Source organism: Polypterus senegalus, chromosome 4 (genome assembly GCF_016835505.1).
Source record: "Polypterus senegalus isolate Bchr_013 chromosome 4, ASM1683550v1, whole genome shotgun sequence".
In the NCBI taxonomy this organism is placed as follows: domain Eukaryota; kingdom Metazoa; phylum Chordata; class Cladistia; order Polypteriformes; family Polypteridae; genus Polypterus; species Polypterus senegalus.
This window is the reverse complement of record NC_053157.1, coordinates 187,040,883-187,101,830: the sequence shown is the minus strand read 5'-3', so window position 1 is coordinate 187,101,830 and position 60,948 is coordinate 187,040,883. Positions and strand designations below refer to the sequence as shown.

The window sequence follows — 60,948 nt, the reverse complement described above, 5'->3', positions numbered from 1 at the left end:
TTATGACATAACTGCAAGACTTAGAACTATGTATACAGTATGCCCAATGTACAGGTATTTCTGTCCACAAGGATGTATTGCACTTATGCCAATGTGTCTGTTGTAACATTCAAGTGTGGAGAGAGACATAATGGGATTCGTTGTTGTACAGTGTATAGGCTGTTGTACAGGTGCTTGGACTTTCCACAATTATAGAGAGTGAATCATTTTGGATCCCAAATTAATATTTTCTTGCATTTACAAATACAACATTCCATTGCTTAATTTAAAACCAATTTCTTTATTATTGTTTGTGGAAATTCTGTTTCCAGAAGTATTATTATTTTACTGTTTTACAGCACAACTTCCAGTAACTTTCATTCATGCATACTTCAGCATAGTCACAAGAGGGAGACATTCCCCAGACTTAAAGGGAAATCAATTTAAGCAGTATGTTGGAATTCTTTATGTATGGTAGAAAGATAAAACATACTTATTTAAAAATGGGAAGGAACACTGAGCTAATAAAAAAAAGGTCTAGATTTGAATATTTCACTGGGAGTCTACCAGATAGCAAATAAGTTAAATTGCAACTGTGTTCATTGTTCTTTTTTCTCTTATTTTACTATGATTCAGTTAAATGAATATACAGAAACTCCATAATTCAGTCTTGTAGTTTTCTAAGATACACAGTTGTCAGGGTCACAGTCTTTGGTATCTTCAAGGTTTGGACATGGCTCTCCATTGTTGGCTGGATGTAGGCGAATGTAACGTGTTCTGTACTTTGTTCCCGTCTGGCCACATGTTCCTTTACATAGACCCCATGAAGACCAGGTGGATACTTCACAATCAAGTGGTGTGTCTGAAGGAATATAAAATAAGAATGCTTTGTTAAATACTAGAATTGAAGAATTTTCAGTGTTATTTGTCATTTTAACAATTACAACTTACAGTGGATTCAGAAACTTTTAAAATCTTTTGTCTTTCTACACACTGTATTGTTTTGTAGATTTAATTTTAATGGAAAGTTTGGAGTTTTAAATGGAAAAATTTGCCATTTTTGCCTATCAGTCTACATTCAATAACCCATAGTGACAAAAACAAAACATGTTTTTAAAAAGTAAATGTATTAAAAATCAAAAACTGAAATCCCTCATTCATGTAAGTGTTCAGCCACTTATTCAGGACTTTGTAGGAGCCCCTTTGGCAGCAATTACAGATCCAAGTCTTTACAAGTATGCACACCTGGATTTGGGCAGTTTTCCCATACTTCTTGGTAGATCCTCTCAACCTCCATTAGACTGGATGGGGATGTGTCTGTAAACTGCCATCTTCAGGTCTCTCCGAGGATTTTCTTTAGGGTTTAAGTCTAGGTTTTGACTGGGCCACCCAGAGGCAGTCAGAGACTTGTCCCGAAGCTACTCCATCATTGTCTTCACTGTATACATCAGGCTATTTTTGTGCTTAAAGATGAACTGTTGCACCAGTCTGAAGTAATGTGCACTGTAGAGGTGTTTGTTCTGTATGTGACTGTATTAATCCTTCTTTTAATTTTGACCAGTCTCTCTGTCCCTTTCACTAATAAGCACTCCCATAGCATGATACTGCCACCATCATGCTTCACCATAGGGATGGAATTAGGCAGATAGTGAGCAGAGCCTAGTCTTCCCCAGACATACAGTTAGGTCCGTAAGTATTTGGACAGTGACACCGTTTTCATAATTTTGGTGCTGTACACCACCGCAATGGATTTGAAGTAAAGCAATCATTTTGTAATTGAAGTATACACTTTTACCTTTAATTTAAGGGGTTTACCAAAAATATCGTATGAGTCGTTTATGAGTGACAGTTCATAGAATATTTTTGGTAAACCCCTTAAATTAAAGTTGAATGTGTGCACATCAATCACATAATGATTGCTTTATTTAAAATCATCCATTGTGGTGGTGTATAGTAACAAAATTATGAAAATTGTGTCAAATACTTATGGACCAAACTGTAGTTTCTGGAGTTCTGCCTAAAGAGTTCAATAGTTGCCTCATTGGAACAGATAATCCTTTACTTCATGCTCTCAGGGTCAAAGGCTGTCATATTCTGCCATATGTGCCTAAGTGATGGATTGATGGTGGAGTGCTGCTGAGATGAGTGTTCTTCCAACAGGTTCTCTCATCCTATCCCTGACCAAGGCCCTTCTTGCCTGGTTACTCAGTTTGTCTGTACAGCAAACTCTAGGAAGAGTCCTAGTAGTTCCAGACTTCTTCCATTTCAAAATTCTTGAAGCCACTATGCTTCTGAGAATACACAGTGCTTTAGAATTGGATTTAACCCCTGTCCTGATCTATGCCTTACCAAAATTTTAATGCAAAGGTCTACAGAGAGTTTCTTGGACTTTGTGGCTTGGTTTATGTCCTGACACACAGTCTGACTTGGGATTATATATGTGCATGTGTGTGCCTTTACAAACAATGTCCAATCCATTTTGCCACAGGTGGACTTCAAATAAGTTCTAGACACATTTAAGTAAAGTAAACAGAATGCACCTAACGACAATTTTAAGTGCCACAGCAAAAGGTCTGAACACTTTTATAAATAGAGGATTTCAGTTTTTTATTTTTAATAAGTTTGCAAACCTTTCAAAAACAAGTTTTCATTTTGTCATTATGGGTTTTTAATTATTAATTGATGAGAAAAAATGGCAATATTTATTCATTGAAAATTAAATCTACAATGCAATAACATATGCAAAAAGACAAGGGATCTGGACACTTTGTGAAACCTCTTTATTCTGTATGGAATGTCCCATACATGTTACCTAGTAAAAGTAGTCTTAAAAATCAGGCAAATAAGAGGTCCTGGTCATGTTTTTATATATCTTTCAGCTTCTCAGTAATTGTATAGCAAAAGCTCAAAATTTCAGTACATAAATAGCCAACACTTAATTACATTTGGAGAAAGAGGCTTTGAAGTTCTTTGAATAAATTAAGAAACATCAGTTTTTATTTAGCAGATATATGGTTCAGTATATTATTAATGCAGCACATCTTTTTTAAAGTTTATTTAGAATGTATTACAGTTGCTAATATTAAATGTTAGGAAACAATGCGATTTACTAAGGTCAATTCACAACTGTATTTTTTTGATTAAATGGTAACATAAAGTTAATGACACCAGAAGTGATCTGTCTTCCTTCTTGTTTCTAGTAGTTCTTTACACAAGTATGGATAAAGTTCTAAATTTATGTGATTTAAACATTCAGGATGATTAACTGCTGCTCTAAGCTTATCATATCAATGAAATAAAACACTAATATTACATTGGATTTGTCTAACTTACAAATAAAGGCATACTAAATATTTCTCAACTTATAAGCAAAATTTCACACCACAACACTGTGCTACCATTGAATAATTAAATAAGGCACAAAAGTTCAACATTCAAAATAAAATTCAAAGAGTACAGGATTCAAAGCAATTTCAGAATGCTAATTTCAAAAAAGGTCACAATAAAAAAATTACCAAGCAAAAGGTTACAAATCAAGAAATGCAAAAATTAGTAAACAAAGCAAAACAGTCAAAACAAAAGTTTATAGACGGAAAGAGCAATTTAAGCTAAAGTGGAAAATGGGCACACAAAAAGAATCATATGCCTGTACAAAGGCTTTCTTCTTCTTATGTAATGTAATGGAATTAGGCAGACCAACCTTTATGCACATTACCACCATCAACTGGACTGAAGTATAATGCAATATTGTGAGTAAAAAAAAAAAAACCTTCTCTTATAATTAATTCTAATTAAAACCCCCTATTAAATTTTAATATTAAAAATGTACCTTTGTGAATTCAAAAAATGTTTTTTCCATAATTAAATGGATTGCCTAGTGTAAAATAACCCCATGCATTCAAGGTATATCAAAGTTGTATTTAGTTTATAAAAGATTAACAGTGTATCATCAATGTTCTAATTTATGACAAAATCTATATAATCCTGTCTTATCGTTTCAAATTAGTTGTAAGGAATGACTGAGTGTTGTACATTCAAATCGTAAACATTTCAGATTAAATTCTTTTCTTTTCTTTTCTTTTCTTTTAGCTTTTTTAGAACAAATCACAGCACAGAAACTGCACTCGTTAAAGTAGTAAATGACTTGCGGGTAAATGCAGACAGAGGCCATTTATCTGTTCTCATCCTCTTAGATCTGAGTGCTGCATTTGACACCATTGATCACAACATTCTTAGAAATCGCCTTAGTCAATGGGTGGGCCTCTCTGGCAGTGTCTTAAATTGGTTTGAATCCTACCTGACAGGGAGAAAATATTTTGTTAGTTGTGGGAATTACAACTCGAAGACACATGATATCCAATATGGTGTTCCACAAGGCTCTATCCTGGGTCCGCTGTTATTCTCAATCTACATGCTTCCGTTAGGTCAGATTATCTCAGGGCACAACTTGAGCTACCACAGCTATGCTGATGACACACAGCTGTACTTATCAATAGCTCCTGATGACCCTGATTCTATTGATTCACTAACAGAATGTCTGACTAGTATCTCAGAATGGATGAATAGTAATTTTCTCAAGTTAAATAAAGAGAAAACTGAAATTTTAGTGATCAGCAATAATGGATACAATGAGGCTATTAGAAATAAACTGGATACATTAGGATTAAAAGTCAAGACGGAGGTAAAAAGCTTAGGGGTGATTGTTGACTGTAATCTGAATTTTAAACCACATATTAATCAGATCATTAGGACAGCATTTTTCACTTAAGAAACATAAGTAAAGTTAGACCTCTTATATCACTGAAAGATGCTGAGAAATTAGTTCACGCGTTTGTTTTCAGTCGACTAGATTACTGTAATGCACTCCTCTCTGGACTACCCAAAAAAGATATAAATCATTTGCAACTAGTGCAGAATGCAGCTGCTAGAATCCTAACTAGGAAAAGAAAATCAGAACACATCACACCAGTCTTAGCGTCACTACACTGGTTACCTGTGTCATTCAGAATTGACTTTAAAATTCTGCTTATGGTTTATAAAGCCTTAAATAATCTCGCCCCATCTTATATATCGGAATGTCTGACACCTTATATTCCAAATCGTAACCTCAGATCCTCAAATGAGTGTCTCCTTAGAATTCCAAGAACAAAACTTAAAAGAAGTGGTGAGGCGCTTCTGCTGTTATGCACCTAAAATCTGGAATAGCCTGCCAATAGGAATTCGCCAGGCTGATACAGTAGAGCACTTTAAAACACTGCTGAAAACACATTACTTTAACATGGCCTTTTATAACTTCATTTTAATCTTAATTTAACTTAATCCTGATACTCTGTATGTTCAATTCATCATAATAACTATTCATGGTGGCTCTAAAATCGGTACTGACCCCTACTCTCTTTTCTGTTTCTTTTCCGGTTTCTTTGTGGTGGTGGCCTCGCCACCTCCACCTACTCAAAGCTTCATGATGCTCCAACAATGATGGATGGATTAAAAGGAAGAAGTCTACGTGACCATCATCATCATCAAGCCCTTCCGTGAGAATCCTAAATCCAAAGAGGACTGTTTCATTTATGTTAGGTAGAATGCCCAGAGGGGACTGGGCGGTCTCATGGTCTGGAATCCCTACAGATTTTATTTTTCTCCAGCCGTCTGGAGTTTTTGTTTTTCTGTCCCCCCTGGCCATTGAACCTTACTCTTATTCGATGTTAATGTTGATTTATTTTGTTTTATAATTGTGTCTTTCATTTTTCTATTCTTTAATATGTAAAGCACTTTGAGCTACTGTTTGTATGAAAATGTGCTATATAAATAAATGTTGTTGTTGTTGTTGTTTTCCCTCTACACTCACAGACCCAACTATGTTATGAATTGTATAAACGATGTCCTCCCTTTACATCAATTATTTCACAGAGAGTTAGCAGATATGATGGAGAGAAGGAAGGTTGATATATTGTGCGTGCAAGAGACTAAATGGAAGGGGAGTAAGGCCAGGTGGATCGGAGGTGGATTCAAATTGTTTTATCATGGTTTAGATTGGAGGAGAATTGGAGCAGGGGCTATTCTGAAGGAACAGTATGTCAAGAGTGTTTTAGAGGTGAAAAGAGTGTCAGACAGAGTAATGATTATGAAGCTGGAAATTGGAGGTGTGATGACAAATGTTGTTAGTGCATATGCCCCACAAGTTGGGTGTGCAATGGATGAGAAAGAAGATTTTTGGAGTGAGTTAGATGAAGTGATGAACAGTGTACCCAAGGAACAGAAGGTGGTGATTGGAGCGGATTTCAGTGGACATGTTGGTGAAGGGAAATGAGGAGACAAGGAGGTGATGGGTAGGTATGGTGTCAAGGAGAGGAAGGAAGAAGGTCAGAGGGTAGTGGATTTTACCAAAAGGATGGGCATGGCTGTGGTGAATACGTATTTTAAGAAGAGGGAGGAACATAGGGTTACGTACAAGAGTGGAGGAAGATGCACATAGGTAGATCCTATGCAGAAGAGTCAATCTGAAAGAGATTAAAGATTGCAAAGTGGTGACAGGGGAAAGTGTCATTAAGCATTATAGGATGGTGGACTGTAGGATGATGTTGGAGACCAAGAAGAGGAAGAGAGTGAGGGCAGAGCCAAAGATCAAATGGTGGAAGTTGAAAAAGGAAGGCTGCAAGGTTGAGTTTAGGAAAAAGGTGAGACAGGCACTGGGTGTTAGTGAAGAATTACCAGACAGTTGGGAAACTACAGCAAATGTAGTAAGGGTGACAGCAAGAAGGGTGCTTGGCGTGACATCTGGACTGATGAGTTGTATAAGAGGTTGGACACTAAGGAGGGAGAAAAGGACCTGTACCTATTTGCTAGACAGAGGGACCGTGCTGGGAAAGATGTGAAGGGTAATAAAGGATAAAGATGGAAACATACTCACAAGCGAATGAAGTGTATTGAACAGATGGAAAAAGTACTTTGAGAGGCTGATGAATGAAGAGAACGAGAGAGAGAAAAGGTTAGATGATGTGGAGATAGTGAATCAGCATGTGCAACAGATTAGCAAGGAGGAAGTAAGGACATATATGAAGAGGATGAAGAATGGAAAAGCCGTTGGTCCAGATGACATACCTGTGGAAGCATGGAGGTGTTTAGTAGAGATGGCAGTGGATTTTTAACCAAATTGTTTAATGGAATCTTGGAAAGTGTGAGAATGCCTGAGGAGTGGAGAAGAAGTGTACTGGTGCCAATATTTAAGAATAAGGGGGATGTGCAGGACTGTAGTAACTACAGGGGGATAAAATTGATGAGTCACAGCATGAAGTTATGGGAAAGAGTAGTGGAAGCTGGGTTAAGAAGTGAGGTGATGATTAGTGAGCAGCAGTATGGTTTTGTGCCAAGAAAGACCACCACAGATGCGATGTTTGGTGTTGATGGAGAAGTATAGAGAAGGCCAGAAGGAGTTGCATTGCGTCTTTGTGGACCTGGAGAAAGCATATGACAGGGTGCCTCGAGAGGAGTTGTGGTATTGTATGAGGAAGTCGGGAGTGGCAGAGAAGTATGTAAGAGTTGTACAGGATATGTGCGAGGGAAGTGTGACCGTGGTGAGGTCTGCGGTAGGAGTGACGCAATGTATTCAAGGTGAAGGTGGGATTACATCAGGGATCAGCTCTGAGCCCTTTCTTATTTGCAATGGTAATGGACAATTTGACAGACGAGATTAGACAGGAGTCCCCATGGACTATGATGTTTGCTGATGACATTGTGATCTGTAGTGATAGTAGGGAGCAGGTTGAGGAGACCCTGGAGAGGTGGAGATATGCTCTAGAGAGGAGAGGAATGAAGGTCAGTAGGAACAACACAGAATGAATGTGTGTAAATGATAGGGAGGTCAGTGGAATAGTTAAGGATGCCAGGAGTAGAGTTGGCAAAGGTGGATGAGTTTAAATAGTTGGGATCAACAGTACAGAGTAATGGGGATTGTGGAAGAGAGGTGAAAAAGAGAGTGCAGGCAGGGTGGAATGGGTGGAAAAGAGTTTTAGGAGTGATCTGTGACAGACGAATATCAGCAAGAGTGAAAGGGAAGGTCTACAGGACAGTAGTGAGACCAGCTGTGTTATATGGGTTGGAGACGGTGGAACTGACCAGAAAGCAGGAGACAGAGTTGGAGGTAGCAGAGTTAAAGATTTGCACTGGGTGGGATGAGGATGGATAGGATTACAAATGAGTACATTAGAGGGTCAGGTCAAGTTGGACAGTTGGGAGACAAAGTCAGAGAGGCGAGATTGCATTGGTTTGGACATGTGCAGAGGAGAGATGCTGGGTATACTGGGAGAAGGATGCTAAGGATAGAGCTGCCAGGCAAGAGAAAAAAAAGAAGGCCTAAGAGAAGGTTTATGGATGTGGTGAGAGAGGACATGCAGGTGATGGGTGTAACAGAGCAAGATGCAGAGGACAGAAAGATATGGAAGAGCAGCCAAAATAAAGAAGGAGACATCAATTATTTCACAAATCTTGATATAATTTGCCAGTTATAGATTTCAATAGCCCTTTAGCTTCTGCTAAGTAAAATTCTTTATCCATTGCTTTTCAAAGAGCTTTCCTAGACAAGAAATCTACAGTTTCATTTCCTTCCACACATTCATGAGTTGGAAATGAGAGATACAATCCTAACTGAAAGGTGATTATACAGTTTTTTTCTTTATCTTAACCTTAAAATCTGCAGTCATTTCCTTTAATGGGAGTATTTAACCATCAGTATAGACAATCAATACATCATAATAATTTGTATATACATATTGATTCACTGTAACTTCTAAGGCAATAAAACCATTATTTAATTTAACTACTTCTTGTAATCCAAAATTAACTTCAGGAATAGGGCAAGATCTTAAAAATTTTTCAGCCACACTCCTGATTTCTTTGTTTTCCTTGCCATCAAAGTGTTACAAATAAATTTCAGTGAGCTTGGTTGGAGGAAAGGGGAATTGAAAGGTGAACATGGTAGAAATTAAATGAATCAGGTGCTTGTTTCTTCACCACATCCTCTAAGAAGAACGTCAGAATAATCTAGACGAGAACAGGCCATTCATCCCAAGACAATTGTCCAGTCCTATCCATTTAATTCTTTCAAAATAACATCAAGTCTAGATTTGAAAGTTCCTAAAGTCCTACTGTCTACCGGACTACTTGATAGCTTATTCTGTGTGTCTATGGTTCTCTGTGTAAAGAATAAACTTCCTAATGTTTGCGCAAAATTTACACTTAAGGCTCTTTTAATCTTTCCTCATGATTCATCCTCTGTAGACATGGTATCAATCGCTGTTATGTCCTTTTTGTAGCCTGGACACCAAAATTGTACACAGAACAGGTGATGTCTAACCAGTGCATTACAAAGCTTCATCATAACCTCCTTGGACATGTACTCTACACATCATGCTATATAACCTAACATTCTGTTAGCCTTCTTAATGGCTTCTGAACAATGTCTTACAGTTGATACTGTCAAGTCCACTACAACTCCTAAATTCTTCTCATAAGGTATATTTTACGACCTGCCCTTGTGAATTCATATCTGCTACAAATCTGCCCAAGCCTGTATGCTGTCCTATGTAATGATTCAACGGATTCTAGATTATGTGCCAATCCACCTATCTTGGTATTATCTGCAAACTTAACCAGCTTGTTACTTACTGTATATTACTATCCAAATAATTTATATATATTAAAAATAGTAGCAGCCCAAACACTGACTCCTATGGAACACCACTCTTAACATCAAACAATTTTGATAGGGTTCCTTGTACCATAACCCCCACTTCCTTGTCTGAGCCAATTTTGCACTCATCTACACACAACATCCTGAACTCCAACTTCTTTTCTTTTGATGCCCAACCTCTCATGTGGAACCTTATCAAATGCTTTCTGACCATGAAGATAAATAATATCATTTTCTCTACTTTGAACATATCCTTTTGTTGTTTCCTCATAAAATTCCAGCATGTTGGTAAAATATGACCTACTTCATCTGAATCCATGCTTACTGTTCAATAAAATCCTTTTTCTTCCATGTGCTGCCCAATGTTTTACTTAACAATTCCTTCCATTAATTTACCTGTGATGCACATTAAGCTTACTGGTCTATAGTTGCTTCAATCTGCTCAGTAACCTTTTTTATGTCGCAAGACACTGTTAGCCATTTACAAGGCTTTTGGAATTCCCCAGTGCACAGTGAGTTCCTAAAAATTTGGCAACAGTTAATATATGTATTCGCTAACCACCTTAAGAACTTGAGGATACATATTACCTGGTCCTGGTAATTTGTTTGATTTCACCCTTTTTTTCTAAGCAGTACTTTACTCTACAATTTCCAAATCGTTCAGCATCTCCTTAGTAGTCTCTTTTATCATTGGGAGGTTATCTACTTCCTCACATGTAAAGACCTCAGAAAAATGCAAATTTATATATATTTATGTATTTCACTGTTTGTATTTTTAATTCACCTTTACTATTCCTGATGCACTTCACCTTCTCCTTGACTGTTTTCTTACTACTAAAATACTGAAATAATTTCTTTGGGTCATCTTTCACCTTATCTGCTATATTCCTCTGTAACTGCCTTTTAGTTCCCCTAATATCCTACTTTATGGTTGCCCTCATGTTCTCTATGGATTCACATTTTAGCTATTAGTGTTATACACCATATACAGCTATTTTCTCCTGTGCAACTTTTTTTTCAACTTTCTGTTAACCCACTGCAGGGTTTTTTTTTTTATCTTAATTTCCGACTAATTCCAAATTTAGGTACAGTATGTATCTGTCCTGCATTATATATAAAACATTTTATATCCATGACTGTCCATCCATCCATCCATTTTCTAACCCGCTGAACCGAATAGGGTCACGGGGTCTGCTGAGCCAATCCAATCCTGGGCAGGGTGCCAACCCACCGCAGGACACACACAAACACACCCACACACCAAGCACACACTCCAATTTTGCCAATCCACCTAACTGTCTTTGGATAGTGGGAGGAAACCGAGCGCCGGAGGAAACCCACGCGAGACACGGGAGAACATTAAACTCAGGTCTCCTTATCACTCCTTGACTGTCTCCACAATTAAAACTTTATCTCAGTCTATCGTCCTTAGACTTAGCAACATCTCTACCAATTTTCTGTACCAAAGTTAAATTTGGTTTGAGAATTATTTTATATTATAATCACTTAGCCCTAGAGGTTCAATCACCTCTACACCCTGAATTCTAGCCTGATAATTACAAAATACTAAATCTAGACAGGCTTCCTCCCCACACCGGTGTTTTAACCTACTGTGTTAAAAACAGTCATTGATTACTTCTAGAAATTCTTGTTCTTGTGTGCTATTGTTTTCAAGGTTAGCCCAGTTAATATCTGGGTGGTTAAAGTACCCCATGACTATAATATCCCCCTGTGAACTTGCTTTTTAATATTACTAAAAAGATCTGCATTGAAATTACTATCTGCATTGGGCGGTCTATAAAACACTCCTAAAATAATGCCTCTTTCCCTAATGCTTTTCAGACAAGACAGATATCCTCACTAAAATGGGGCTCATTGTCCAATTGAATAGGTCTTGCATTTAAATTCTTTTTAACAAAAACAGCAATCCCACCCTGTTTTCTGTTCTGTCTATTCTTCCTACAAAATTTGTATCCCTCTATGCAATTCTCATTCACATCTTTTAGTCAGGTTTGTGTTATTGCTATAATATCATTATTATGCTCAGCTACATACAGCTGTAACTCATTTGTTTTGATATGTCTAGCATATCTCTCTATTATAATAAAATACGAGACATTATTTTTTATCCTGTGACGAGATGTGATCTTTTGAAGAGAGACAATTTCACGTCCCACAAGACAAGAGTTTGTGCCGAGAAATTTAACCATGCCCAGGGCTGGAAATAAAACACAAATAGTAGAACAAAGTAGAACTTTGTAAAGAATTCAAAAACATTGGCCCAATACACATGCAGAGCAGGTTAGAGATAATGGAAGTACGAAAATTCAAAAGTCTGAAAAAAATTATAGTAAAGATCGCATTAGCACAGACAAACAGAAATTATTACTCAGTGAAATAACAGAACAGCGAAATGAGATTGAATATATTGTTCGGATTAAAACTTTAAGTCGGAGACTTATAGATCATCTAATTCATGTCATCACAAAAAAGTAGTGTTTCTTCCCAATGAAGCGGTGTATCTGCGAGAATTAAAAGTTTTGTTGTTTGCGAGTGGCAGAGAAGTGAAATTGCTGGCGCATAACACAGGCAAGGAGGTTGGCGAGCGAAGTGAGCAGGGGGCAAAGCCCCCTAGAGTTACTAATTTTACTTTCACACTTAAACTTTGGGCTAGCATTTACGTTACTACCGTGTTCCCCGAAAATAAGACCTACTCTGAAAATAAGCCCTAGCTTGATTTTCAGGCTGCTCTCTAATATAAGCCCTACCCCAAAAATAATCCCTAGTCAGGATTGTCAGCTGAAAATTAAGGTGCCTAAGGCCTTCACGCGATGCGACTCGTATGCCCGAAACATCCATTAAGTTCTGAGGACACCTTGCCACAATATCTCTGAAAAGGATGTTTAATGATTACATCCATCAATTCGGGGATGCGCCCATTCCAGCTGCCTCGGCACAAGACAGAAACAAAATCCCTGGATGGGGTATTGGCTGATCGCAAGGTGAATACAAGCACACATGCATACACTGGCATCATTGTAGCTTCACCAAATCCCCAAACCTCATGTCTTTGGATGAAAAACTGAGCACACTGTAGGTACCCACCAGTAAAGCATGCAAACTCCAGGCAGGGATCACAAGGGACGTGACTCCCTGCGAGACAGGAGCGCTACCGCTCTGCCACCATGCCACCCCATATTTGTAACTATTAACAGTATTCATTATTTAAACAAAGTTAACAATTTATCTGTAAAATGTAACATACATATTTTAGTGCATTTCATCATGAAAGTGATTTCAAGTAAAAATCTAAGAATTCTAAATGTGCAGAGAGCTGGAATATTATAAATTTTATGTGTTCTGTGTGGCAATCTATTGCTGCTTGCCGCTGCTGTCAGGTTAGAAGGAAGCGCCAGAAGCACGTAGCGATTTAACAACTGGGTCGGTCTTAAGATGACGTTTACGACAGTCTGCTTTAATGATAAACTAAACTGTGAGGTTAAAGTGGACATTTTGAGGTTAAAGCCGAAATTTTTACTTTAATCACAAAATACACATTTTCATTATGTCCTTAATTTTTTTCTCTGTGGCTCAAATATGTCGCCATATATTCTGATGGTATTGTAAAGGTGCAAAAAAAAACAAAGGTGCATAAGATGGTATGTGAGACTTTTAAAACATATTGTGTCTTTACTTTGGGGAATATGCAACGCTTGAATATAAAAGCACCACGAATGCATTTGTATGTCGACACTTTGCTTCACCACATTGAACCCATTCATCAAACATCAAAGCATGCACATCTATCCTGTAGGATCCTAAAAGCGGCTGGAGTAGCAAAAAATTCAGGCTTGAATTCAAGGTTTGAACATGGACAGTTATGACGATATTCCAGAAGAGGATGACATGACTATATTTGGGTAAATGTATATTGTTGTACATGAATAAATATAAGATATCTCCGGAAAATAAGCCCTAATGCATCTTTTGGATCAAAAATTAATATAAGACCCTATCTTATTTTCAGGGAAACACGGTATGTATTTTTATTTTTACACTATTGTTTGTTCTTTTGTGTACAGTTTTAAACTGTTGCGCCATTCCCTAGTTTAAATATTCATTGATTAACCTACTTATATGCCTCCCCAACACATTGGTGCCCCTCCAACTCAGATGTTAGATGCATCTAACTCTTTACATTTGAATTGCAAAACTGACAGACTACCCTTATATGTGTAATTTGTTCCGACATGGACAATGACAGCTTGATCCACCCCTGCTCTGGCCAGAAGGCTACCAAACCTTCTAGGGAAGTCTCCCACCTAGGCACCCAGAAGGCAATACACTGTGCGAGACTTTCTGTCTCTGGAGTTAACATGTTCATCAATCTCCCTAGTGACTGAGTCCCAAACTATCACTACCTCTGTTTTTCTAGGAATTGGTTTCGAGGTGGCCAATTGGGACACATTATGCCTGCCTACCATCTCAGAATCTTTAGAGATATAGTCCCCCTTTGCAAGGACCAGAAAACAGTTTGATACTTCTAATTCTGAGGTTGATGCATCCGGACAGTCTGCACCCTTTCTTTCACACTTTATGTCTGTGATCCACCTATCTCTACTTGACTGGTCTGGAGGCTTCTCCCGCAACAGTTTAGGGGTGCACACTGTCTCTCTTAAGGAAACTTGGGCCAGGTCCATAATTCTAAAATGCAGGTTTGCCAACTCCTCCTCCAGTTTAGCAACCCTGAGCTCAAGGTGCTGGATCAGCTTGTATCTATACTGCAGATGTTGCCCTCATAGAAGACTGGCTGCTCCTCCAAGCCATCCTCGAAAAGTCAAACATCCAACAGAATTTGCCTGGTCTCGTTATTAAAATTTGACTTTGGATTACTAAAACTGGGTAACCTTTCTATTTTCTTTAAATTGAATGGTTCAACCTAAAAGGCAAAACTAAAAAATTTAAGCCAGTTATTTTACTCCTACTCTAGGAGTTTTAAACTCCTGTAACATTTTTCCCCTCGACTGCCTGCTGTTTATCTTTCTATGAGGTTAACTTTAAATTTTGCTGTCTGTTCTCTTAACTTTGTGCCCTTGTTTTTCATTACTTAAAAGCTCTCCTCTCACACCATATATATTCCTTCATATTAATGAACCCTTACTCAGTCGCCCTCTTAATTGCTCAACTTTCCTTGCCGCTAATAACTGTTCAATCTAGTATTTTTTAACACACTTCTTCCTTCTTACTAAGAAAAACTTTATTACCTAATATCTACTGCTAGTTAATTTCTTACTGTCTAGTCTAACCTTACAGCTGCTTGTGCCTGGTCGACTCCTTAACACTAGTCACTTGCCAATGTACTGTGGAGCCCTTCTCTTTACTGCTTTCAAGTCAGCTGCCTACCAGTACTTAAAATGAATGCTTTCTTACTTATGAACGAGTGTGTCCTCACATTTCTACTAGCGTTAACGCTTGTCCGTACAAGTTCTGTATGGTGCTCCATCCAAATATTCTTTACAGTATATGCCTTGGCTCTTTTCCCCACTAAGGAATCATTATTTTTGTTACTGTTAGCTACTTGCAATAATGACAATGGTTATTTAATTACAGAGTTGCTGGTGTAAGCTACTGAAGCTTACCGCCCTGTCTCACCAATGCTAGTTTAAATAAAAATAACAAAAACAAGTACAGGTAGCAGGTAACTTTTCCAAATACAGGTGAAAAAAACACTTCTAAGGGGAGAAACACTTTAATAATTCCCACATGGCTCCATAGCAGCATCCAAACAACAATGTTTTTAGGAGCAAATTGTACTTTTTTATTAACTCTCACATCTCAGAAGACAAAACGTTCAAGCTTTTCTTCCACTTGCCAGGATGATATCAGTATGTTTCAGTCTCCAATTGTCACTACCTCCAAGAAGTATGGCACAAGTAATGAAAAAGGTACTATTATGGTATGATGTGGTTGCCATGTTCCCCAATCTATATCAGTATTGCCACTGTGTCTGTGTCTAACCTTGTATACATACAAAACGATGTATTACCCCATTTACTGTGTAGCACAACATGCCATTCACAATAACTCTGCCTCTCATTTACTTGTGTGAAAAAAAAGCTTTCAGAGGAATTTCATGCACAAAGAAAAGAGACAATGTCTTGAAAAGAAACTATTATGCTTCAGTCAGGTATATTCCCTACCTTCTGGTTATTTTCCTTGTTTGTGTACTATTTTTCATATATTTATTGTAATTATGTATGTGTTGTTAATATTTTCTTGTTTTTTTGTTATTTATTGTCTATGTATAATGAGTTGTTCTCCTATGTAACAGAAGTCACTACTAAAGGATTGCCTTCAGCCTTTACAGTCTGAAGCTGAGAATGATTCTTTCAGTGATCCACTGAAGTGTTTTTAAGTGTATATTTGTAAGTACTGAATTTTCTGGTTCTTGGATTTCTTTGTTTCTGTCTAGTGAATTCTGTCTATTGGTTAGTGTATGAAGAGTTGTTCCCATATGGTTTCCTTTTAAGGCAACTTCTCTTTGCCTTTTTGCCATTTTTTTGTTATTTCCATGTTAATCATTGTCCTGCGGTGGGTTGGCACCCTGCCCTGGATTGGTTCCTGCCTTGTGCCCTGTGTTGGCTGGGATTGGCTCCAGCAGACCCCCGTGACCCTGTATTCGGATTCAGTGGGTTAGAAACTGGATGGATGGATGTTAATCATTTCCTTTATAAAGATTACTTTGTGGCTTTTTCCTTCCTAGCCAAATGTTTTGATGGTTCATGTCCCTTGAATAATATTTTTGTGGTTTTATGTAGATTTGGGGATTTGAGAGATTGTTCGGAACTTTGAAAGTCAGTTCCACATTTTAGGTCTCAGTAGGCCAAAGCTTCCCTATGAAGCAAGACTGCCTATCTTAAATCCAATTCTAGCACATTTGGAAAGCTTAGTCTGACCTATGGAGTGTTTAGGAAGTATAACACCTTCTGCACATTGGAAGTGCATTTGACTTACAAAAGGAGTCATTTAGATCAACTGCAGGATTTTATTTATAATCTAAAAAGAATGTGGAATAGACTTTGCTCTTCAGTTGTTTAAGGGCCTAAATGGTGTATTATTTTATAGTTATTGTCATTAATTAATTTGATTATTTTTGATCTGTCAGCAATATACACTGCATGTCAAAACAAAAACTAAGCCAAGAAGTCCAAGCAGGTCATTGTAGACCTCCACAATGAAATTTTGGTAAGGCATAGACCAAGACACAGGAATAAACCATTTCTAAAGCTTGTTCTCAGGACCACAGTTGTCTCAGTAATTGTGAAATGGAAGGTATGGAAATGCCAAAACTCTTCCAACCTGAGTAATTGGGCAAGAAGGGCTTTGGCAGAGACCAAATCGTCACTCTAACTTAGACACAGAAGTCCTCTGCTGAGATGGGAAACCTGTCAGAATGATGCCCATCTTTGCAGCTCTTCCTCACTCAGGCAAAATATGGTAGAGTGGTTAGAATGGAGTTTGCAGTATTCCATTTATATCAATCTGAAAACACAAGGAAAAACATTCTCTGGTCTGAAGAAAAGCTGAACTATCTGGTTAGAACTCTAAGCACTATGTCTGATGAAGCCCAAGCACTGGTCCTCACCTGCCTAATACCATCCCTACAGTGAAGCATAGTGGTGGTAGCATCATCCTATGAGGTTGCTTCTCAGCAGCAGGGACAGAGAGCCTCATGAGAGAAGGTAGAATGCAGTGAAATACTTCAGAGTGCACACAAAACACACAAAGATGTAATTATGCCAAAGGGACTTCTACAAAGTACTCAATTAAAAGTCTAAAAATATGAATGAGATATTTTAGTTTTTGATTTTTAATACATTTTCTAACTTTTGTAAAAAAAATGTTTTCACTTTGTTATTATGTGTTATTGAGTGTGGTCTGATGAACAAAAATGGCAAATTTATCCACTTAAAATTAAATATACAGCACAATAAAGTGTAAAAAAGTAAAGGGTTCTGAATACTTTTTGAAACCATTATAAATGATTGAAAACAATGTAAATGTAAAGGCAATATCCCCATCTCCACTTGTAAGGCTAAAATTGCAGATGACCTTACTATGCTACAACAAAGCTTTACAGTTTGTGCTTGTTATTACCACCAGATGCATTAATGATTTTGAGGTAGATTCAAAAATTACATGCCTTGATCAAAATTATATCTGATAAAGAATATCCAGTAAACACTTCCTGGAATCTCAAATCCACACAAGTACTAAATAATTCTAGACTTCCTTACACCTGCCAAAAGCTTTGATCATACTACATTTCACTGTTTGGAATTCATTAATATGCCTATAAATCTTACTACTAATACCTCTTCATGATATTGACCATATGATTTAAAAATATTTACAATCTTTCTTCCCTTTTGTAAAACAAATTAACCAAATTTTTGCTGCTGAAACTTTAAAACTCTAATTATTTGTCCACTGTTCTGCCACATGTATTGTCTATTTCTTCTTATGTTCTTATACTGCTTCCATTCTTACCTGTATTGATGTAATAAATAAAAAATAATAACAAAATTATATAATCTTCCACCCACATGTAATAAGTCTAATTTAATCAAGAGTTTCTCCTTCCATTACATATCATATGCTTTTTTCCCCCATCAAATCACAACCTTATTATTCACTTGTGCTTTCCTGACATTGTCCTCCTAACTTAAAACAGGGTCTATTGGCATCCTTCCTTTACAGAGTCAACTTTAACAATACAACATTATAACAAAAAGGCCTAATTGGAGCCTAAACATATACAGTATATTTAGCCCCCCAGCTGTTTACTGAGAAACCTGATCACAAAACTTGGGTCTTGTAATCTAATTAAGGCCCCTAATTCACCACCCTCGAATACATGATAACAATTAATAAAATAATTACCTAAAGACAGCAAGAATATAAATAACCTAAAACAAAATAACTAAAAAATGAACTACAATAATGAAACAACTGATATATCTTACCAGCGTTTCATCCTTGGCGCTTTAGTTAAATTGTTCTTTGTGCATTCTTTTGTGGACTATGTTTTTGAAAATGTTTTGTTTTGTGTACATTTATTTTTATGTATTTATTTAGTATTTCCATTTAGCTAATCTTTATACACTCACCTAAAGGATTATTAGGAACACCTGTTCAATTTCTCATTAATGCAATTATCTAATCAACCAATCACATGGCAGTTGCTTCAATGCATTTAGGGGTGTGGTCCTGGTCAAGACAATCTCCTGAACTCCAAACTGAATGTCAGAATGGGAAAGAAAGGTGATTTAAGCAATTTTGAGCGTGGCATGGTTGTTGGTGCCAGACGGGCCGGTCTGAGTATTTCACAATCTGCTCAGTTACTGGGATTTTCACGCACAACCATTTCTAGGGTTTACAAAGAATGGTGTGAAAAGGGAAAAACATCCAGTATGCGGCAGTCTTGTGGGCGAAAATGCCTTGTTGATGCTGGAGGTCAGAGGAGAATGGGCCGACTGATTCTAGCTGATAGAAGAGCAACTTTGACTGAAATAACCACTCGTTACAACCGAGGTATGCAGCAAAGCATTTGTGAAGCCACAACACGCACAACCTTGAGGCGGATGGGCTACAACAGTAGAAGACCCCACCGGGTACCACTCATCTCCACTACAAATAGGAAAAAGAGGCTACAATTTGCACGAGCTCACCAAAATTGGACAGTTGAAGACTGAAATGTTGCCTGGTTTGATGAGTCTCGATTTCTGTTGAGACATTCAAATGGTAGTGTCAGAATTTGGCGTAAACAGAATGAGAAAATTGATCCTTCATGCCTTGTTACCACTGTGCAGGCTGGTGGTGGTGGTGTAATGGTGTGGGGGATGTTTTCTTGGCACACTTTAGGCCCCTTAGTGCCAATTGGGCATCGTTTAAATGCCACGGGCTACCTGAGCATTGTTTCTGACCATGTCCATCCCTTCATGACCACCATGTACCCATCCTCTGATGGCTACTTCCAGCAGTATAATGCACCATGTCACAAAGCTCGAATCATTTCAAATTGGTTTCTTGAACATGACAATGAGTTCACTGTACTAAAATGGCCCCCACAGTCACCAGATCTCAACCCAATAGAGCATCTTTGGGATGTGGTGGAACGGGAGCTTTGTGCCCTGGATGTGCATCCCACAAATCTCCATCAACTGCAAGATGCTATCCTATCATTATGGGCCAACATTTATTATTCAGTTCTTCGTATTAGTATGGTGTTTTAATTTTATTTTATTGTAGAATCAACCATTTGAACTCTGATATTTGGTACACAGATACTACGTGACGCCTACTATCCGCATGATTTTATTATTCTTTTTCTTTTTATTTTATTTTATTGTAGAATCAACTCTCGGCAGCGTGCAGCAGGGAGGCCGTGCGGCACATGCATATGGGCACCGTTCTCATTCCCTATCACCTTCGCTAATTATTCTTGAGGCAGATTGAAGACTTAAGTGCCAGCTTAAGTGAAAAATTAAAGAAAACACACTAAGTATTTGCAACACAAACACTTACTTAATCAGTTTTAACACGAAAAGATGCCGACGAAAGAAGAGAAGCAGCGGGCCACTAGGGTGGAGAAAAGAAAAGCAGCAAGCACATCAACCACTGAGCAAACAAATGCTAAACAGAGACAGAGAAAGAGTATGAAAACAAGGAATGCTCAAGTCAAGTGCATTCACTGCACGTTATCGTGCACTACGCCGTTACTGGTATTTAATATATAATTTGTCCTTTGTGTGTTGAGTCTGGAGGGGACGGTTCTCTTTATGCCATAATTTTATTTAAACTGCAGTGTGACATTAGTTAAATACTCCTGTTGTATAGCAGTCTTGTGAAATTCTGCATTTTGGATTTTATTAAGTGCCTGTTTTTTATTTATTTTTTTTTGGTTTATGGATTTTTATTTTGGCTTGTTTAAGGATACAGATTTGTAATCATGAGCTGATTTACCTCTCTTTAGCTTGCTTTGTTAAGGTACATCTTTTTCAAACTTTTTTGTATTTGTTCTTCTTTTGTCTTTTTATATATATATATATATGTTCCCTTTTAATGGAAGCTCTTTGCATAAATAAATACATACAGATATATACACACACAATTTGATCTGAACACACACCTGATCATATACCAGGTGTATTGCTGTTGGCATAAATAAGGCCCAGTAGAGTTTCTTGACACACTTCTGCTGAATAATTTGTTGGCTGAAAGTTCTTATTGTTAGTGCATCAGAGGGAGAATGTGCAGCATTGTTCATAATGACAGTCAGTTTTGTTTTAAATCCTTTCTTTGCTAGTATTTTCAGGTGGTTGAGAGTTTTTCCTATAATTGAGCCGACACTTTAAATTAGTTTGTTGATTCAGCGGGGGTCCCTAGAAGCGATGTTACCAGCCCAAGCCACCACAGCTTAGAATATTGCACTGCCCATCATGGAGTTGTAGAAGATGTGAAGGATTTCTCTATCCACATTTAAAGCCTGCTCAGCCCTTTTTTATATAGTTCTTCTGTGTTATGAGACCAATCCAACCTGTAATTGAGGTAGACCCCCAAGTACTTGCAGTAGTGTCTTTGTGCAGTGAAAGTCAATAGCCAGTTCCTTAGTTTTGCTGATGTTAAGTTGCAGACAGTCCCCTTTGCACCTGATCCCCCTTATCAGTACAATATTGATATGTATTTTCACAAGGAAGCTACATTTTGTTTTCTCTTTAAAGTGCATTGTGGATGGGGAAGGAAAGAGTTTTGGAGCAAACCGTGTCTGTAAATTTCTTAGACAGTTTTCATCTTCAAACTGGCTAAATGTTTAAATGTTTTTTTATTCACATAACTAGTTTTACAACAATCTTGTACATTTTGCACATTGAGCAGTGGTGGCAGAGTGGTGTGCAGGAGTTTAAGCACCGGAAATAGGAGTTAGGTTTGCTGTCTCACAAGATGCTGTAACTCGGCACACATAGTAGTATTTGGCAATGTTATTATGATGATTCAAAGGCGATTTATTTCAAATTCTTTTAAAATTGCTACAAATGACAATGTCATATTGGCACAAAACTCAAAAATGATATCTGCCACATCATAAAATGGATTTGAATAAATGTCTACCCTTAGGAAACTAAAAGATACAAATCACTTTTACTTCTCTTTCAACCATCTTTTGATAAAAAAAATAACCCCAATAGAAGCAAGTTGGCATTATTTCTGAATCATTTCTGGATTATTGTATGCAAGCACACAAATTCTTCTTTAGAAGATGCCACACAATGTGCCAAAATGACAGCATAAGTATGTGATAAACACAGCAAAAAATGTAATGAAACCATAATAATAAATAATACATTGACTATGTAATGTGTCACCAGACATGCATTTCATATATTTGCAAAATCCTAAAAAGTATGGTTGAAAATAAAAAATTTTTTGTCCATAGTATGTCGGTGCATGGAATTTCATTTGCCATAGGCCATACAAATAACACAACAATGTATGCATATAATATAGGGGCAACTGTAATCATCATTCCCCAACATCCGACAAACAACCAGTTTAGCATAAACACATTTAGACATGTTTCAAGTATTAATTTGCACTCTGAGGAGAAAATTACTAATTAACATACCTGCAAGTGAATCATCTATTTCATTTCCTGTAGGGATGAGATTGGATTGAGAAAGAATTGTTGTCAAGCTAATAATATGCCTTTCCTTCAACTTAGTTATAGTAACTTTAGCAATTGCAGGGAGATGCTTCAGTCTTGGATAAAAGAATGAGTTTGCTGGGTGACTTGGAACTGAGGAAGTAATCTGTAAGAAGAAAATGAATTAAACTTTTATATGTAAGCAATGGAGCTTGAAACATTCAGAAACACTTGGCCAGACAATACTTTTAGATATAATATGGGAGACATATGAATATTCAATAGGAGTACTAACTTAATAATGTTATCATAACCAAAGTATTAAATATTTGGTCTCCTTGTACCCATGCAAGAACAAAAATATTTAAACACTATTACGGATACAATGTAGTAAACTTAAATGCTTTTGATAAAGCAGAATTCACTTCACCCAGTGCTAAATAGAGACAGTAAATCACAAAAATGTATAAACACAAAATTAACTGAGACTAGCATCCTGCCCAATTCCATCCACTGCTGGTTAATGACAAAACGAGCTTTATACAATATCCTTTTGTTGTTAATACTTAACACAGACTTAATCATAAATACTGAGCAAAACAAGAGGTGGCATTGAAAAAAATGCTGTTTAATCTCTTTACTACTGGTAAGTAAAATGAGGTTTGACCTAATTTCATATGCTATAAGAATCCATTAACACCTTTGCCAAATATGTAAAAATTCATGATCAGTAGATTATAGTTTGTTAACAAAATATAAAGTATTATTAATTCACAGGGTTATGATTGCCATCTTTTGCCAATTAACACCTTTATAGGAAATTCATAATTAAATGTTAGTTATGATCTACCTACATCACACTTCCTTATTTCATATGCATGTTAGTGATATTATTAGTCTTAAAATAAAAGGTGACCAAAAATTTAATTTGTACCTATCACCTCTGGCATGCCTTTCATTAAACCTTCTGCAGCCTACTTGTATGTGTTTTAGTACAGTAATTTGCTGAATATTATCAGTGTGATCTACCCAATAACCAAATGTGCACTGTTGAAAATATTAAACTTAATGTGTTTGCTTATTTTCTGTAAAGTATGATTTGCAATGAATCACTAAGTCTGAAACAAAGGCATTCAAATATAAGTTTAATTTTAAGATCCAGACCCACTTTACATTCTCAAGATATGGAAAATTGTTTTATGTGGTGGATCTTTTATCTCTATGGACCCCTAGACTCTGGAATGGTCTACTTATACCTACCTATTAAAGATGCCCTTTCAAACACAACATTTTAGTCAAAGCTGTAGAATCATTATATTAACATAGTATTCTACTGTTAGAGCTGTTGATCAGGGAATTTGTTTCTTTTAATGATTATAGAAATTATTCTGATTGGGCTATAATATGCTTTGCCTAATGTCTTTGTTTTCTGGTTGTCTGGCAGTGGCAATTTGTGTTGCCACCATTTTGCATAAACTGTACTTTCTGGTTTTGGAATGGACCAGTAAAAGATCCAGCATCAGATTTTCATTGCATGCCATATTAACCAGCACTGTAACATACTTCAGAATGTCCAAGTGATGGACCTGCCCTAATTCCTAATGACTGTAGACTGAAATATTGTTTATCTTTGAGAGCTTGCTTTAGCTAAATATATCCAAACACCACCATATTTGTATATTACTAATATTTCAATAAAATGAATATGTGTTGCATATGTTCATTGTTTGGCATGTTTGTGTTGAGCATTGTGTTTTGTTTTTGTCTTTTTTGTTGCATATTATTTTCACTATTGTATTTATAAATGTGATCAGTGTTCAGAATTTCTGAATGAAAATAAAAAGTAAATAAAAAAATTGATGTTACTTTACCTCTGTAATTTTGTCTTGAGGAATGGTGGCAAAATTTGGAGATGAAAAAGTGAAACCACTGTCTGTACCAGCATCATATGGGTAAAGGTCCACAGAAAGTTGTTCTTTCCAGTGATCACCATCACAGAGGTTCAGACTGTCTACTCCCACAAACCAGTCTGGACTGGGAACTATTCTTATGATGAAGGAAAGCTTAAAACAACAGAAAAGAACATTAATTAGCTTACCCTTTATCTAAAATGCAATGTTTATTTACATGTTTTACAGAAAATGACAAACTTCATATTTTATGATAGAAAGTACAATTCTAATTTAAATGTTGCATATTTATATTTTATGCCATTGTGTCTGTGCCTCAATGTCTCTTTTAATCCCCAAAATATTCCTGGCACCTCCAGAGTTATAAGCCTGTAGAAAAATGGATGGATGAATGCAAGAGAGGTTTCTACATTTTGCTATGTAAGAATGTGCTCATATGTGTAAATTGTCAATTCATGTTAGAACACTGGAAGTATATTTTTAAAATTCAAGCCAACAAAAAAAACACTTTGAACTTGCTCTGCATGTACAGTAGTTGGTGAGTAATCCATTGTGACAAAAGAAAGAACTATTTACCATCATTTAATTGTGTTTTCAGTATAATATCTATTTCATTAGTAGAGACTTTTCCCATTTTAGTTAAGCATACTTTATGAAACATCAATTCATATACATGAATCTTTAGTTCATATGCCACATTTCTTGATGTGAACAACTTTACAACGTCAAGTAATTTAGGCGAAATTACCAAGAGACAACACGTGACTATGCATGTGTGAGCCCTGTATCTGACTGGTTTCTTTTGTTCTTTTTGTAAATGCAACATAACGGAAAGGTGAACAAATGGGAACTTACTTTCCAAAGACACACCTGTTGGACATCTTTTTTTTACTGTGAGATTTTATCAAGCATGTCCTCTAAGAACTCTTATATCTTCTCAATTGCTTTGTTCAAATGGTAAATTATTTTCATTACACACATGTATGCAACATTCAAACTGTACAAAACACAATTTAGATGCATATGGGTAAGCAGGTAGGCAACACAATAAGCATCATAGAAATCATATCTTCTATGTTGGAATATGGCTTTTTTTGTGAAGGGTGGCCAGTTTGGGAATGAAATGTTGTAATGAGTGAGATCCAGTCAGGGACGACCACATAACAAGCACAAACTATTCAGAGTGCAATTAGAGTCTGGGTTTTCAAAGATCAGTGTTTTTGCCCATCCACATTACTATAATGAGGCTACATTTTCAGAAGTAAATGGCACTGAAGAGCATTTTCAAAAGTCTGCATTTTCAGGGGCTGAAAACGCCAAGATAGTGTAGATGAAAGGTGAAAATAGGGACTAATGTCTGTGTTTTTAAATGAAAATATAGTAGTGTGGACTGGGCCTTAGTCCCTGAGGAATGGGATTACCAACTGAGCTTCATTGAAAAATGTAACAAAAATGGTCATGTGCAGTAACAGTTTTGATTGACCCTGCTTTATGATATGTGCATTCTAGTAATTTAATGCATTTGAGTAAGGGAATGTAATGTTTAAAATTGATTAATTTGTTTCCAGAACAAACTTATTCCAATTACAGGTCATGGGATCCAGAGTCTACCCTGGCAGTACTGTTTACCATGCAGAAGTCACCCTGAAATGGGAAACCAGGAAGAAGATGAGCAATGATAATTTTTAAAGGTGAAAGTTAGTTTTGTTATTTGAATGGGTTTGTCACTCTCAAGCCTCTGAACTCAGCCAAGTCATGCATGCCATATTCTCAAATTTCCTGAAATCTTCCAAAATTAAATACTATCTTCTTCAAATTGCCCTTTAATTGGCACAAAGTGATTAGAATTAGTTAATTTGTTCTAGAGATATTATCTGCACATACAGACAGACGACAAATAGTGCAATAGTAAAATTCCATTTTTTAAGGAAAAAAACTGTAAGCATAAGATGAATAAACATATCCAAAAAGCATGCACTGTAACTATATGTGTATTGTTTTCCAGCATTAAAATTTATATGAATGTGTTCATTTACTTCAGTTTAAGGCAGTTTTTGCTTGGGACAGAGAAGTAAGTTGTTGAATTTAATAGTAAGTGGACGTGTAATGACTGATACCTGTCTTTCACAATTGTTTGATTTCAGATTATTATGTATTTCTAGGTAGAAAAAAGTTTACTGCTCTTTAAGTAATTGCATAAGAAAATGAATATAGTCCCATGATTTAAACTGCTCAAAACAATTTAAATAAGCATAAATAATACTTAAAATCAGTTTTCACATTATTGTACTGGGTTATGATTCATTGAGAGTGTAGCCACTAGTTAGTATTTATGTTCTTGTGTTTGTGAAATTTCATGAAGCAGTAATAAAAATGTTTTATTGATTCAACAGTTAACAGTACAAACAATTTGAAAAACACCTAAATTAGCTAAGATAATACAAGTCTGATTTGGAGATAAAGCTGGGAGATTTGGTAGTGTTCTTACTATTAGGGTTTAAATTACGAAACAGTGTTTAAGTAAGTCTTAGCAATGTTTTAAAGGTGACAGTAAAATGTAAAACAATTATAAACAATTATTTTTTTTCAATGAAAAGGTATTCTAACTACTGTGGAGACACTTTGACTTACTAAGGAGTGTCTGGCGAAAACCTCAAATTCATGTGAAGTATGACCAGTCCCAGTGGAAATAGCAGGTGCAGAGAATATCCCATAAACACTCTGAATCTTTTCACCAGCTGCTTCCACTTCCTTCATTAATGTCCACGCTTCCCCCTTCTCAGAAAACTCTCTTACTCCTGTACTGGCAAATTCATTTCTTCTCCATATGTGGTAGTCGGAGCTGTGTGTTACTCCTGTAAGGATAAGATAATTTTAAAAGGTTTTAATTCTGCATATCTGATTAAATGGTTTGAGTGTATAAATTAATTTGCTAATTTGTGTTTCTTAAGAAAAACATAACAAAACCAAAATAACAGAAGTGACTTGATATTTATAATACATGTTATGTATTGTCTTGTCTCTCGTATTTTCTATAGAAATCTATGAGATATGCTTTCTTTTTTAATGCCCTTTTCTTGTCTGGTTTGTTAATCATCTCTTACTCATTTTCAAATTTTACAGTATGCACTTTCTTTACTTATACCTTTCAGTAAAACCATTGTCATTGGGACTTTAGCAAAAAATAAAAAGAAGTAAATAAAAATTAGCAGACTATTGAATGGGGGTGGGTGAGATCAGTGATAAGCTTTGTATTTCTTTACTGTACCAAGGAAATTTACCAGTGGCTGCTGTTGTGGCAGTTTGTTCAGTTGTACATTGAGGGTGTTAATTATGCAGACAAACTGCACAGTATTTTTTAAAATCGCTCATTTTTCTTCATTGTCTTTGTCTTGTTAGATTTAAATAGTGCCATGAATTGATGAAAATTCATTGAATGAGTGGCGCTGAGAAGGGGAGTGCTATAACAAGCAGCTTTTAATACAGTTTCAGATATGTGAACTCCAGAAATCTTAAAATAATGTCTTATACATTTTGAGATATCCCAAGAACATTTTAATGAAAAATATATTGCAGGAATTCATTTTTTTTCATTCAGCTATGTCAGGTCATTCTTATATTGTAGGTTTGTCCCTTATAAGAATATCATCCAGATGATTTGTGGCCTGGAGCAGATTAGCAATTCTCACACCTTCATTTGCTATCTTCCATTTCTTTCCAAATATTTTATTAAAACAGATACTTCATGGGTGCCACAGTGGTGCGATGGTAGCTCTGCTGCCTCACAGGAAGGAGACCTGGGTTCGCTTCCCGGGTCCTCCCTGCGTGGAGTTTGTATGTTTTCCCCATGTCTGTGTGGCTTTCCTCCGGGTGCTCCTGTTTCCTCCCACAGTCCTAAATTGTCCCTAGTGTGTGCTTGGGGTATGTGTGTTTGTGCCCTGCGGTGGGCTGGCACCCTGCCCGGGTTTGTTCCTGCCTTGTGCCCTGTGCTGGCTGGGATTACCACCAGCAGACCCCCGTGACCCTGTGTTAGGATATAGCGGGTTGGATAATGACTGACTGACAGATACTTCATGATGAACACACAGATGTAAATTGGACCAGGGTATAGTAAATGATGAACTTTGTGCTGCTTTGTCATTTGCATCTCATTTTAATTGGCAGCTTGATTATAAAACAAAAAGCATTTAAAAAGAGTGACTACAGCTGTTTAAGCCTAAAAGAAGCAAGTAAGAATTGTGAATCTAAACAAGTTAACAAAAATGTGGTTCAAAATGTTGCTGTAGCAGTAATTGTTTCAGAAGCAACAACTGAAAAAAGGTGCAGTGACTATGATCCTCCTGGGTCAAACTTGAATATCCATTCTCTTAATGTTAATTCAGTTTCCCATACATAAATATGAAGACGTGGGAAATTTCAATTCTTTCACATTTCAGTCCTAAGCAAATACTAGTATAGCAAACTCTGTATAGCCTGTTACTACAGATTTTTTATTTTGAATTTTGTGACATGGTGTTGCTGAAGTATTCAAAAGGACCAAATTATATAAGAATTAAATCATCAAATTAAAGGAATACTCCACTCAAAAATCATATTTTTGTTCTGTTACTTACCCCATGGTTTTGTAGTGATGGGCAACAAAATATTTAATCTCATGTTTTCATAGAGAATGGAGATTATCAAGTTTCTGATACAGTATACTTCATTGCACCGAACATTACAAAAATTGAAAACATTTCATATTACTCTTGTCACATAATCTGCATATTAGGTATCTAGTCATATGCTGAAAACATCCCAAACGTGTTCAAATTAATTTTTTATGTCTTTTTTGTTCTTGTTTGAGTATTTTATTTATGTTATATTTTACTTATGCTTATTATATGCATTATTTTGTGTTTTTATTAATATTATGTATTATTTAATTTCTGTGTGTCCATGCTTCCACCATGTTTCTTGTATTTTATGGGTGGTTCCTCAAGAGGTAGGTCCACCTGGCTATTTCCATCAACAGACTGCCCCAAAAAGGCTGAGGGAACACACAGTTCCTTATGGTACATTGCTTGTGCTGGATGTTAGGGAATTCTCTTTCAATTATTGCTTTGTTTTTTGATTTTTTTTTTTTGACACAGACAAAGAGCATTCTTATAGTCATGCATGTGTTCATCGTACTTATTCTTATGGACATCAAAGCCCGTCTTTTAATAAAGGTATTCCAAATGTCTTCCATTAGCTTTAAGTTGGCAAAGTTCCAGGGTGAACCAGGAGGCAGAGTGGATGAAACAGACAGTCTATGTTTTCAGAGGAGCAAGATTATCTAAAAGGCTACATAGTCCATTGTTATATTGGAAACTAGTTCATCTGTGGTAAATACTGTAAATTGTCACTACTAGGCAGACTGTCAACTCCTTTGGAGAAGGCAAACAAATCAATACTCTTAATACTGTGAAATTAGATAGAATGGAAGAGATTTGATTTAGATAATATTAAGTCAACATAGTTGACACAATGAAGTTCATTGTATCTTCCTGTGATCTTTGTTCTCCATAAAAATATAAAATTAATATTTTTTCTCACCAGTTGCTACAAACAACTCTGAGTAAGTAAGAGTGAGTTAAAGTAATGTATCACCTTTACTTCATTTGTATGAATATTTTATCATTTTCTGATTTATTATTGAAAAAAATTCCAAAATGGAATATTTTGAATTTCAAAAGTACAGAGTTCTTACATTTTTCTTTATTTACAGTAATTTACATTATTTTACTCTTAAATTCATACACTAAGAGCTGCTTGTAGCAAACAATTTTTATTGTAAACTGTACTCTCAGTGTAAGTTAGATGGATTGGCAAGTCCTACAATGTGAATGTATGCATTGGTATGTTTCCTTGTAATTTATTTACATTTGTCCCTTAGAGAATAAATGTTTTCCTTACATTTTTTTCTGAGACCTTCCTTCGTGCTTATTATGGTTTCACTTTCATGTTTTTCTTTAGTCTTGCATTTAGACTTATATATTTAATAGCCATTATTGTTATAATTCATTTATGCCACCATCACCATGTTGAGAATTATTTTCCAAGTCACATTGTGACTTCTGGAGGTCATGGCATGTGACATCAGCTACTTGACTATATTTAAGTGAACGCTAGGAAAGATACCACATTCACGGTAAAATGTAAATAGTGTTTTGAGGAAATTGTTTTAATTTTGGTTTATGAGTTTTGACTAGGATTTTGTGACTTTAAGTTTTGGTAAATATTTTGAATTTAGCATTGCTTATTGATTTCCTAGTTGTAACCCATTGGAATATTTCTGACTTGTCTCATTTCCTGATCTGTTACTCTTTCCCTTGTGATGTGCAATTTATCTTCTATTTTTGGCAATACATGTATAAGCATGCCCATCACTACGGCCTTGCAGCGTTGGTTCCTGGCTTTCTTCTAGAATAGACTCTGGGTCTCATTATCCTCAATGGATTGAGTATGTCCGGTAATACACAGAAGGATAGATTTCATTACACTGGCATTCTCCAATGTTGGTGCAGCTTTATCATCTGTCATAATTTAGTCTGAGTGCACAGCTGAACACATGCAATAAAATCTGTACATTTACTCTAAATAATGTCTCTCCGGCTCCTCTTTTTGGAGAGTTGGGCCTATTGTGGAAGCACAAGGCACAAAGCAAAAACAGCTGTTGAAAAGACTCAATGCTTAGCAGAGCAGGTCATGCACAGATTCACAGTTATTTGCACTGAATCAGTTTAAGTATGCAGAATGCTTGCTCAACATTCATTCATGTTGTTTATAGCTTGTTCGCTCTTCTGGGGTATTCTCTGTGTTTTGAAAAATGATTACCGCCATCATGGTCACAGGCCAAAAGAAACAACTAAATGTTGTATCATTAGCTGGATTATGTTTTTTGCATAACTTTAATATGCTATAAAGATGCCTAATTAAAAAAAAAACAAATGCTCTTTCCATACAGTCATGTGATAAAGAAAGTACACCCTCTGTCAATTCTAAGGCTTTACATATCAGGAAATAATAAAAAAAAAATCACCTGTTTCTTAGCAGGTCTTAAAATTAGGTAAGCACGGCCTCAGATGAAAAACAACACATGACACAGTGTCATTACTTCTTTAACAAAAACAACACCATTTATTTATACAGTATAGCACATTTCCCACAAATAATGTAGCTCAAAGTGCTTTACATGATGAAGAAAGAGAAAAAAGACAAAATAAATCAGAATTAAAATTAGGGAACACTAATTAACACAGAATAAAAGTAAGGTCCAATGGCCAGGGAGGACAGAAAAAAACAAAACAAAACAAAAAAAAAAAACTCCAGACAGCTGGAGAAAAAAAATAATAAAATCTGCAGGGGTTCCAGGCCATGAGACCGCCCAGCCCCCTCTGGGCATTCTACCTAACATAAATGAAACAGTCCTCTTTGTATTCAGGGTTCTCAGGGTAGAATTTGATAATGAACAAAAACAGCCAAAATGCAGAAGCAGTGTGTGAAAAATTAAGTACACCCTTACTACTTCCATGGGAATTAAGAGGGTAAGTAGCACTTGATTAGCAAATGCACTTAACTTTTCATCAGCAAGTGGGACCACCTCTAAAAGCAGATGTTATGGCAGTTTGGAGCACTGAGGTGTATGTTAACACAATGCCAAGGAGGAAAAACATCAGCAATTATCTTAGATAAACAAGTGTTGCTGCCCATCAATCTGGGAAGGATTATAAGGCCATTTCCAAACAATTTGAAGTGTATCATTCAACAATGAGAAATATTATTCACAAATGGAAAACATTCAAGACAGTTGCCATTCTTCCCAGCAAATTTACCCCAAGGTCAGGCCATACAATACACAAAGAAACTGGAAAATAACCCGAGCTATATCTTAAACTCTGCAGGCCTCATTAGCATGCTAAAAGTTAAAGTCATGACAATACAATTAGAAAAGGCTGAACAAGTATGGTTTGTTTGGAAGGGCTGTCAGGAGAAAGCGTCTTCTCTCTAAAAGAACATGGCAGCATTACTTTGGTTTGCAAGTTTGCATCTGAACAAACCCCAAGACGTCTAGAACAATGTCCTTATGACAGATGAGACTAGAATGGAGATGTGTGGCCATAATGCACAGAGCCACGTTTAGTATTTAATTTTCAGATATTTTGTTTAGCTTCTGCGATTCTTGTTTTATCTTGCTTTTCATTTTTTGATCACTGTATTTTATAAACCGTTTTTATTTTTACTTGTAATTGTTTTTTGGATTTTTACGCATGTTGTCAAGATCATGGGTCTTGCTATAATATGTTGTGCCTTGACAAATAAACTTAAAAAATGACAGTAGTGGATTTTATTTCTCTAACCTTGCACAAAAGGTTTAGTCCTCATTTACTGTTTAAAGTTGAATAATACACTAAGAAAATAAGTCAAAAAGAATGCTTAGTGACACCATTCAATTATGAAATATATTTTTGAATGTATTCCTTTTAGTAAATAGAGGTGTTTTGAGTCAGTGAAATGCTAATACACAAATGGTTCATACAAAGTCACAAAGTTTGAAGGACAGTGTTAGCAACATAAAGTGGAGGCAAGGATTCAGATTTACGGGAATGACTAATAATGCTGTTTAATTATGCTATTATTTTCCGCTGCTATGCATTAACCAAAAAAAAAAGTTTTCAAAAGTAACTTAATCGAGTCTCAACTTTATCATATGATTCAGAGTAAACCCTTGAAAATTTCATTCAAAAGTGCCTAATATGTGGTGTGTTTCAAACTTCACTTTACTATGTTACTTTCCCTGAAAAACTCTCCTCTGTGAACCATTGCTGTTATCATATTCAGTTTTCATATTGCTTTATATTTCTTAAATGTTCTTCCATCCATTCTATTCCCTAATTCACTTAATTAAGAATACAGGGATTAAGAGCCTACCCTGGCAGCATCATGCCAAGGCAGGAACACCTCTGGGCAGGATGCAGGGCATAATGAAGTACACGGTCACAGTCATACCAGACTAATACAATATTACCAATTAACCTAACATGTTCATTGAGATGAGACATAAAACTGGAATAAATGTAGAAAACCTGCAGATGTTTGGAAAAATGCCAATTCAGTGCAGATTGTGCCCAGACCAGAAACTGGGAACCCAGTCATTTGGAGCTGTAATTCAGCACAGCTGAGCAAAATGTATTTCAGACACAAGACTTCTTTTAAAGTATTTGATTAGTTTTATTGTCTAGAAGACAAGTTACCAAAAGTGTTCTTTATTACACATAGTTACTGAAACTGAAACCAAAATGTCTGTCATTTCTTAATGAACAGGTTTAGAGATGGTTTTGCTTGTAAATCTTTGGCTAATAATTCAATGGGAAAGTGGTATAACCTGTAAAAATCAAATGACTTATAAAGATGTAATTCATTCAAATTCATTAGGAAGATATGCACATGTCAAAGAAGCTTCCTTTTTTATTTCTTTAATCAACTACAAATTCCTTTCACTTGTTCATTGATTTTTTTTCAGGGCAATGGAAGGCTTCTTACTGTTATTTTGGTTATTGATTAAAAAATTAACATGAGAAGAAACAGTTAACAACAGCTGGTAAACATTTTTCTTATTTCATAAATGGTTCCAAGGTGGGCCTTGCATTCCTTGAGATAAGCAATCCTCCTTTAATGACAGATAACATGCAGTGCTGATCTCAATTTTGTATTTACACAGTTATTCTAAAAATGTTAAAACAGATTTTGCACACATTTAAAAATTGTACACCACTACCTAAAGTCACATTCTACATTATAGTCGATTCTGTATCATTCATACTTTACCTACCAATCAGGGGTGACCATTGTGCTGGAGGTCTAAAGAGAGGATAGTGCTTTGGGAAGGCAGTCTGACTCCACTTGCCTGTAAAGACAAGCCTGTACTTAGCATGGCCTCCAGCTGTGCAGACAGGATCCACATCTACAGGAAGACCGCAAATGCTGCCGAGCACTGAGAGGAGGGCAATCCAGAAAGCTTGATTGTATTTGTAAAGAATCATCAGCTTTTCCATGACTAACTCTGTGCATGGAGAAAATGACAAGTTAGTAATAAAGGAAGCTAAAGCAATGACATCAAATACGTTTAAATGTGCTACAGCACAAGAAACAAGGATGACTGAACATGTAAGACATAAAATGTAAGGCATAAGCCTAAAATGTTTGCTAGAATCTTAAACATTTTAAGACCAATATTGGATGCTAATTTTTCATTTAATTTGAGGCTTAAGAGTCATTTATTTAATATAATGTGCTCTGAAAAATCAGGCATTTCATTCAGGTTTGGATCCTGAATTATTCCCATTGCTGACAGAATGGGCTCTAGTTTCCTATGACGAAAAATTGGATTAGGTGAATTCAGAAATGGGTGGATCAATAAACCCTTATCTCCTTTCACAAAGTACTTTAATCAAGCTTTGTTTTACTTTGTATGTCTTTTAGTCAGTACTATCATATTATTCTTTGCAAGGCACACAAACAGTTAATGTGGTGTGTAGTTAAAAACTGTTTTACTGTGTGCATAGTGTCTTTACCAAGCCTATTAATTCTTAAAATGCAGCATTAACTGTAAATACATATGGATGACTTGTTAGAACAACATGCACTGCACACATTAAAACTAATGTTATTCCTGCTTATCCTATCAGTGAATTTGTTAAACAGTCAAAATAGTTTATTTAGGTAAAAACTGAGCTATAAAACTCCACTAGCACAAGTCAAATGATGAGACTATAAGGTATTTAATGCTTAACTAAAAATCCAGCTGTGAACATCGGTTGAGTGAGCAAGTACACCAAGGCAATCAAGGGAGCTTTTCTGTTAATTACCTCTGAGCATATTAAAATATTTCAAGCCATGTTGTGTAACAAGAACTGACTTTCATAATGACATTTTGTAAAAATGAATAACCAAAAACAAAAATAAAGTAAACATGCATACCTCAATAGTGGCACAAGTGCTGAATAGAAGACAGAGCAAAGGTCTTTACAGGCAGGGAAGCAGAACTGCAGGGAAAGAGTGTTAGAGCTTACTATTTATCCGCTTACTGAGTCTCTCCAGTTGAACAATTATTGCAACCTTTTGACCTCTCCTGTGTGAGGGATGTGCACATCAAACATTCGTCAAGACTACTTTGTCTCTATTGAGTTGCTGTCGCAGCCCTCTGAATTTAAAAATCCATATGCTTGCAAAGGCAAAAAAGAGAAAAAGCTCTCAGCGGGTGTGCAACTTTGGGCACAGGCGTTGCCTGGAACTGCGAATGCTTCCTGTGCCTCAGCAGACTTGAATTAAAGTGACCAGTTTTTTACTGAATGCTGTAGTCTGCTTGGCAAGGCTTCTACTTGTGGGTTTTTACACTGGTAAACCCATAATGTTAAGTTTCAAATGCAGAATTCTGCTGGAATACTCTCAGCGGGAGTGGTATTGCAAATAAATCTCTTTCAAAACCTTTGCAATGTTGCTGTTAATTAAATCCAGTTTCTGGTTATACATAGCTAAATTCACTTTGACATTTACAACTCTTGCCTCACAATCACTTTGACATCCTTTACTGAGTGCTTTTGGTTTTATCACTGTGCTTCCAGAGAAGTGCATCTTTCACTTTTTGCAAGGACTAGCTCTAATGTCCTACCAGCACACTTCAAAAAATCAATAAACCTTACTGGAAGATGATGTGCCACTCATGCAGGTGTAATCCTAGCTGCAAGCATTCAGGTTTCTGTATAGTAAGTAAGTTTCTGAAGGTGGAAGAATGGGTGTCTGAATGACATCAATAGAGGAAGTCATTGAGATTCTCTAGGAATTAATTTTGTAACTATGTCTTCTCCTAAAATGATTTTTTATCTTTGTGAAGAGCTTTGCATTCTTATGCCTGGAAAAGACTGCATGAAATAAAGATTAAGTCACATTTTAGCAATATATCCAGTATAGTTATGTGGAATCTGAGAACAGTAGTCTGTTATTGATGCTTTCCTAATGATTGAACTGCTTGCAAGTAATGATGATCAGCTCTGTCTTCTCCAGAGGAGGACTGAATTGTTTGTTGACTGAATCTGCTATTCCCAATATATTTTAGCAAATACTGTGGAGCAGTGCTTATCACTGCTGCCTCAAAAATTTAACAGGCTGTGTTTGAATCCCAGGTTGGTCACGTTGTGTGAGGATTTTGAACATTCTCCCAATGAACTTGCTGTTTTTCACTGGGGACCCTGTTTTCTCTCCCAAATATATGTGGCAAGTTAATTGGTAATTCAAAACAGGGCTAATCTGATTTGCTGTTATTGTTGTCATGAGTGGCATAAATTCTTCATCCAGGTTTGATGAACTAAGCAGGTTCAGTATGAAAATGGCTGAAATAGAGTATATTTTAAATGAAGTGTGTTGTTTTTCTTAGATGCAGAATCACATTAAAAAGAAACTATAGAATCCTGATACACCGCTGCTCCCCATAAATCAAGCCTGTAAATCCCTCTCTTTTCCTTCCTTCCTTCCAGTTGTAAACTCTTTCAAAATACTTAGGAATCACCATTACTCCTTCCATTACTGATATTGTACGGGCAAACTTCACATGGTGTTTAATGAAGTAAAACAATCAATACACTCCTGGAATAACCTCTTTCTCTTCTTTCAAACTCATTTGACAATCATTAAAATGAATATTGTCCTCCATTTAAACTGTCAGCTCAAATCTCCCTCTTCCCCCACCTTCCTTTTTTTGGATGCTGGTCAGATCAGCCATCATCTCCTTTCTATGGAGTGGCAAAAGACCTGCTATAAAACACATCTTTTTGATTAGATCCAGGATGGGCAGAGATATCTACCTTCCATATTTTGAAATGTACCATTGGGCATATGTTCTTCGTCTGCTATCCCTATGGCTGAACCCCCCACCTTCCCCCCATCCTGGCTACTTATAGAAACAAATCTTGTTTCCAGCCTTGCTACGCAACACCTACCATTTATTAGATTTAACAAAAAAAGGAGCAAACGAATATAACCCTCTCATAAATTATGTTATGCATGTTTGGAACAACTACGGTGGGCTGGCGCCCTGCCCGGGGGTTTGTTTCCTGCCTTGTGCCCTGTGTTGGCTGGGATTGGCTCCAGCAGACCCTGTAGTTAGGATTTAGAGGGTTGGATAATTGATGGATGGATGGATGTTTGGAATAAAGTGGAAAAGCACCTCGGCTCCACACTGTGCTGGCATTCCCTCACCCCATTGTTTCACAACAGCTCCCTCAACATTGGTGGATGGTCCATCTCTGTACCAATTGAGGCTTCTAGTGGTATCAGCACACTTGGCAATTTGTTTGATAGAACTGGGCTTATCTTTTTTCAGTCCCTGAAAGACAAATATTCTGTTCCTCCTTTTTTTTTCTCTTTACAGGTTAAATCCTTTCTCAGGATGTGTGGGGTAAGTTTTTCTGCCCTCATCCACCCATTATTTGATTGCTTTTTCTCATCCTCATGTTCCACTAAACGCATTTCTGTTCTGTAAATTCAACTTCCTGACATCGATCCCAGTTACTCAAAAATGGATTATAGATCTTTCCTTATCGACATCATTGTGTTGGAATACTATTTTTAAAAACATTCAAAATTCTTCTAGAAACTCTATCCACCAACACATCCAATATAATATTGTCCATTAACACTAGAATTACCAAAGCCTACGAAAAAACTCGTAATCCCGGCCCACCTTAAATTTGTTTGCACATCTCTGTCAGTGTCGTTTGTGTTGTAAATGTGTCGATCAACACAACCAGCAAGCAGTACTTTACAAGTACCATAAATTTACACCAGCTGTTATAGACTCAAATCAAATGTATGTTTTTATTCTATAATAGTAAGAATAAGAGAAGCTCACTACTCAAAACGGAGGCATCCAGGATTCCAGGATGTCACACCCTAACGCAAGTTCTTTTTCAGCAGTTATATTCTTCAATATGAACACACTTGTTTTGTTATACTGGTACCTTTTGTGAAAGTGTTTATTTGATATTTGGACTTCAAACTTCACACATTATACACTTCATGTCTACATTTTGTCAGTCTATACTAATAAAAGGCAAAGCCCTCACTGACTGACTGACTGACTGACTCACTCACTCACTCACTCACTGACTCATCACTAATTCTCCAAGTTCCCATGTAGGTAGAACGCTGAAATTTGGCAGGCTCATTCCTTACAGCTTCCTTACAAAAGTTGGGCAGGTTTCATTTCGAAATTCTACGAGTAATGGTCATAACTGGAAGTTATTTTTCTCCATTTACTGTAATGGAGTTGAGCTTGAAAGCTGTGGGGGCAGAGTTTCGTGTGACATCATCACGCCTCCCATGTAATCACGTGAACTGACTGTCAACGCAGTGCGTAGAAAATCAGGACGAGCTCCAAAAAGCGCTGAAGAAAACATGCATTATGTAATTTAGAAGGCAGCGAAACAATAAGAAGCGAGCGAGTGACATATACTACCATATTCATGAGTGCTGCTACTTCGGAAACAAAGCACGGTGTAAACCTAAAGTTTAAATTAAGTTCATAGACAGGCTGCCGTTGGCGTTTGTCATGCCCACGGGTAATGTGGGATACAAGTTTAATGAGAGGACGCAGGATATAAATGACGGTTTTGATCACTTTGTAACTAAGTTAAAATTGCACGTGAAGGGCTGTGCTTATGCAAATTCCGAGAGACTGTGTTTGTGGGGGATTGACAGTTAAGGCGGGTGGGGGAGTCACGTCATCATCTCCCCTCCCATTCACCTCATTTCGTTCTGAGCTGAGCTCCGTAGCTAACGCAGTAGTGATGGGAAGTTCGGATCATTTTACCGACTCGGACCTTTGAGTCTTGTTCAGTAAAATGAACAAATCTTTTTTCGAGTCAATTCGTTCAATTCTCTTTCCGGCTCAGACTGCATAAGTTAAGCTTATGGGGCTGTCACGTAATGATCGAACGACTCAAACCCGAAGACTCGATCGATGAACTAATCAATTCTGTTTCCGGCTCAGACTGAGTTGGTTAAGCTTATGGGGCTGTCACGTGATGAACGAGCGACTCGAAACAGGTGAATCAATTCCAATACAGAAACTATAGGAAGTTGTGCAAATGCGCATGCGCGACTGAACAAATCACTTCCACGAGATGACTCGTTATTCCCGAGTCACATTAAAGATTCGTTCAAAATGAACGAATCGTTCAAGAACGACCCATCACTATAACGCAGTGTTACGGAAGCGACTTTGTGACGCTGCCACCAAATACTCACAGAAAAATCCATAAGTTAATACACATGTTGTCTCTACAGTTTCTCCACATTGAATCCTCCAGGCACTACTTACAAAAGGTTACATTGACAATCGTGTTACGTTATTTTTAAAATGTTTCCTTTTCTTAGCACAAGCACAGCTGAGAAGCTTCGATGCATATGCTCCATAACGCGTTAAAAAATCATGCATTTAATCACACTTTGCAATACAAGCAAAGGGGAACTTCTGTCAATGCATGATTTCCTGGTACACCGATTACACTGATCAGCGCTTCCCGATTCATTTTACCCTCGCACCCCCTTGGTTTGAGAAGAAGTATGAAAAAATATGAGGTTAACACAGAAAAACAGATCACCAATTGAAGCTTTATGAATAATCGATTCGCCATCAATAATTGTTTTGGTAAAGCCATATTTAGTGTAATCCTCCTTCCATTTTATAATTTTTCCGCCACTAGCCATGATTAAATGAACGGTAAAAAAGTAAGAGCGAAGCGAGGGTGACTTATTCAGGCAGGCAGACGACACCACAATAGCTTGAATTTGAATATAAGTAGGTTCTATTTAGTCGCCAGAAATATCTTTATTAGGAATGTAAGTTGAATTTAGCCTTTAAATTTCTATGGTAAAGAAAAAGTTATGCAATGCTGACTAAATTTAACTATATAAAGTCAAAACTTTTATATATAAAGTCATCCCCGAATATATAAAGTCAAAACTTGATTATATAAAGTCACTGTTGGAATAAATAAAGTCAAAACTTCAATATATAAAGTCATTCCCAAATATATAAAGTCAAAACCTGAGTATATAAAGACGGCGTTGAAATATTTCTGAATATATAAAGTAAGCGCTGGAATATATAAAGTCAAAACTTAAATATATAAAGTCAGCGTCAGAATATATATAGTCAGCGCTTTTTTTATATTCTGACGCTGACTTTATATATTCAAGTTTTCACTTTATATATTCCAGCGATGACTTTATATATTCAAGTTTTGACTTTATATATTCCGACAGTGACTTTATATATTCGGGAATGACTTTGTATATTCAAGTTTTAACTTTATATATTCTGACGCCGACTTTATATATTCACAAAATCATTGTATTTGCCTGTTTGGCATCCCATAGTGTATATATATATATATATATATATATATATATATATATATATATATATATATATATATATGCCAGCAACACTCATGACAATGACAAAACAATTACATTGTCAATCATGTTACGTTATTATTAAAATGTTTCCTTTTCTTTTTACTTCTCCGCTGCTAAGCGCGGGTATTTTTATATATACTGTATATTGTGGAGCACACCCGGACACAGATAGGCGGACATGTTGTTGAATCACCACCACACGTATTTATTTACAATATTTACAAATCAAAGTCCAAAAGTGCACAAACAAACCCCAATACACACAGTCCTGGCCACACAATGCCTTTCTTCGGGCTGCCTCCACTCTCCTCTCTTGCCTCATCCTGCTTCCACCCGACTCCAGCGCTGAATGAATGGAGATGGCCCCTTTTATACAGTCCCCGGATGAGCCCCAGGTGTTCCCGGCATTCCTCCCTTGGCCACGCCCCAGCATGGCGGAAGTGCCGGCTGTCCTCCCGGCAGCTCTCCGAGTGCCATCCTAAATCTTCCCCCAGCACTTCCTGGTGTGGCGGAAGTGCTGGGGTAACAGGTCCCCAAGGCATTGGGGCGCCTCCTGGCGGTAATCACGGGCCCCTACAGGGTGGAGCTTCCATGCCCTGTACCCGTGGCTCCCAGAGCAACCAGGAAGGCACCCCCCACGTGATCCAGAGTGGGCTTTGACCCTCTTCCGGTCCCTCATGGCATCCCGGCTGGGTCGTTGCCCCTGGCATCCCTGACAGTGCCCCACAGCCAGCGCACCTCGGCACTTGCCTGTTCGCCACCCTCTCCGCGGCTTCCGTGTCCCTCTTGATGATGGAACTGCCGGCACCGCCTCTCTCTGCACCCAGCACCGCGTCCTGAACATATCGGAGGAACCGCACTCAGCCTGCCATTCCTCCTGTCACTCTGGGACACCCTAACGGTTTGAGACTCCTTACTACAAAGAAAGAGCCTCTTTCCCGTCTCGTCCCTACAGTGCGGTGCGAGACCGCGCCGACTTGGGGCGGAAGGCACTAGGACCCGGGCACTCAGCAGCCTGGCTCCTCACAGACTCCCCCTCACCGCAAGCGCAGCCGCTGCGCCGCACCTCCTTTGGAGGGCTGCTTACTTGAAGCTGATCCTTGGCATCACAGCCATGTTCAGCAGACCCTCCTGCATGCTGTACGGAGTCGGCTGTACTCACCGCCTCCGCCATATCACTCCGGCAGGAGAATCCAGCGCCGTGCCATCGGATCGCAACTCGTAGCTCCTCTATGGGCGCGAATTTCCGCCCGGAGGGCACGTAGCACCTGGAACAGACTCTGCTCCGCGGGCTGAAGGCACACCTCCAGTTCCGCCAGAGCAGCCGGCAAAGACAGGAAGTTAACCGACGCGGAGCCTACCTGTCTGTCAGCCTCCGACGCCGGCCACTTCCTGTAGGCCTTCTCCTCCAGCCCAATCGGGTCTCCCCCCTGCCCGTGATGGACATTCCTTGGTCCTGCCTCTCTGCAGTCATCGGCGGGCACACAAGACACACCGTCCAATCACGTGCCTGTCATATATATATGAGAACAACATTTATATCAATGACAAAACAATAACATTAACAATCATGTTACGTTATTTTTAAAATTTTTTCATTTCTTTTTCATAACTTCTTTAACACATTACTTCTCCGCTGCAAAGCGCGGGTATTCTGCTATACAGTATATATATATATGTGTATATATACGAGGTGTGGCAGAAAAGTAATGAGACTGATTTTTTATTTACCTAAGTTTTTATTTTTTTCAAACATCAATGTTATCCCCTTCAAAGTAGTTCCCTTGGGCAGCTACACAATGATGGAGACATTGTTCCCACTGTTGGTAGCAGCGCTGGAAGCCTTCAACCGGTATGGTCTTCAGCATGTCCGTTACACTCTTTTGGATGTTTTCTAAAGTCCCGAAATGACGTCCTTTGAGGACATTTTTCAGTTTAGGAAAAAGTCGCACGGACTGAGGTCAGGTGAATAAGGGGGCTGGGGAACCACAGGAATGCCTTTTGAGGTCAAAAATTCTGTTATGGAGAGGACAGTGTGACATGGGGCGTTGTCATGAAGGAGCATCCATTTGTCTGCAATGTCTGGTCTCACACGAACCTTTTTCTGAGCCTTTCAAGGATGTCTTTATAAAAAACTTGGTTGACAGTTTGTCCTGGAGGAACAAATTCTTTGTGGAAGATTCCCCTTTTGTCAAAAAAAACAAATCAGCATTGATTTGATCTTCGATTTGCTCATTTGAGCTTTCTTTGGCCGAGGAGAGTTTGCAGTGTGCCACTCCTGACTACCTCTTGGTCTCAGGATCGTATTCAAAAATCCATGATTCATCACCTGTGATCACACGACTAAAGAAATCTTGCTCATTAGCGATTCTGTCAAGAAGATCAAGACACTTGTTTTTTTGATTTTCCTTCTGCTCAATTGTGAGGTTTTTCGGCACCATTTTGGCACAGACCTTTCGCATGTGCAAATGTTCAGTCAAAATTTGATGAACGGTAAATCTGTTCAATTTTAATTGTTCACTCAACATTCTTAATGTTAAGCGTCGGTCTGATCTCACAAGAGTGTTCACACGTTCGATGTTTTCATTAGTTTTCGAAGTTGAAGGCCTCCCTAAACGGTGTTCATCTTCAACGTGTTTTCTGCCTTCCAAAAATGATTTGTGCCAGCGAAAAACTTGAGCCTGGGATAAAGAATGTTCCCCATAGGCCTGTTTTAACTTTTCAAACGTCAAACTCCAAGCTTAACACAAAATTTAATGGCACAACGATGCTCCAAATTCCGCTGTTCCATTTTGCGTGACGCACAACCAAAAACACAACTTCGCTAATAGCAGTCACAAAAATCACGTAGTTAACGGAAGGAGTTGAAACTCGCACTGAGCTATGGGAGGGTACTAATACACGTGCTCTATCAAGGACAACAGCGCAGCGTTGCCAGATCGCTTGCAGTGTTGCCAGTCTCATTACTTTTCTGCCACACACATGTATATGTGTGTGCATATATGTATGTATGTATGTATGTGTATATATATGTATATATATGTAGATGTGCATATATATATATAGATATGTGTATGTGTAGATATGTGTATATGTAGATATGTTTATATGTATATGTATATATGTTTATATGTGTGTGTGTGTGTGTGTGTGTGTGTGTATATATATATAAATATATATATACATATATATATATATATATATATGACAGCAACACTCATAACAGTGACAAAACAATTACATTGACAATTATGTTACATTATTTTTAAAATGTTTCCGTTTCTTTTTCATAACTTCTTTAACACACTACTTCTCCGCTGTGAAGCGCGGGTATTCTGCTAGTTATTACTAAAACATGAAAAATGTTTCCGTTTTAACAATGTGTTTACATAGATTGTTGGCGACACGGAACACACATGAAATGCATGTATTCCAAATGATGATATATTATTTACCCTATACAAGTTCTAGCAACTCACACGCAGCTTAACAGACTTGAGGTGAGAGAACTTTCTGCCCTTTTTGCGTTGGTGGGGGGATGGGATAGCAGGCTGCTTGTTGCTTGTGTTAATCGACACATTTACAACACAAACGACACTGACAGAGAGGTGTGAATGGATTTAAGGTGGGCCAGGATTACAATTTTTTTGCTATCTCCCTGATCAAGTCATGGCTGATTGCAAACCCTTGATTTCAATCTGAAACTTTTCTATTAGATGTCTTTCCTCAACCGGGCGTGTGGGCCTCTAGGCCCTGTCAGTGACCACATGTACCATCAGTCCTAATTTAGTTTACACTTTCTTAAATGGCTTTCGGGTGGGGCACATTTTGGGTGGGTGCCGGTGGTGGGGTTTTTCTTTTCTTCAAAATTTGAAAATAAAATGTCTTCTCCTTTCTTGTAGCTTTACTATTTGTTTGACATCAATAAATAATTGGTTACAAAAAAAAAATGATCCACTTTCAGACACAATAGCCTCCTCATCTTACTTCACTATGTGATATTCTGCAATCTTTTGTGATTATTGTATTCATTTTATACTTTTGAATAATGTTTTTTAGAGAAATGAATGAGCTCTTTAAAGTTAGATCAGTATTGCACATTCTTCTCATGTTTGTATGGGTTTCCTCCAGGTACTGTTTCCTCTTCCCATGTGTCAAAGATTGGCGTGTTAGGCTGAACAATGACTCTAAATTGGCCTAGTATAAGAAGAAGTGTGTGTACCACAATTTCCTGCCCCAGTCCATTGTTCTAATGCTGCCATTGTAGGCTTTAGCTCCCTGTGATCTAGTAGTGAAAAAGACAGGTTCTGATCAAAGTACTAATCAAGTTGAATGTACAATGGTAAAGAAACTTCAGAAAATGAGTGATAAATGAAAATGAAAAATGTGAGATGTTCCAGGGTTCAGAGCCCATCTGAGATTGACTGCCCAGTATACAAAGAATTGAGAGACAGGATAAGGTCGTTGTTAGGTTTTTTATTTTGAGTGGCAGAGATGCTTCCACTGTTCTATGGTCACAGGAAAGGAATGATTGCGTATGTTCCCTGCCACTTCTCTTTGTGAATTATACTTTTCATTGAAATTTACACTTTTTGTATTACTTTTAACTTTTCCCACTATGTGTTTTGTTAATTGATCCTACTAGCTACTTTTTGCCTTGACTGTAATTTATTTTTATGGATTATGTCTTGGCTTGTGGCCTCTGGGACAACTGATTTGAATCTCAATATGGTTCAAAGGATGAAACTTTTTTTGATTGCCCATCTGTTGCTTGATCTTTACAATGAAGGTCTAGTTTGGGAATGTTCTGTTTTCTTTGATACACTGGATTGCTTCTGGTACTGTCTGTATGCGCTTCAACTAAAGAAAGTAACTTATGCCCACACTCACCTGTAAGTGTTTCATGGATCTGGTAGGCCCTGCTGGCTGATTTGATTACCTTTTAGTGTACTTCAGGATGTGTTTCATGACATTTGTGAGGCATTTGTATGGACTGTTGCCCCTTTGCCATTAACTTTCCTTGTGGGCTCTTAGTGTTAGGGTGATTGCACCTGCTGACTGCCCATGTCTATGTACTGGAACATCCAAGCTCTGGTAATTATCTTTACATACATCCTATATTATTTTTTTCAATTTTAATTGATCAAACCTCCATTGGGATTGGTTTGTGTTTCTTCTGAACTCATGCTTCTCTACTGTGCTGCACTGATTTCTTGTCAGCTGGCTAATATAGTATATCAATTAAGTACTGGCTTTCCACTATGCTTAAATACTTTTGTGATAAACATCTGCATATTAAACAATTTGTCCAAAGCAAATGTTTGGACTGGAATAGCCTAAAAGACATTGATATTGTGCAGTTTCCAAAATATGTACACTATGAATTGGGATGTTGTCATTGCCAGACTGCGACTGTGAAGTTTACCAGCAGCCCTTGTTCTGAAATACAACATTCTACTCAGGGTTTAGGGAATAAGGGTGTCAATGTGCCAAATCTGCACTAAATTGAAATAAACTCTGGATTTTAATCTGTGCATGACAAACTATTAATCGGTAACGTCATCTTGCTTAATACAGTCTGTAAATGGCAAAGCACTGGTACTGTCAGAATTCATTACAGATTGTATTGTTTGTTGACTAAATCTTGTATTTTCAATATATTTTATCAAATATTGTGGAGTAGTGCTTAACACAGCTGCCTCAAAAATCTAACAGGCTGGGTTTCAATCCCAACTTGGTCACAGTGTGTGTGGGTTTTGAAAATTCACCCTGTGTACTTGTTGCTCTTCATTAAGGACTCTGACTTTTCTCCCAAATATATGTGGCAGGTTCATTTTTAGTTAAAGAAGTGCACCAATTTTCCAATTAAATATAACCATGAAACAGAGAAAAATTACAATTTTATACAGTATTGATGTGTTCTCCATTTCTGATGCATACTGTAGTTTCTTGCAGTTTGTGCTAATTACTGCTACTATACCACTAAGCCCTTGGAATAAACTTAAGCTCCAGGCTTGCTCTACATTTTTTTTGTTTCAATTGACCAATGAGCTAGAGATGATTTTGTTTCTGTGAAATTATTTTGCTGTTAATTAGAAACTCTAAACTGGTCCGTTGTTGGTAATGTGAAAGTGTGTCCTGCAGTGGACTGATATCCCATTTAGAGTTGGTTCCTACCTTGTGACTGATGAAGCAGGGACCAGGTCCCCATGCCCTTGAAAACTGGTAAATGAATGGATTTGTTTGTTTTCCTTGGTCATGCTTGCAACTGTAAATTGTGCATTCTCTTAGGTTATACCAGGCAATTCTACCACGGCATTCATGTAATTATGGTGTACTAGCAGTCAGTAAAATTAGGTATATTAAAGGGCCAGTATGTCCTAGGGGCTAGCATACTGGACTATAAAGCACATGGTAGCTGGGTCAAATCCAAGTTAGTTCATGAATCTGACCTCTTTGTGTTCTATTGTTGGAAAAAATATATTCACACAGCTTTAATATAGCTTTGAATTTGTCTAGCACATTATAGATTATTGTTAACAAAAGGAAAGTGGGATTTAAAATAACATTTATTTCAGCCTGTACAACAAAGTGAAACAGTTAAGGGGAGCCTTTAGAAACAAAAGAGCCATTGAATTTGCTCACAGTGACTAAGCAACAAAAAATGAAACCGCTTAGAGTAGATTTTGGTGGTATGGACAGATGCTTTGTTCTTGGTGTAAAGATAGGGCTGTAAACTGAAAACTGAAAACCAATGTAAATTCCAGATGGGCACTTACTCAGTGTTCTTGGACTTAAGTTTCAGCCTGGGCTTAAGTTCTGTAGTGGAAAAGGTGTTATTGATTTCAAGAGGCAAAGGACCAGACTCCCTGGAATTAAAAAGGTGTTTTTCATGCCAAAACTGATCTCTTTACGTTCATTTGTAGAAGAAGGCCCTCAGATATGAGGTTACACTAGGTGGTTCCATTGTAGGTTCTACATGTCTTATGACCTTAAATAATATTAAAATGATGAATAGATGTGTAGTATGCACAAAATCTAGAATGTGATCTGGATTTTTTTAATTTAAAATATTTTATAGGATTGATATGTGAAGACTTTTGAATAGCTCAAGATAAACCTGAAAAGTATGCATCATTAAGTGAGTTTAATCCCAAAAGAAACTTTATAAACTTAATGGATTTGTTCTTTTGTAAGTAGACAGTACAAACATTATATTGTCATTGTAATAATACAATAAATGCATATCTCACCTGTCAAATTTAACAGTGATAAAGAGATACAGGTGATAATAGCAACTAATGGTATTTTGGAGGAGTGAAAATAAACAAATAACAAGAAGCACCTGAAACCCTTCTATTTTTTAAGGTGGCAGTTACCTTATCTTTTACACTCCCATATTTCTCAGTTTCCCATTATTCAGTATTTCTCTGTTGTCTTCATTTCCTGATCAGGGAGATGTAATAATCTACCAGTGAAATTGCAGGCTGCTAGCTCAATGTTCTCTAGTATATTTTGACCATTTAAAGGAAGCCTAAGGTTTAGGTTTGATTTTGGGCTTTCATAGGGACACAGAAGGTTTATTATTGGCAATTGTTGCAAGAAGAATGCAAAGAAAACATATTACAACAGTTCAATAGATGCTGTGACAATATCCTTGACTAATTTAGTGCATCTTTTCTTGTTATAAAAAATTCTGGTCTAATCTGTACCACAAGTATCCAGATTGTCCTAAGGAAAACAATAAATGTATTTATTTTGTATTAACTATTCAGGATGTTAACTTGTTTAACAAGTGTTTCCAATAATCTTCATTTTTCCAGGCAACTTTATATAGATTTATTGTCTCTATTGATTTTACAAACCTATTGGAAAAACTGATGAACATATCCACAGTCACCATTCATACTAAGCCTATTTATGATTTGGGGTACAGGGGGTCCTGGAGTTACGACACAGTTCCGTTCCTACAACAATGATGTAACTCGAATTTTGGTGTAAGTCAAAACACACCCTAGCCTGAGCACATTTGTAAAATCATAATCTAGAACATAAAAACACAACTAAGCCACAGAAAAAGGAAAAGGACATAAATATACTGTACTGTACACTGTACTGTAGTAACAGAAAAAAATGACAAAAAATTCCTTACCTTTATTCCTTCTGATCTCTTTACAATGTCTAATTTCACTGCCATAGTGAAGGCTTTCCTCTTCTTCGACTCACTACCATCTGAAGACTCTGACTTTCATTTAGGTGCCTTGATAGTTGGCAAACAAAGCCACACAAATGGAACACTTCCTCCGCACGCAACAAAAATAGTTTGCCCACATATTCTGTAAGTACGACACAAATGGCGTAAGCCAAAACACTCATGTCTCAATTTTTTTAAGTTAATATGGGAGTGAGCGTTGTAAACTCGAAATGTTGTATGTCGAAACGTTGTAACCTGAGGACTCCCTGTATTCTAAAAACATTATTACGTATAAAGTAATTCGACCTTGGCAAAAGTTGCAATTAGGCCTTAACTTCAGATTTAGAGCATTATCTAGGGAGATTATAGAGAACATTGTAGAGAGATGACAAACACAGGTGGTAGATAGAAAGGCTTTCTAAAACCTGGCACAAAACTAAGCCATATTGGCCATCATGAATAATGGTGCTTACTTTTGGATATGATCAAATTGTGTTTATGAAAAGTCCAGTGTCATACTGACAAATGTTTGTATCAATTTCAGAAATACAGGTATACCTTTCTGGACACCTTCACCTTATTCCACTTGAAGATGCTTGTTTTAGGTTGTTTCAGCTTTCACTGCCAGAATGCAGGAGGTTATGGTGATGAGCACAGCTTGCACTGCTATAACATAAAGGTGATATGGTTTCTTCAGAAAGGGTTTGTTTGAGGAGCAAAAAATGAACATAAGTGAGGCAATGAAGCTGACAGACTTGCACTAAATTGGAAAGCTACTCGTATTTCAGCAAAGTGAAAAGAGCAGCATGTAGCAGTAGTTCACAAACACGATAGCAACTGTAGGTGTGGAGTGCTTAATTATCTTACTAAAAATGGTTAAACTTCAGATTAAGCATAGAAGAGTCATTTTTGTAATTTATGTTTAAAATTGTAGGGAGAAGATTAATCTAATTATAAAATGCAGATGCAGTTTCACCAAGTGGTGCTATGATGCCCTTCAATGTTCACCTTAGTATTTTTGTCTTGCAAGCATTTTTAGAGACCTTTTTTCATTATTTGCACTTCTGCAGTAAACATTACTTTATGCCAGTTGAATATTGTTTTTAAATTTATGTGGAGGACTAAAAGGTATTTTAATGCATTGCCTTAATAAAGAATGCGTGAATCTACAGCTTTAGATTTGTTCTTTTCCAGTCTGGGTTAAAGTATTTGTAATTTAATCACAATCAAAAATATACAGATATTAAAAAATCATTGAAAAGCTTAGTCAAATGGCTTATATCTATACTAATAAAAGGCAAAGCCCTCACTCACTCACTCACTCACTCACTCACTCACTCACTGACTCACTCACTCACTGACTCATCACTAATTCTCCAACTTCCCGTGTGGGTGGAAGGCTGAAATTTGGCAGGTTCATTCCTTACAGCTTCCTTACAAAAGTTGGGCAGGTTTTATATCGAAATTCTACGCGTAATGGTCATAACTGGAAGCAGTTTTTCTCCATTTACTGTAATGGAGATGAGCTTCAACGCCGGGGCGGAGTTTCGTGTGACATCATCACGCCTCCCACGTAATCACGCAGTACATAGAAAACCAGGAAGACCTAAAAAAGCGCTGAAGAAAACATGCATTATATAATTGAGAAGGCAGCGAAACAATAAGAAGCGAGCGAGTGACATATACAACCATATTCATGAGTTCTGCTACTTCGGAAACAAAGCACGATGTAAACCTACACTTTAAATTAAGTTCATAGACAGGCTGCGCTGGCGTTTGTAATTTAGTGCCTGCCCATATAAGGCCGTCCGTCAGCGGCAATCCAATAGCAAACTCCCACTAAATATTCACGGGTTAAGGACTGTGCTTATGCAGAGGAAGATGAGATGGTCAGGGTGGTGTTTGTACAAACTCAGCGAAACTGCGAGAGAAAGTTTTAAGTGCCAGGACTAAGGTAACATTAAATACAGCCATGGACATAGCACGAGATGGCACCAGCACAGCTGGGAACTTCGATGCATGTACACCGAGGCTCACGTGAACTGGACGAGTGCACAGATAAAAGCAACAGTTCCAAAGAGCTGAACAAAACCGAATTACACAATTGAAAAGGCAGCAAAAATATGAAGCGCCTGATACATACAAGCATATTCATAAATCCAAAACAAAGCACACGTTGGAAAAAGTCAATGTCCCGCTAAAGGAAGACAGTGTAAAAAACCGTGCATGCAGTGTGTCAGGTCTCAGATAAAGAAGAAGACGAGCTGTTTATTGATGCAGTAAGAAACGAATCGATGAATGAAACCTGTCATCTTTACAACGATTGACAAACACGGAATGTAACTTGAACACAACACATCCTACAAATACGAACCTGATTGAAAGAAATAATGATAATCAAATCCTTGATGACAGCAACACTCAGTAACACTCACAAAACAAATACTGTATATTGACAGTCATGTTACGTTATTTTTAAAATGTTCCCTTTTCTTTTCTAGCTTTTTAACACACTACTTCTCCGCTGCAATACGCGGGTATATATATATATATATGTATATATATAACCCGATCTACATACTCGAATAATGGATACTTTATTCGCCATCAATGATTGTTTTGGTAAAGCCATACTCAGTGTATTCATTAGATGAACGGTAAAAAGTAAGAGCGAGGGAAGGATGACTTATTGAGGCATGCAGGCTGTAGTGCGTCAACTCTATCTGAATTGCGCGATCACATTTGAAAAATATATCTTTTCAAGTTCTATTTAGTCCATATGTGTCAAACTCAAGGGCGCGGGCCACATCCGACCAGTGTAATTATATCCGCCCGCGAGATCATTTTATATACTGTATTATTGTTATTAAAGCCCGGGTATATGAAGCGCTGGTAACACAATAAACTACAGATCCCATAATGCAGCGCTTCAGCTGCCTTTCCGAACACTTACCGAGTTAATCAAGTTATTGCGAAGCTAGCTCACACGATGCTGAAGAGAAAAGTTGATTCTGAAAATAGAGCCTTTAAAAACCGATGGGAGGCTGAGTATATGTTTACTGAACCCGTGTGTCTCATTTGTGGAGCTAATGTGGCTGTAATTACAGAATTTAATCTAAGACGGCACTATGAGACAAAACATCAGGGTAACCTGAATGCAATGCAGAAGATACAGAAAGCAGCATAATTAAATAAGAATCTGACACTTCAGCGGACGTTTTAACCCGTGCACAATCACAAAGTGATTTCAAGTGAAGCTGCTTTTATGGGAGACACAAATGCACCAGTGCACCTTGCCCCACTTTCCCTGTTGCCAAGTAATGTTAAACCAAGTCTACGGTGTTCCCAAATACGCACTTTGCTGATAAACTGAGCGCACTGAGTTTGCACGGCGCTTTGGTGACTTTGAAGAACAAAAAAAGTCCGTCTACATGCGGCTCGAACCTTGTGCATGTTTGGTAGCACATATCTGTGTGAGAAGCTCTTCTCAGTGATAAAGACTAACAAAACAGCACACAGGAGTCGCCTCACTGATGAGCACCTGCAATCCATCCTGAGAATCTCCACAACACAGAACCTCACACCAAACAGAAACGAACCTGTGGCCAAAAAAAGATGCCAGGCGTCCAGCTCTAAAATGACATATGAGCAAAGACAACTGAATGATTTGATTTGTTATTGCTGAAAAGAACACATTTTATTTATATTTCTAGGTTTTGTTATGCAGCATGTTCATATTTGAATTTGTATAATTTTGACAGGATATATTTTTATGGAGAGCAAAATCTTTTGGGATATTTAAAATCTAAGTTTATTTTTATATAAAATTACATAAGAGTAAAGAAATTTGAATGTTTGTTCTTTTAACGTTTACTTTATTTCTAACTTGTATAATTTAGACAGGATATATTTTTATGGAGAGCAAAATATTATAAGTTGTTTAAGGTTTGAGTTGATTTATTCACGAATAATATTCCTGTCTGTTTTTACCATTCCTACCAAAGATATTTCTGTCGACTAAATAAAAATTCCTTCTATTTAAAATTTAAATAGAACTTGAACAAATACATAATATCCATAATATGGATATGGTTTCTTCAGAAAGGGTTTGTTTGAGGAGCAAAAAATGAACATAAGTGAGGCAATGAAGCTGACAGACTTGCACTAAATTGGAAAGCTACTGTATTTCAGCAAAGTGAAAAGAGCAGCATGTAGCAGTAGTTCACAAACACGATAGCAACTGTAGGTGTGGAGTGCTTAATTATCTTACTAAAAATGGTTAAACTTCAGATTAAGCATAGAAGAGTCATTTTTGTAATTTATGTTTAAAATTGTAGGGAGAAGATTAATCTAATTATAAAATGCAGATGCAGTTTCACCAAGTGGTGCTATGATGCCCTTCAATGTTCACCTTAGTATTTTTGTCTTGCAAGCATTTTTAGAGACCTTTTTTCATTATTTGCACTTCTGCAGTAAACATTACTTTATGCCAGTTGAATATTGTTTTTAAATTTATGTGGAGGACTAAAAGGTATTTTAATGCATTGCCTTAATAAAGAATGCGTGAATCTACAGCTTTAGATTTGTTCTTTTCCAGTCTGGGTTAAAGTATTTGTAATTTAATCACAATCAAAAATATACAGATATTAAAAAATCATTGAAAAGCTTAGTCAAATGGCTTATATTATAACATAAAATGTAAAAAACAAACAATGATAAATGATATGATAAAGCATTTGGAAATGAAAAATAAAAAAATAATTTTTATTTTGTATCTAAATATATATTTTGTAATCATGGCTTAATATTAAAAATGTGTTTTTTACATTGTATTTCTATGTGTAAGTTAATACAAATGATAATATGTTCATTTTTATTAGACTGAGTTATGATATAGAAATGGCAATTTTCTTTTTGTAAAGAAAATTATAACTGTCTAAAAAGTATATTATACACTGCTGTATATTGTAAAATTGTTTTAGTAAAATATGTATGGACTTTGGTAGTCTTTTGCCATGGTGATAAAAGCGAAAAGAAAGGCAGAAGATAAAGGGAAGTTGAAAGCCATGGTTTCCAACTTTCAGATTGTAAAAGACACATTTTTGATTCCTAATATTGTTACAGTGGTGTGAAAAACTATTTGCCCCCTTCCTGATTTCTTATTCTTTTGCATGTTTGTCACACAAAATGTTTCTGATCATCAAACACATTTAACCATTAGTCAAATATAACACAAGTAAACACAAAATGCAGTTTTTAAATGATGGTTTTATTATTTAGGGAGAAAAAAAATCCAAACCTACATGGCCCTGTGTGAAAAGTAATTGCCCCCTTGTTCAAAAATAACCTAACTGTGGTGTATCACACCTGAGTTCAATTTCCGTAGCCACCCCCAGGCCTGATTACTGCCACACCTGTTTCAATCAAGAAATCACTTAAATAGGAGCTGCCTGACACAGAGAAGTAGACCAAAAGCACCTCAAAAGCTAGACATCATGCCAAGATCCAAAGAAATTCAGGAACAAATGAGAACAGAAGTAATTGAGATCTATCAGTCTGGTAAAGGTTATAAAGCCATTTCTAAAGCTTTGGGACTCCAGCGAACCACAGTGAGAGCCATTATCCACAAATGGCAAAAACATGGAACAGTGGTGAACCTTCCCAGGAGTGGCCGCCAACCAAAATTACCCCAAGGCGCAGAGGCGACTCATCCGAGAGGTCACAAAAGACCCCAGGACAACGCGTCTAAAGAACTGCAGGCCTCACTTGCCTCAATTAAGGTCAGTGTTCACGACTCCACCATAAGAAAGAGACTGGGCAAAACGGCCTGCATGGCAGATTTCCAAGGCGCAAACCACTGTTAAGCAAAAGAACATTAGGGCTCGTCTCAATTTTGCTAAGAAACATCTCAATGATTGCCAAGACTTTTGGGAAAATACCTTGTGGACTGATGAGACAAAAGTTGAACTTTTGGAAGGCAAATGTCCTGTTACATCTGGCGAAAAGGAACACAGCATTTCAGAAAAGATCATACCAACAGTAAAATATGGTGGTGGTAGTGTGATGGTCTGGGGTTGTTTTGCTGCTTCAGGACCTGGAAGGCTTGCTGTGATAGATGGAACCATGAATTCTACTGTCTACCAAAAATCCTGAAGGAGAATGTCCGCCATCTGTTCGTCAACTCAAGCTGAAGCAATCTTGGGTGCTGCAACAGGACAATAACCCAAAACACACCTAGTTTTTCACACCACTGTATTTTTATCTTTATTTTTATAAATATATAGTTTTGTCATAACTATTACTTAATAGGTTATTTATTTATAATTACTGTTATAGAGATTGTCTCTGGTTGTGTCTCTTTGACTTGTGTTTAAATCCTCAATTTAAGCCCCTAATCCAATACAGGATCATGGGAAAAAAGAACCTAATGTGTGTGTATGTGTGTCAGAAAAACACACAGTATGGAAGTATAAAAGTGCACAAAGTAAAGTAAAAAATTCCTTGCTTTTCAGGAAGAGATAATACAAGTGTGTGTGTGTGCGTGTGTCTGAGAAAGAGAGAGGGAGAGGAAGACCCAGCTGGCATACATGAAGTGACTTTATGGGTGGAAAGATGAGCCAGTTTATATAGTTGATAGAAGTGCGAGGGAATGAATCAAGTGAGTTGAAATGTTAGAATCTTGTGCAGGAAAAATGTAGACTGAACATGTAAGCATAAGCATTTTTAATTCTTAAACTTGTTTGTGTATTTTTGATTATTTTGGAATTTTTTATGTATCTATACATTTTTCTCACAGGTTTGCTGTAAATAAAAATAAACATTTTATGTCATTTTTAAAAATTTGTAAAAAATGACTTTTTAATATTTCAAATACATGTTTGTATAGCCCATATTCATAATAAATGATAAAAAAACTGTTTTTGATTTTGTATAATTATGGTAATTTACACAAGAAAAACAGAAAATTATGGCTTGCTGCTAATAGGTATAAGAAAAGTATAGATTTTCTATTTCAGTGCATGATACTTCATTTATGGTTCTGTAATATTAATGTGTAAATCTGTACCTCTGTATGTGCTTATTAATTATTTAGCTCAACTGTCTTTAATATACCTTTCTGTTTCTAAATTATATATTTTTCATAGTTGATATACTACAAAGTTTACTGTACTGCTTATGCCTTTCCATGTATGTTCTAAATTATGCAGAATATGTAAGAGACAAGTAGCAAAGGCACTACATTAAATGCAGATGAATAAAATGAACAGAACCATTCATGACTCCCGCTCCAGTATTAACATTTGTTCATTAGATATTAATTTTACATTTATTCAGTTGTTGAAAATGGTTATCCAGTTCAAGGCCCAGCTGGTTCCTGTCTGCACAGCTTTGAGCCCAAGGCAGGAACCCATCCTGAACAGGCAGCTAATCTATCTCAGGGCATTTCTATGTGCTTCATACCTACACTCAGTCATATCAGGTTTTTAATGTCATTGGCCTACTTAATACACGTCTTTGTGATCTGTGAGCAAAATTAGAACATCTGGACAAAAACCCTTGCAGAAACAAACAGGATGTTAAAACTCCAGATATACACTTTTCATAATGCTGGCATCACAAAAATCAACAAAGTCTTCATTAATATTTTATTTAGAACTTAAAACTTTCATTTTTCAAAAAACTCTTTTTTTAAATATTAGTTTTTATATTTATTTATTTTTGCACATGTTGAAAAAGTCTATGCTAAAGCTTTTGATTTTTAAACCAATCAGCCCAAAACAGAGATGTAATTATTTTTTAAGTCATTTACTGATTTTTTGACTTTAAAATTATATTTTGGCAGTAATGAGCAAATAGCTTTATAACTGAGGCTCTAGTGCTTCATTTACTTTTGATATGTAGCCAGAAATAATTATTTTTAGGCAACAGCTCAAGATCAGCTATTTTTGTTTATAAAAGTCAAAATTTAGTGCAACCTCAGTTGTAATTATGTGCACTGTTTTTTTAAAAGTAACATTAAATAGTCTTAAAAATATTGTATATTTTAAATAACAAACACATCTGTTAGTCATAAGTGTTTAATTGTTTCTTTCTCATTTACCTATTTTTAAAAATGTAATGGTAAGCTCACTGATAGAGGAAAAAATAAAAGTAAATCCTTAAGTAAGAGCAACATTCTGTCTGTTATTCTAAAATACTCAATCCATCCATTTTCTGAAATAATCTTTTCCATTACAGCATCATGGAAGAGTTCTCCACCATTGAGTGCAAAGCAGGAGTCAGTCCTGAAAAGGAGAGTTCCATTGTAGGGCACAGTCAGCCATTACCAATCTACATTTACCAGAGAATGTAAGATGCACACCTGTTAGATATATTCAGAAGAAAAATGAGACAGCAATAAGAAAATCCAAATCCCCCAGACCTTTATCATATTAATAATCGAAACCTAGTTGAAATGCAGCACCAATGTGCCAATACAGTACTTTTTTATTTAAGAATAATCTTTTTTAAGTAGTGCCTAACTATACATACTAAAACAATTAATTAGTAGTGAAAATAAGAATTATTTTTTTTAATAACCTAAATCTTGAAAATAATTTTGATTAAATTAGAATGGAAAATTAAAATTTTATTAAGCTTTTATGTTGGCATAAGCCATCAGGAAAAGGTTGAAGAAGTGTGGCTTCATGGACAGGTAACCAGAAGAAAGCCCTTTTTCTATAATAAACATTGCAGAAAGGTTTGGGTTTTCAATTTCTGGAAATTCCTTATTTAACACTATTTTAGTAAAATGCATAAGTTTCAGATGTTGTTAGCATACGGTTGGATGGCTACAAATGTGGATTATTCGATTATTCGAGCAACATAAGATTTGTTCATGGATATTTTGATATTCTTTGCTGTTGTCTAACATTGGTCACAACTGACTTACAGTTTTTTAGAAACTTTTTTAATCTCCATTTTACATGAAAATATGTGATTGAAAAAAATATTTTTGGGTGGCATATTCCATTTAGTTATACTATTAAAACAACAGATCATTACAAATGTTTTGAGATGAGATTACTTAGGTGCATTATGCTACAGTATGTTCAGTACAATCTACATGCATTCTTCTAGATTTTAAAAAGTGATTTTATTAAGATCCAAGGAATTACCCATGATTCCAGTGGACCTGCAATGGTGACGGTCTTTAGGGGTACAATGGATTCATTGATTTCTCACAAATATAGAGTATATGCTGATACCCTAAATGATCAGAAAAAGACAATAACCAGTGAGCAGGGAAATAATTTTAATAAATCCAAAGGTGTGGATGTGTATCACTGGCTGTGGTAAAGTGAGGCCTGCGCCTGATTGGCGTCTTTTAAATAAATAATCACTCATGTCTCATGTCTTCAGGTGGGGGCGTGGTAGCGGGGCGAGAGTGGTTCCTATGTGCAGATGGCCCTGCAATTAGTGCACAGGAGCAGGCTCGCTGTTACCCTAATTTGCACCAAGGGCTGCTGATTGCCACAACTGTGTCACGTCCCCGTTTTACAAAGGGAAACGTAAGTGCGAGGAAGGAGAGAACAAAAAAGAGACGGAGCAAAGAGAAGAAGAGCCATGGAAAACAGCAGTGAGTGGAGAGGCAGTTCGAGCCAGCCAGCCAGCCAGTCAGCCAGTGTGGGGAAATGCAGGGCAGTTGTTTGTCCCACATAGGAGCAAAGGTTTGGTACTGTAGGGGTGGATCATGCCTGTTGACTATTCAGCGAGTGCGATCAAGTTGGTATCCTCCCTGGGGATCCAAGGGAAGACTGTGAGAGCATGAAGGAAGATGAGAGGACAACTGACCCGGAGTGGTCTGGCTGATGCCGCTCAAGCGGCCAAGACAAGGGTCGAAAGGAAAGGACCATGGCTGCTAGTGTCTCCACCAGCTGAGTGAACTATGTATGAGCTGGGGAGATGAAGAGGGAGTTGATTTGGGCTCATCCAAGTCAGGAAGGAACAATGACCTGCTGGCTGTGGCATTGATTTTAGGCTTCTTTTAAGTGTTTTATTTATCTCACAGATTTCCACTGTTTTTATGGATTATTTATTTACTGAACTGCACTTTTTGGACACCTTCATTTTTTGAATTTTTGTAATTAAAGCACTGAACACCTTTTCACCATCCCTTACTTTGTGTGTGTTTTGTCCTCATCTGTCAAGAGTCGCCCAAAATGGCACTGGCTCATTTGAATTACATGTATGTCAATTTAAGGAGTAAAGATGACCATTAGGAAATTCTTCAATACTTTATTTCAGTAATTTAAATTGTATTTTCTGTACAAAACCTGCATATGTTAACATGAAAGTCTGTTTGTTGACTCAAGCACATTCCTAAGTGTGGGCACCTTCGTAGAAGTAGAATCTAACATTTTATGTGTTTCATTTTTATAAAGCATTTATAGAAAAAATGTTGCATGGCAAATGGCAGTCTTCCCAGGCATGTGTATATATACCTCTGATTTGTATTATCTTGTATCTCAATGTAAAAACATAATATGGTACATAATTATTTTCTTTAAATGTGTGTTTGTGTGTGTCCTGCGGTGGGTTGGCACCCTGCCCAGGATTGGTTCCTGCCTTGTGCCCTGTGTTGGCTGGGATTGGCTCCAGCAGACCCCCGTGACCCTGTATTCGGATTCAGTGGGTTAGAAAATGGATGGATGGATGGATGTTTCAAGGTACCAGTTTGCAAACAAATTACACTTATCGTTTTGCTGTTTTCAATCATTTAGCTCCATGCTTTTTAAAACAAATTGTGATGGTGGGTCTTTTTATGATCAACTATTTATAAATTTTAAAAAGCAGTTTATGCCATTTTCACATGTAAAGCCAAAAAAAACCCACCCACTGACACATTCCCATATATATATATATATATATATATATATATATATATATATATATATATATATATATATATATATATATATATATATATATATATATATATATATATATAGAAAAGGTTCAGGTTAATTAAGACCTGCACAATGGCTTGTTGCCACTTATAAACAAGGAAAAAGAAGTAAATAAGTAACAGACATGGTGCTGGGTTATGAAAGGTGCTGTATGAAATAAAACTGGATTGATTGTCTATTGTAAGACAGTTGTAATGAAGGGGTTCACACACACACATCAAAGCTTCCTATTCTGTTTTTGTGGTGTGTAGTTCACATGTCAATAACTAACTGGTCTCTCACCTGAGATAAGACAGCGGCCTGTTTCTTTGGAAAAAACATCTCAGATCATGAGCTGGTGATGTTACAATACTGAAGATGAGAACCATAAAAGTTATAGCTGACATTATAGAATACATATTGCTTCCTATCTTGCAAAGTAGAAATTTGAAATAATAAGCAATCAGAAAGAAGTAAGTTAACATGGAGACGGATATTTTAAAGTTAACCTGGAAAATGGTATTAAGATTAGTTTGGAGTGGCAAGAATATCCAGAAAAGCTGCATTTATGTTGAGGTTGTATTGGGAGAAAGCAGCATATAGTGTGTCATGAAAATAAAGAAGACAGAACAAAACAGAAAATACAAAGAGAGGATAAAACAAATGAAAACCAGTGAGAGGAACTATATTCAGAAATCAAGAACTCAGATAAGTACAGAAATTACTTGTGTAAATATTTAAGTTAATGATTGAAGAAAAAGCACACATGGTGACAGACGTATAACACTCTCAAGGTAGCCTAAGCATGGAAAGGGGGAGACTACCAAGTACAATTTCTAGTTAACAGCACTCTTTCCACTGACACAAATGTGATGAACCCCATGTCTAGACTTTAGTTATGTGTTACTTGTTATTTTATGTACCCACCACATAAGAGATGATGCTGTTGGAAGAGTAATCCTCACATAGCCTTCACAGAAGCAATAACATATTTTTGTAACATTATTAATATGGTTACATGTGAACCTTTTGATGTAATCCTTCTA

General features: G+C 36.8%; 1 protein-coding gene across 1 annotated transcript; it reads right to left on the bottom strand.

Annotated features, from left to right (window-relative positions):
- Positions 1 to 260: 260 nt before the first annotated feature.
- On the bottom strand, positions 261 to 35,650 carry spon2b (spondin 2b, extracellular matrix protein). The gene is made up of 6 exons (XM_039751780.1): positions 35,282 to 35,650; positions 34,134 to 34,364; positions 26,912 to 27,135; positions 24,242 to 24,433; positions 22,353 to 22,536; positions 261 to 841 (listed from the first exon to the last, which is right to left on the bottom strand). The coding sequence occupies exons 2-6, from the start codon at positions 34,354 to 34,356 to the stop codon at positions 660 to 662; spliced, it is 1,005 nt and encodes a 334-aa protein (XP_039607714.1). The 5' UTR covers positions 34,357 to 34,364; positions 35,282 to 35,650; the 3' UTR covers positions 261 to 659.
- Positions 35,651 to 60,948: the final 25,298 nt, after the last annotated feature.

Bases quoted from the DNA above. Each gene is read 5' to 3' on its own strand.
- spon2b (XM_039751780.1), bottom strand. From the start codon at position 34,356: ATGGAAAAGCTGATGATTCTTTACAAATACAATCAAGCTTTCTGGATT. The intron at 24,434-26,911 runs GTAAGTCAAAGT...TGTTGTTTTAAG, and splicing joins TTTTCGCCAGACACTCCTTA to CTTTCCTTCATCATAAGAAT. The intron at 22,537-24,241 runs GTAAAGTAACAT...TTCTTCTTACAG, and splicing joins CTCAAGACAAAATTACAGAG to ATTACTTCCTCAGTTCCAAG.